The sequence below is a fragment of the Engystomops pustulosus genome, chromosome 7, assembly GCF_040894005.1.
Source record: "Engystomops pustulosus chromosome 7, aEngPut4.maternal, whole genome shotgun sequence".
In the NCBI taxonomy this organism is placed as follows: domain Eukaryota; kingdom Metazoa; phylum Chordata; class Amphibia; order Anura; family Leptodactylidae; genus Engystomops; species Engystomops pustulosus.
In genome coordinates, this window is record NC_092417.1 from 29,679,087 (window position 1) to 29,740,034 (window position 60,948).

Consider the following 60,948-nt stretch of genomic DNA (forward strand, 5'->3'; position numbering starts at 1 on the left):
TGTGTCACCCCCTCATCCTCATAGACTGTAAGCTCTTGTGTCACCCTCTCATCCTCATAGACTGTAAGCTCTTGTGTCACCCTCTCATCCTCATAGACTGTAAGCTCTTGTGTCACCCTCTCATCCTCATAGACTGTAAGCTCTTGTGTCACCCCCTCATCCTCATAGACTGTAAGCTCTTGTGTCTCCCCCTCATCCTCATAGACTGTAAGCTGTTGTGTCACCCTTTCATCCTCATAGACTGTAAGCTCTTGTGTCACCCCTCATCCTCATAGACTGTAAGCTCTTGTGTCACCCCCTCATCCTCATAGACTGTAAGCTCTTGTGACACCCCCTCATCCTCATAGACTGTAAGCTCGTGTGTCACCCCCTCATCCTCATAGACTGTAAGCTCTTGTGTCACCCTCTCATCCTCATAGACTGTAAGCTCTTGTGTCACCCCCTCATCCTCATAGACTGTAAGCTCTTGTGTCCCCCCTCATCCTCATAGACTGTAAGCTCTTGTGTCACCCTCTCATCCTCATAGACTGTAAGCTCTTGTGATCAGGGCCCTCGCTCCTATTGTTCCATATGACTGTTTGTACTCTGTAATGTAATATTATATTTGTATGCGTTCTCTATGATTTGTAAATATGATGGTGCTATATAAATAAAGATTATTATTATTATTATATAGAAGGCTGAGGAGTAGATGGATGGTGACAAGGACTTGCTTGCTTTCTCTTTTCAGTGCAATAAATCTGGAAGCAGAAACAATGGGAAACGTGAATGAAAAGCAGAGACTGAGAAGCGATTTCTCTCTGGATGACAGATAGTTCTCTCTGCTACTTACCAGGATTTCTTCATTCCAACACAGGTCAGAAGATAAGAAAATCAGGTCCATCCCCATCTTGTCTTGTTACATTCAGAGGATTCCTGTAATTTCACAGTACAGGCAGTCCTAGGGTTACGTACAGGATAGATTCTGCAGGTTTGTTCTTAAGTTGAGTTTGTATGTAAGTCAGAACTGTATACTTTATTATTGTAGCCCCAGCTGATATTTTTTTGGTCTCTGTGACAATTGGATTTGAAAAATGTTGGATTGTCATAAGAACCAGGGTTAACACTAAAGCTTCATTACAGACACCTGTGATATCTGTTACAGCTGATTATTGTAGCCTAAGGATAAAGTACAGTAAATTGCCAATATCCAGAGGTCCGTTTGTAACTAGGGGTCGTATGTAAGTCAGGGGTTCTTAAGTTGGGGACCGCCTGTATTAATTAAAGAACAAGGACAACAACATGGACAACCACTTGATTCATGTACAGAAATTGTCCAGCCAACCCACCTATATAAGGTACATGGTCGGGTCATAACTTTCCAAGAATGTTGAGCTGTTGGATTTCAACAGGTCCAATTATTCTGTCACAAGCAGTGGACTTCCATTAAGAACACACGCATGCTCAGAAGTCCAAGCTTGCGTGTGTAAGGATCTCATTAGTAGGAATAGCTGTTGGCTAAACAAGTCGTCTTATGTAAAGTATAGGTTCATATGTGGCATGTGGTGCTCAAATAGCCAAAGAAAATGAACTAGGAGGTTATTCCAGGGTTGAAACTGATGTCTTAAAAGAATATCTGTCACATTTAGAGATGAGCGAGTATACTCGTCTGAGCTTGATGCTCGTTCGAGTATTAAGGTACTCGAAACGGCTCGTTGCTCGGACGAGTATTTCCCCTGCTCGAGATCGAGCATTTAATTAAAAAAACACAGTGAAGAACAATGAAGAATAGAATAAAAACAGTGAACACAGGATCATTTAAGTGAAAAACACAGTGCAGAACACAGTGAAGAATAGATTACAGATGTTCGGCACATCTGCTTACTTGTCGGGAGATACGCGCGGAACGGCAGCATGGAGACAATAAAGAAGCAGGGAGACACCAAGCAGCACGGGGAGACATCGGGCAGCACGGGGGAGACATCGGGCAGCGGGGAGACATCAGGCAGCACGGGGGAGACATCGGGCAGCACGGGGGAAACATCGGGCAGCACGGGGGAGACATCGGGCAGCACGGGGAGACATCGGGCAGCACGGGGGAGACATCGGGCAGCACGGGGAGACATCGGGCAGCACGGGGGAGACATCGGGCAGCACGGGGAGACATCGGGCAGCACGGGGGAGACATCGGGCAGCACGGGGGAGACATCAAGCAGCACGGGGAGACATCGGGCAGCACGGGGGAGACATCGGGCAGCGGGGAGACATTGGGCAGCATGGGGGAGACATCGGGCAGCACGGGGGAGACATCAAGCAGCACGGGGAGACATCGGGCAGCACGGGGCAGACATCGGGCAGCACGGGGGAGACATCGGGCAGCACGGGGGAGACATCGGCCAGCAGGGGGGAGACATCGGCCAGCACGGGGGAGACATCGGGCAGCACGGGGGAGACATCGGGCAGCACGGGGAGACATCGAGGAAGCACGGGGGAGACATCGGGCAGCACGGGGAGACATCGGGCAGCACGGGGAGACATCGGGCAGCGCGGGGAGACAACGGGCAGCACGGGGGAGACATCGGGCAGCGCGGGGAGACATCGGGCAGCACGGGGGAGACATCGGGCAGCACGGGGGAGACATCGGGCAGCACGGGGAGACATCGGGCAGCACGGGGAGACATCGGGCAGCACGGGGGAGACATCGGGCAGCACGGGGGAGACATCGGGCAGCACGGGGAGACATCGGGCAGCACGGGGAGACATCGGGCAGCACGGGGGAGACATCGGGCAGCACGGGGAGACATCGGGCAGCATGGGGAGACATCGGGCAGCACGGGGGAGACATCGGGCAGCACGGGGAGACATCGGGCAGCACGGGGAGACTTCAGTGGAAGAAGAGGAGCGGATCCCGGGACAGCGTATCACCCCGACAAGTAAGCAGATGTGCCGAACATCTGTAATCTATTCTTCACTGTGTTTTTCACTGCGTTTTTCACTTAAATGATCCTGTGTTCACTGTTTTTATTCTATTCTTCACTGTTCTTCACATCTGATAACTTGTCGGGAGATAATATACTCGCGGAACAGTGAAGAATAGATTGCAGATGTTTGCATACATCTGCTAACTTATCAGAAGACATTCTTTTTCAATTAAATAACACATTTTATTCCTGAACCATGGTCCCTTTGAAAAATGCTCGAGTCTCCCATTGACTTCAATGGGGCTCGTTATTCGAGACGAGCACTCGAGCATCTGGAAAAGTTCGTCTCGAATAACGAGCACCCGAGCATTTTAGTGCTCGCTCATCTCTAGTCACATTGAATGGGAAACAATGCATCACACAGTACAATGCACAATAATAATAATAATAATAATAATAATACTACAGTGCAACAATGTTATAAGATGTAGCATCCGTCACCCCGAGGATGGGACACTGTCCAGGCAGGAACACAGAATGTTAGGGAAAAAAGACATAAGTCCAGCATGGTCAACCCAAGGAACGGGCTGAGGGTAATGGGAAATTTAATCCATGATCTACTATGCCCATATTTTTCTCAACTTAATGAAAATCTACCATCAAAATCCATCATGATAAACCAGGGACATTACTCATAGATCCAGGCAGCGTGACTGTAGTAATCTTCTTATATGTGTTATTCATGACCTCCTTCCTACTAAAATCAAGTTTTATATTTATGCTAATGAGCCTGATGGGCTCTGGGGGTGTTACCAGAGCCCCTCAGTGCTGCAGCATCACAGGCTGTTACAATGAGCAGAATATGTCTCACCCAACTCCCTTCTCACTGCCCACCTCCCTCTGCCTGTGTAATCTAGCAGCAGCAGGAAGTACAGTGGGAGGGGAGACCTGCTCAGCTCATTGTAACAACCTGTGAAGATAAAACCCACCAGAGCCCTTCAGGGTTATTAGCATAATTATACATGTTCTTTTTAGAAGGAAGGAGGCAATGTATAACAAATATAAGATTATTACCAGTCATGATGCCTGGATCTATGAGTAAGAGGGAATAGCCGTCTTACGGCCAGAGATAGAGTAAGATGTAAGCACGGTGTGCTCAACGCACCGCACCTGGCGCCATAGGTGTCTATGGGGACGTATATCGGATATATATGTCCCCAGACGTCTCATGTGTAATGAGGCCTCAGAATGAGGGGGTCGCCTGTATAAACCTCTTTTTGGCATAGAAAAAGACGAAAATTTGAATCTTTTTCTCCTACATTTGCAATTTTTTTTTTTACATTTTTTCACACCTTTGCCACTTACCAAAAAGGGAGCGTGGAGATTGCAGGGAGAAGGCAGTGCCATCTACACTTTTATTCCAGAAAACTTTCCCGTTAAAAGCCATGAAAAAATTGAGACAGCGCAAAGCATCCTAAGTATCTGTACTGCTATCTGTGCCAAGTGCCGTCTGAATTGTATCATGTAAGGAATAGAGATGAGCGAGCACTAAAATGCTCGGGTACTCGTTATTCGAGACGAACTTTTCCCGATGCTCGAGTTCTCGTCTCGAATAACGAACCCCATTGAAGTCAATGGGAGACTCGAGCATTTTTCAAGGGGACCAAGGCTCTGCACAGGGAAGCTTGGCCAAACACCTGGGAACCTCAGAAAAGGATGGAAACACCACGGAAATGGACAGGAAACAGCAGGGGCAGCATGCATGGATGCCTCTGAGGCTGCTTAATCGCACCATTATGCCAAAATTATGGGCAACAGCATGGCCATGACAGAGTGACAGAATGAAGCTAGATAGCATCTAAAACATGCAATAATTGACCCTGACACTATAGGGGACGGCATGCAGAGGCAGCGGCAGCAGGCTAGAGAGTGTCATGGCGACATACCCTAATTGGACTCAGGCTTCAAACCAATGGGTGTCAGAGAGGAACCAAAGGAGGTGAGCAAGAAGCGATCAAATAATATCGGTACATGATAAAAGTTTGCCAGTATATTTTGTGGATTACACAGCAGGGTGGCGACAAAGTTAACATGGAAGCCATGAAAACAACCCAAAATTCTGCCTGACACAGCTCGTTTGATAAGGGGACCATGTATGGAGGCAGTGAACTAGTAGTAGATTAAAGGTGCTGCAGTTAAAACTATGTTAGTTGGATCTTGGCATGGAGCTGGCGCTCCGCTGCCAGGCGAGCTTTCGCCAATCCAAGCCCCTGTCTCTAGGCTACTCCCCAAACAGCACTTCTAAGAACCTTTTGTATAAGATCAAGTGTAGTAGCGTTCTTATAAGTTTAGGATATGGCGGGTGAGGGGAATGTAAACAGATGCGCAAGAAGCGCTGAAATAATATCGGTAAATGGTAAAAGTTTGCAAGTATATTTTGTGGATTACACAGCAGGGTGGCGACAAAGTTAACAAGTTTGATGTGGAATGCCCTGTAATAGCTCTTGGGCGGTGTGCCTTTTATCGCCTAGGCTCAGCAGTTTGAGCACCGCCTGCTGTCGCTTAGCGACGGCACTGCTGCTGTGCCTAGAGCTACCGACTGATGGCGCCATGCCCACGGATGGTAATTCGGAGGAGGAGGAGGTGGAGGAGGGTTGGGAGGAGGTATAGTAGGCCTTTGAGACCTGGACCGAGGTAGGCCCCGCAATTCTCTGCGTCGGCAGTATATGACCAGCCCCAGGGTCAGACTCGGTCCCAGCCTGCACCAAGTTAAGTGTAGTAGCGTTCTTATAAGTTTGGGATATGGCGGGTGAGGGGAATGTAAACAGATGCGCAAGAAGCGCATGATGCGCATGGAGCTGGCGCTCCACTGCCAGGCGAGCTTTCGCCAATCCAAGCCCCTGTCTCTAGGCTACTCCCCAAACAGCACTTCTAAGAACCTTTTGTATAAGATCAAGTGTAGTAGCGTTCTTATAAGTTTAGGATATGCCGGGTGAGGGGAATGTAAACAGATGCGCAAGAAGCGCTGAAATAATATTGGTAAATGATAAAAGTTTGCCAGTATATTTTGTGGATAACACAGCAGGGTGGCGACAAAGTTAACAACTTTGATGTGGAATCCATGAAAACAACCCAAATTTCTGCCTGACACACCTCGTTTGATAAAGGGACGATGTATGGAGGCAGCTATATGGACGACTTTTGGAGGTAGCAATGGAGACAACGTGTGGAGGCTGCTATGGAGACAATTTAATTTGGATAGTGCCTGTATGTGGCAGTCCCAAAAATTTTTCAAACCAGAGGAGCAGGTAGGTGGCCCTCCAGTAAAATGGAATAGATTGAGTGCCTGTATGTGGCAGTCCAAAAAAATTTTCAAACCAGAGGAGCAGGTAGGTGGCCCTCCAGAAAAATTGAATAGATTGAGTGCCTGTATGTGGCAGTCCCAAAAATTGTTTAAAACAGAGGACCGGGTAGGTGGCCCTCCAGAAAAATTGAATAGATTGAGTGCCTGTATGTGGCACTCCCAAAAATTGTTTATAACAGAGGACCGGGTAGGTGGCCCTCCAGAAAAATTAAATGCATAAAGTACTATAGCTAGAGCCAGTGGGCCCTGTCAAAAATAGCCAGTTTCCTCTGCTTTACTGTACAAGGAGGAGGAGAAGGAGGAAAATGAGGAGGAGGAGGAGTGGATCAATTATTCAGGTTGAGCTTCCTTCACCTGGTGGAGATTGGAAATTATGAGAAATCCAGGCTTTATTCATCTTAATAAGCGTCAGCCTGTCAGCGCTGTCAGTCGACAGGCGTGTACGCTTATCGGTGATGATGCCACCAGCTGCACTGAAAACCCGCTCGGACAAGACGCTAGCGGCAGGGCAGGCAAGAACCTCCAAGGCGTACAGCGCCAGTTCGTGCCACATGTCCAGCTTTGAAACCCAGTAGTTGTAGGGAGCTGTGTGATCATTTAGGACGATGGTATGGTCAGCTACGTACTCCCTCACCATCTTTCTGTAAAGATCAGCCCTACTCTGCCGAGACTGGGGACAGGTGACAGTGTCTTGCTGGGGTGACATAAAGCTGGCAAAAGCCTTGTAAAGCGTACCCTTGCCAGTGCTGGACAAGCTGCCTGCTCGCCTACTCTCCCTCGCTACTTGTCCCGCAGAACTACGCACTCTGCCGCTAGCGCTGTCAGAAGGGAAATACTGTTTCAGCTTGTGCACCAGGGCCTGCTGGTATTCATGCATTCTCACACTCCTTTCCTCTGCAGGGATGAGAGTGGAAAGATTTTGCTTGTACCGTGGGTCCAGGAGAGTGAACACCCAGTAATCGGTGCTGGAATAAATTCTTTGAACGCGAGGGTTACGGGATAGGCAGCCTAGCATGAAATCTGCCATATGCGCCAGAGTACCAACGCGTAAGAATTCACTCCCCTCACTGGCCTGACTGTCCATTTCCTCCTCCTCCAACTCCTCCAACTCCTCTTCTTCTGCCCATACACGCTGAACAGTGAAGGACTCAACAATGGTCCCCTCTTGTGTCTCGCCAACATTCTCCTCCTCTTCCTCCTCATCCTCCTCCACCTCCACCTCCTCCGATATGCGCTGAGAAACAGACCTGAGGGTGCTTTGGCTATCAACAAGGGAATCTTCTTCCCCCGTCTCTTGTGACGAGCGCAAAGCTTCCGACTTCATGCTGATCAGAGAGTTTTTCAACAGGCCAAGCAGCGGGATGGTGAGGCTGATGATGGCGGCATCACCACTGACCATCTGTGTTGACTCCTCAAAGTTACTCAGCACCTGACAGATATCAGACATCCACGTCCACTCCTCATTGTAGACTTGAGGAAGCTGACTGACCTGACTACCAGTTCTGGTGGAAGTTGACATCTGGCAGTCTACAATCGCTCGGCGCTGCTGGTAAACTCTGGATAACATGGTCAGTGTTGAATTCCACCTCGTGGGCACGTCGCACAACAGTCGGTGAGCGGGCAGTTGGAGGCGGCGCTGCGCTGCCCTGAGAGTGGCAGCATCTGTGCTGGACTTCCTGAAATGCGCACAGATGCGGCGCACCTTCGTGAGCAAATCAGACAGATTGGGGTATGTCTTGAGGAAACGCTGAACTATCAGATTTAACACATGGGCCAGGCATGGCACATGTGTCAGTCTGCCGAGTTGCAGAGCCGCCACCAGGTTACGGCCGTTGTCACACACAACCATGCCTGGCTTCAGGTTCAGCGGTGCCAGCCACAGATCAGTCTGCGCCGTGATGCCCTGTAATAGCTCTTGGGCGGTGTGCCTTTTATCGCCTAGGCTCAGCAGTTTGAGCACCGCCTGCTGTCGCTTAGCGACGGCACTGCTGCTGTGCCTAGAGCTACCCACTGATGGCGCCGTGCCCACGGATGGTAGTTCGGAGGAGGAGGTGGAGGAGGGGTGGGAGGAGGAGGAGGCATAGTAGGCCTGAAACACCTGGACCGAGGTAGGCCCCGCAATCCTCGGCGTCGGCAGTATATGACCAGCCGCAGGGTCAGACTCGCTCCCAGCCTCCACCAAGTTAACCCAATGTGCCGTCAGCGATATATAGTGGCCCTGCCCGGCAGCACTCGTCCACGTGTCCGTGGTCAGGTGGACCTTGTCAGAAACGGCGTTGGTCAGGGCACGGATGATGTTGTCTGACACGTGCTGGTGCAGGGCTGGGACGGCACATCGGGAAAAGTAGTGGCGGCTGGGGACCGAATACCGAGGGGCGGCCGCCGCCATGAGGTTGCGAAAGGCCTCGGTCTCTACTAGCCTATAGGGCAGCATCTCCAGGCTAAGCAATCTGGAGATGTGCACATTAAGGGCTTGGGCGTGCGGGTGGGTTGCACTATACTTGCGTTTCCGCTCCAGCGTCTGGGGTATGGAGAGCTGAACGCTGGTGGATGCTGTGGAGGATCCTCATCGTCGGACACCTCTTTACACACTTCCACTACGTCAAGAAGGTCATCATCACCCACAGACTGTGACTGGTGGAAAACCTGGGCATCGGAAAATTGCTCAGCAGCAACCGGACAAGTGGTTTGTGACTGTGGGAAGGGTCCAGAAAACAGTTCCTCAGAGTATGCCGGTTCAAATGCCAAATTTTCCTGGGAGGGGGCAGACTGGGGGGGAGGAGGCTGAGGTGCAGGAGCTGGAGGAGTGGCGATTTCGGTGACATGGGTGGACTGCGTGGAAGACTGACTGGTGGACAAATTGCTCGAAGCATTGTCAGCAATCCACGACATCACCTGTTCGCACTGTTCTGGCCTCAACAGTGCTCTACCACGAGTCCCAGTAACTTCAGACATGAACCTAGGGAGTGTAGCTCTGCGGCGTTCCCCTGCTCCCTCATCAGCAGGTGGTGTCTCACCCCGGCCAGGACCACGGCCTCTGACCCCTGCAGTAGTTGGACGCCCACGTCCCCGCCCTCGTCCTCTACCCCTAGCCCTGGGGTTAAACATTTTTAAAATGAGAGTTATAGCTTTAATTTTTTTTTTTGTGTTTTTTTTTTTTTTTTGTGTTTTTGAGTTTTTAAAACCAAACGATGCTATCCTATTGCTATGGCTATTTTCTAGCCAAGTATGAAAGCACACTACTATGCCAGATGAGATGACGCTGAGTTATTAAACAAAATAAAAGTAAAATAAAAAAGGACAAATGGCAGACTGTGCCTAATTGAAATCCAACCCCTACTAAATTTTCCCACTTCGGTCTTTGCAATGGATATGTGCGTCACTAAGCGCAAAACACAGCGGTCGCAAGTCTCACTACAAATTGCTCACAATTGGCTAGTAGATGCACTGCAGCAAGTACAGCCACCAGCAGATCAACCAGAAATCAAATATATATAACGCTACTGTAGGCGTAAGTAAGCCGTTTGGATTCTCCTATGGCTATTTTCTAGCCAAGTATGAAAGCACACTACTATGCCAGATGAGATGACGCTGAGTTATTAAACAAAATAAACGTAAAATAAAAAAGGACAAATGGCAGACTGTGCCTAATTGAAATCCAACCCCTACTAAATTTTCCCACTTTGGTGTTTGAGGTGGATATGTGTGCCACTAAGAGCTAAACACAACGGTAGCAAGTCCCCCTGCTAATTCCTCACAAAATGGTACTAGATGCAAATAAAAAAAAAAAAAAAGTAGAACGTTATTGTAGCCCTAAGAAGGGCTGTTGGGTTCTTGGAGAATCACTCCTGCCTAACAGTAAGCTAATAGAACACCCTAACGCTTTCCCTGACCAGCAGCAGCTCTCTCCCTAGCGGCATCCAGACACAGAATGATCCGAGCAGCGCGGGCAGCGGCTAGTCTATCCCAGGGTCACCTGATCTGGCCAGCCAACCACTGCTATCGACGTGTAAGGGTACCACGTCATGCTGGGTGGAGTGCAGAGTCTCCTGGCTTGTGATTGGCTCTGTTTCTGGCCGCCAAAAAGCAAAACGGCGGGAGCTGCCATTTTCTCGAGCGGGCGAAGTATTCGTCCGAGCAACGAGCAGTTTCGAGTACGCTAATGCTCGACCGAGCATCAAGCTCGGACGAGCATGTTCGCTCATCTCTAGTAAGGAACCTTCTTCCCGCTTCCTGTTTGCCATCCTGTATACACTGGAATCTGCATCATAGGGATCCGGCATCTGTCTGCGGGGCTCTTATTATATTGTCAGGGAGGTGCAATCACCAGTGACCATGCGGCTTCCTCACGTCACGCGCCGGCGCTGACAGAGTCCCAGATCTCAATCTGACAGCAGAGACATTTGCACTAATGTTCCCGTATCTGGAGGAAAGTCTTACTTCATTAGCGTCCCCATTGTTGTTGGAATGGCCTGTAATATCCTGACTTCCTCAGCACAGTATACAACAATCCGACGGAAGCAAAGGGACAAGGAAAACATTTTCCTGATAATCAGCGCTCACATATATACTTGTCGCTTCATATTACATTTCACTGAAAAATCTGCCTCGATCTTCATTGTCCATCATAAACTTGTGTTTTACTTTGTGCTTAAGTCATGAATGTTGATTTTTTTTTCAAGGACTTTTTAATCAAATTTTCAAATTATGCTAAGGAGCCTAAAGAGCTCTGGGGATTGTTACCAGAGCCCCTCTGTGCTGCAGCTTCAGAGGCCATTACACTGTGTAGGAGAAGTCCCTCCCAATGTAAAATGAGGTGACAAGCCATCTTTTATATACATATGTGATTATCAGGAAAATGTTTTCTTTGTCCCTTTGCTTCCTACGGATTGTTGTATATTGTGCTGAGGAAGTCAGGATATTACAGGCCATTCCAACAACATCTGTTGCCCCCAGATGCCCTACTGGATCATTAGGATAGTTTTGATTCTCACCCAACCCCCTGCTCTCTCCCTCCTCCTCCTGCCTGCGTAATCTAGGAGCAGAAGGGTGTGCAGGGGGTGGAGGCCCTGCAGCACATTAGCATAATTTTAAAAGTTGATTTTAGAAGGTAGGAGGCCATGGATAACAAATATAAGAATGTTACCACAGTCACGGTGCCTGGATCTATGAGCAATGTCCCTGGTTTATCAGGATGGATTTTGATGGCGAATTTCCTTAAAACAATAAAATAATAGGATATTAGTAGATTGGGTTGTAAAAAGAAGTAGGTCTTTGAATTCACCCTGTAATCCTATAATGTTAATGAAGAAAAACATTAGGCTGAAGCCAATTGTCCATTAGGAAGGAAAAAATTCCTTACCGATTCCAGTTTCCATAACGTGACATTGGATTTCACTAAAAGCAACAGTGACTATGTACAAGGATGTCTGTGAAAGTTTGTGCCCCCCCACATAGAAGTTGTGGACTTCAATAATGAAGAAACGTTACCCGATAAGTCAGAAGAGCGAGAAATAGAGTTGAGCAGTAGTAACAGGCACCTCATCAGGTCTGTACTGTGCGGGGTCTGATTTTCTGTGTTATTACAGAATCCAATAGCAACGAAATGACTGCAGATATAGACTTCCTGCAACGGGTCCATACTGAAATCCTCAAAACTTTATAGAGAATCGGATTCCAATCTGCTGTGTTTAAAGTATAAACAAACTCTAGAGAGTAAATACATATTAAAATCTAGTTAATACCTAACAATGTCTTTGTCTGGAGTAAACAAGGTTTAGTCACCAGAGGTGACAGGACTTTTGTACTATGAGAACTGTCAATCTGTTGAATAGCCGAGCTCAGGCACTGGTCACAGCAGGGACAGCAGAGAGCTTCAAGAAGGGTCTAGATGCCTTTTTACATCTAAATAACATTGATGGTTATGTGATATAGAATTTTTTCCCCTAAATCCCTTCCTCATCCAATCCCTTCCCTTCCTTGGTTGAACTTGATGGACTTGTTTCTGTTTTTCAACCGAATTAACTATGAAACTATGAAAAATTGAGTGATGCTGCGTCAGTGTCTCCAGTGTCTTCATTCACATTTTACCACAAATTGCCACTTTTATGCGTAGAAAAACTTCCCTATAACCACTGTGCAAAACCACAGCAATTTGTGGTGAAAAGTGTTTATTTTTTTTTACTTTTGACCGCCCTGAGTAAATACATGCAAAATGATTCAGATGTATCAACCAGAAGCCAAATTTTCCTATACATGGTGCCAACCAGTACTAGATCCAGTAATTAGGTAGAATGACCGATGTATCGGATATATGGTGCGGACGTTGATATGTGAATACGTTTATCAAGGGGGTGGTGACCTTTCGTTTTCTCTATGTGCGTCTAAGATGTATGTAAATAAAAAGGTTCCACCTCCTTGAGTAGTATGAGATGATTCACATATACGGCTCTGGGGTCAAAATGCTCTGAATAAGTGGAAGTACCAATAATAACACCCTACACCCATGAAGGGCCAGATCATAGGGGGGGCGTCCGAGGTGGGTGCCCCGGGGCTCCCACTATTTTGCCCTTAAAGGGGCCCCCACCAAATGTGAGTGATTACTAGGAGCTGTATATAGTGGTTTCTGGGGGGCTGTACACAGTGATTACTGGGGTAGCTGTATATAGTGATTACTGGGAGCTGTATATAGTGGTTGCTGGGGAAGCTGTATATAGTGGTTGCTGGGGAAGCTGTATATAGTGGTTGCAGGGAGCAGTATACAGTGAAAACTGGGCGCTGCATACAGTGATTACTGAGGAGGCTGTATATATTTATTTTTTGGGAGCTGTATATAGTGATTACTGGGGAGTGGTATATAGAGATTGCTGTTTCCTGTCTGGACTACATTCAATGGGCCCCCACCAGATTTTGCCCCCAGGGACCCCCACCAACCTTAATCCGGCCCTGGCACCATGTATGCAGGGCCACAGGTGTAGAACATACACCTTGGGGGGTGGATTTTTTCAGTCTCTGCCGCGTCGTGCTCTAGTGCTTGATGCTCTTCTGGCCCTCACGTTCCACCACATATACCAAGAGACTCCGGCTTCTTAGTATATCCAGAAGACAGACAATTATACTCCATACATACTATAGCTAAGGTACCAGTGTGGTACAGGAAAGCCCTGCGTGGCCTACCCTGCAGCGTGGCACCGTCCACTACACTTCCCTCCACGTCCACTTGGTATGAAGTTGGTGTAAGGGGGCAATAGTTGCAAATCGTAAATTCATCGCAAGAACAGCCTTAACATCCCCCCCCCCTAAACTATATATTTGGTGGGTGCCAGCTATGTTACACAGCCACAGCCACTGCTTCCAGGATTGGCGATAACACTGATCCCTGGATGAGTAACACCTCTGATGCTGTGATCGCAGCTGACCACAGAATCTGAGAGGTTAGTAATAGGAAATAGTCACCCTTTGAACCACGATGGCACGACGGCCACCCCCCACAACTAGGTGCTAGTAATTTATATTAAAACTATAAGACTAAAATTTAAAGGGGTATTTAGCCGTTGTAGCCCACACACATAGTATCTATGTTACTAGTGGTTCTTTAAAGAAAATCTACCATCAAAATCCATCATGATAAACCAGGGACATTACTCATAGATCCAGGTACTGTGACTGTGGTAATCTTCTTATATTTGTTATCCATGGCCTCATTCCTTCTAAAATCAACTTTTCAAATTATGCTAATGAGCTGCAGGGGCTCTGGGTTTTTCCAGCTCCCCTCAGTGAGGTCTTTTTACTGGTTATTACAATGAGCACAGCAGGTCTCCCCACCCCCTGCACCTCCTTCTGCTGCTAGATTACACATGCGGTGGGGAGGAGGGAGAGAGCAGGGGGGAAGGGGCAATTGGTTGAGACATGTTCTGTTCATTGTAACAGTCTGTGATGCAGCAGCATTGAGGGGCTCTAGAAACCATCAGAGCCCCTCATTAGCATCATATTAAAAGTTGATTTTAGAATGAAGGAGACCACAGATAACACATATAAGAAGATGACCACAGTCACTGTGCCTGGATCTATGAGTAAGTGTCCCGGGTATATCATGATGGATTCTGATATAATTTTATACATATATATATATATATATATATATATATATATATATATACCATGTATACTGTCATAGATATTTCACATTGAAGTAAACACAAGGGGGCTCATTTTCTAAGGGCTCCGCAGCCCCACTTTCGTCGGTTTACCCGACTTTTTCCGTTTTGCGCTGAATTCCGCTGGGATTTTGGCGCACGCGATCAGATTTTGGCGCAATCGCGCCAGCTTTCACACGACAGAAATCGGGGCATGGCCGACGGAAAACCCGACGGATTTGGAAAAACCGCGGAATATAAAAAACTAAGTGTGTCGCAAAATCAAGCACTCACATGCACCGAGCAAGAACCAGGTGAACTCCGGCGGACCTCGGGGGACCTCGGCCCAGCAGCGACACCTGGGGGACATCGGGCGCACGACCTGGGTGAATCGCCGGAAGACTCGAATCCTCGGCGGAGAATGTGTCGCTGGATGGCAACAGGACCGGGTAAGTAAATCTGCCCCAAGGTTTTGATCAAAATAGAGCCTTCTAGCTTGGTTCCTAATGGGTCTTCTCTTTGACCTTTGAGATTCTGGTGTATTAGGGGGTCTATTGTGCCCCTGGAGGAAGAAGAAAACACCTCATTGTTATAACAATATATAGTCACTTCCTCTTGCATTATATTGCCATGGTTACATTGTTTGTGTCTCTTGATACATTCTAATTTTAACACAGTTGCAGCTTGTTTTTGGAGACAATACACTATTATATACATTTTTGTAAATACAGAGATATTAAAATGAGATCTTCAAAAATTACGGGTATAGAAAAACCAAAGTCTGGCTTTTAAGTACTTCCATTACAGAAGTGATTATTATTTGTACTATTATCATAACATTCCATTTCTCACATAGAAATAACATTTATTTGCAAAAAAAAAAAAAATTCTAATATTAATGGTTACACCCGGCTGACATGTTAGGCTCCACCACAGCTGGTTAATGACTGGTATGTATCCTGCTCTGTAGGGGATAAAGTCATCAGCTCCTCCTAATCCGGGATCGGGATGTAACCACCACAGATGTGAAATGTCAGCCGTGCCATAATAATAGCACACAAGAGTAAAAACTTAAAGGGAACCTGTCACCAGGAGACCCATTTTTAGCACTCCCCCAGTCCCCACAGAGCATAGTACATACACTGCCAAAGTGTTTTTGTATAATAATAGGTTTTACAGAAAAAAAAGATATGTTATATTGTACCTTTCATTAGCATCTGCTGTGTGACTATGCACTCGTCCACTGGGAGGGGCTGGAAAGGAGCAATTTCCCCCCCACCCTTGGAAAACTACTCCTCCATGTGTCCTTTTCAAATATATGAATAACTCCCCTCACTCGGGATTGGCTGTAGAGGAGCAGGGGGCGTCGCTAAGCCAAGTGATGGGTGTTTTCATATATTGCACAGTATAACAGCCTGTGAACAAAGAGGCTCTGTTATGCCCCTCAGAGCACTTTTGGCTCATTAGCATAATTTTAAAGGTTGATTTTAGAAGGAAGAAGACAATTAATAACAAATCTAATAATACCACAGTCACACTATTTGAATCTATGAGTAAGTGTCCCTGGTTTATCATGATGTATTTCTTTGGTGGATTTCCTTTAAGGGCTTATAAGTGACAGCAGGAACTGGCACTTACCCCATGTACATACTTATGCATGCAGGAGCTTAAAGAGGAACCCCCAGGGTCCGAGACTGGTGCAACACAACAAAAAGTGTACTTAAACTACTTTGGTTTTGACTACTTTGGAGTTGCACCAGACTTTTTTTGGCCCAAAAGTGCTGTGGGTCACGGAATGGCTTTGGCTCATCAATGGCCTTAGTGACATAAAACAATACTCAGACTTAAAACATCACATAATGTATTAAGTTCCGTTTTCTTTATACCTTTTTATTTTACCAAACTGTTATTTTTTGCATTGCATGTTTATGTCTATTTTATTTGTCACTCTTTTTGTATAATAACCCATTGTAATTGTAAGCACTGTCCTCTTGATATTAAACTTCAATTTAATAAGAGGCTTCTTATGCTCTAACAATGCATAATATATGCTAGGTGTCTCAACAGCCTATGTATGAGGAGCGGTGGCAGCTATATCACTCAGGTTCTTGGAGGAGGGAAAGCTGTCAGAGCACGGTCCAGGGACACCCTGCAGGCTCCACTCCCGAACCTAAGTCAACTCCAGTCAGTGAGCAGCAAGATTATTGACAGTCACTATTACAGTGATGTGAATATGGTGTTAAAGGGAACCTGTCACCACATTTTCACTTATACAGCTAATGAAAGGTTCCCATAGAGCCCTAGCAGCTAACTGACACCCTTCTTTTAGCTAAATATTGTTTCCCTTTCATCTACATAAATTAAAATAAATGAACTTTATATTATATTCCTTGCCATCAGAGAAGGCTTGTCCTGCTCGGCCAGCCTCTCCCATCTACTCATCTCCATGTCCTATACCATTTCTCATGTGACCAGAGTGACCAGCTCACGCCCCTTAGCCTCATAACATTAGCAAAATGTACACCATGCATACATCTGATCACATGAAATCACAACATGAAGTCCTCCATGGACTTCTGCTCCTACCCATCCTCCATGGACTCTTACTCCTCCCCATCCTCCATGAAGGCTGCTGTGATTTCATGTGATCAGATACATACATGTGATAAAAATTGCAGATGTAACTGGACTTTAGATTATGTCATCCTGGTCACACCACTTTAAGTGCCCAATGATGTAACAGAACTCTCCATACAGCAGAATTTCATAGCCTGGTCAACGCAAGTAAATTTTAATATGCAGGAAACAATTAGTGTGATGGCCTCACATCAGGTGACATTGTAACAGCCATGGAAAGGAATCATTTAGGGATAAGGGTGATGCTTTTTAATCATAGTTTTTAATAACGTTTTTATTTTGGGTGGTTAATTTGCAAGGCAGGTTCTCTTTAAGCTGCAGAGGAACTGTACAGACAGGTGTTGTCTCCACAATACATTGCCTTTAAGTGAAAGGGGTGCTTCATAGCAGATGTATTCTAATGGGCCTTGATGTTATATAAACCTTTATTATAATACATGTTATTATAAGACTAACCTGGGAGTTCTATTTTAATTTTATTTTATATTTCACTTCCATGTTTTATTTTAACAAGCCAAAAAAAATTTGATTTGGCTGAATAAAAAAAAAAAATTCCCTAGCGCTCCCAGTTTCTTCTTTAGTTGCATTGAGGAGAGATCATCTGTTCCCTTTACAGCCTATACACGGGACGCCAAGTTTACAAAGCACGTGTAAAAGAATTGTACCAGACTGATAAAAAAACTAAAAACCTAGAGAAATGTAACATGTGGCTCATTACTATGTGATGAATATGAGTGAGAAGCTGATAAAAGTAGTCATTTCCTGGAGCGTTTCTACAAGTCAACGACTCCTCCTGCCCGAAACAAAAGCTCTTTCTATTTTGAAATACAAGATCTACTGTGAAAATAAAGCTCCGCGCCAAATATTCTGGACTTAGATCCAACGTCTGCTGAAGAAACATGAGTTAGATTAGTGCCTTCAGTGGGCACTTTTGTTCTAAGTAGACATGTCATTACTCCGGTGACATTCCTCCTCGTGTAAACATGAAGTCATCTGGAGCATTGTACAATCTGATGAATGCCAGACCAACACCCACAGGGTGAGGCCCATTGGACTTCAAAGTAAATCTTATGTCCTTGCATTAAAAAGAGCAGAATGTCAGACGTTCTCCGTAAATGGCTGTCGTGGTAACCCGACTCAACACGGCTGAGAAACATCTTCATCTGAACCTTTAAATATTTTCTACTTTTCAAGTTTTTTTTCTCCGTCCTGATGAGCTCTTGCGGTTGAGAGAACAATAGGTGGAATCAAAGAAAAAAATAAGTCGTTACGGATGTTCTATTTAAGGTCTCGTGGTAAAATAAGAATCCAGATGTTCTCCTGACTTCCTTCCTTGTTGGAGAACCTTCCAAGTAGTCTACAGTAATTGATAAACCAAGTGTTCCTTAGGAGAAGTCTTGGTCAAGGCTCAAAGTAAAAACAGAAAAATAACAGAATCGGCACCTATGGAGACGGGTGAAGGGAATCTGGCGAAAAGGAAGAGAGTGAAATCCCAGACCCTATGTATTTAGAGTTGAAGTTGGCAGGAGATAATATGTTTTTGGAAGTGGACCTCTCTGGGATCTGTTCCGCACACTCACAGTAACATAGTAAGGGCTGGAGAAAAGTAAGTCTATCCAGTTCAGCCTGACAGAAGAAAATCAACTAATTCTTCCTCTTCTCATAGTCAATGGGATCAATGAGACATCTCCAGTGACATTGCTTGTAATGTTATCAAGACCTACGGTAATTTAAAGTCAACTTCTCCTGGCAAAGAATTCCAAAATCCCACTACTATTTGCTTCTTTTCTCTAGACTTTGTGAAACTGGATAACCCAAATTTTTGTGTTGCCACCCTTGAACCTATTGAAGCTCCATGTCCTTCTTGGGCATTAGTTCCAAAACTGTACCCAATATTCCACATGTGGTCTAAACAAAATTTGTAATTTGGAAGAATTATATTATAGGCATGGTCATCTCTGCTTTCTTTGATGAAACCCATGATCTAATATGGCTTTTGCAGCAGCTGCCTGACACCATAGAGAAGATTTCTTACTATGTTCTATGTCAGGGCAGTTTCTAAGTACTTTGTTGTACAGAGCAAATTTTAAATAATTGGTTCCCCCCCACAAGGTGATTAAAGTATATACAATGTGCCCTAATTTTAGCATAAACAGCCCCCCAACAAATAAAAATATTAGAGACATGCATTTATGTATGTATTATAGCATAAGACTCAATATCCCACTGAGTAAGCTTAAACATTGCTCCCCCTGAATCAATGTGCCCCCCTTTAATTAAAATGTACCCCTGTATTAGCTATATACTGTGTCCCTCTATTAAATACCATCCTCTCTTTATTAGATATTACCAGCACACTGCACCTTCGCCCTCCATCCCAGTATATAGGTAGCCAGCACACTGCACCCCCGCCCCCCTGTATATAGGTAGCCAGCACACTGCACCCCCACCCCCCTGTATATAGGTAGCCAGCACACTACACCACTGCTATTCAGTATGAAGATAGCCAGCACACTGCAGCCTTGCCCCCCCCATCCCAGTATATAGGTAGCAAGCACACTGCACCCCTCTCCCCCGCAGTATATAGGTAGCCAGCACAATGCACCCCCCTTCCACACAGTATATAGGTAGCCAGCACACTGCACCCCCCTCCCCCGCAGTATATAGGTAGCCAGCACACTGCACCCCCCTTCCACACAGTATATAGGTAGCCAGCACACTGCACCCCCCTCCCCTGCAGTATATAGGTAGCCAGCACACTGCACCCCCCTCCCCCACAGTATATAAGTAGCTAGCACACAGCCCCCAGCACAAAAAATAAAAAAATAAGTACTCACCTTCTGGCACTTTTCTTTTCATCAGTAGCATGAGGTGGCACCTATTGACGTCATAGTGTACCGAAGGGTGGCTGGACGGAGGTGGCTGCCCGTGCTACTTTTGAAGAGAAGAGGATCTGCGGGGAGTGCCGGAAGGTGACCACTGATTTTATAAAAAAAATTTGAAGTGGCGACAGAGTCTGGATGCTGACGCCCACCCCCCTTCCCTATTTACCTCCACCTGGTGGCACCCAGGGCCTTCATCTCACCCGGTAGTAGAAACAGGCCTATTCTAAGTACAGAACTAAATATACACCTGACAACATGCGTTTGCTTTCAGAAAACAGATTTGGGTAACTAACATACTGTTGGTTTGTGAATCACATTGCACATGTTAAGGGTCCATCTCACAACCTAAAAAGTTGGTCAGTGACTACACTGGTCATAAGACACAGGCATAAGTGTTATATAGCAACTTTCAGGTAATGCTTACACTCCAGCAGGCTTATTTAGGTGGTAAAACTATCAGCCTGAAAACTAGATAATTTCGATTTTTGAAAATAGCTTATTTTTTAAAAAAAATTCATCATTTTTTATTTTTTTTTCATCAATTAACGCAAAACTTATCAGCCAAAATTTACCACTACAACATGAAGTACAACATGTGACGAAAAGACAAAAGATAAGTAAAAGTGTTCGAAAGTTATAACCATATAAAGTGACGCAGGTCAGAATACAAAAAATGGGACTGAGCCTTAAGCTATAAACTTAAACTGTGGTGACCAAATATTGATTCTGGTGCATTGTATTCTTCTTTTGTTTGCAAGTTGGGTGTTTGTAGAGAATACAACCAAGTTCGCACAGGGCCTCGGTAGTGAGCGCTGAGCTCTTCTCACTTTGCATTATGGAGGGCCTATACTAAGGACATAAATAGAAAAAGTATAAGAACAGTATAACTAAAACCCTTTACTGGTACTAAATTGTTCCCTTGACTTGTAATTTGCATACATATGGCCTTTCCAGATAATGCACAGTAAGTGAAGGTAATAATGTTCCTATATTGCTAACAGTATTATGTTTGTGTTATGAAGTTGCTATAATTGATGTGCTGCTAAATCTGTATAGAGGAGTCATGGCTGGAAGTGGCTGACATGGTGGGCTACTAGAAGAAGAAACTAATCTAATTAAGGAGGTCATCTGTTACCAGTTTTACAGTAAGTGCTGGAGTTACCCATGAGGTTACGACAAGGCTGCAGCATCTCCCCTGTGTTGTGATTCTCTGTTAGTATAAGACTGGAAACAGTCTTATACTACATCAAATGTAATCATCCAGCATCAGATACTGTGATAAAACCGCTGTAGTATAAAACTGTCTGTGCTTGGTTCTGGTGCTGTATCTATGTACTAATTTTGGTCTGGGTGCTGTTTCTATGTTGGTATAGGTAACATATCTATGTAGTAATTTTGGTCTGGTCTTTTATCTATGAAGCAATCTCTGTTTCGATGGTGTTTCTATGTAGTAATCTTGGTTCTGGTGCTGTATCTATGTAGTAATCTTGGTCTGGGTGCTGTTTCTATGTAGTTATCTTGTTGTCTTCCTGTATATATGTAAAATTCTTGGCTCTGGTCCTCTATGTATAAAGTAATCTTGTTTCTAGTACTGTATTCATGTAGTACGCCTAGTTCTGGTACCATATCTATATAGTTATGTTAGTTCAGGTAACAAATCCATGTAGTAAACTTGGTCTGGTCCTTTATCTATGTAGCAATCTTGGTTCTGATGGTGTTTCTATTTAGTAATTTTTGTCTGGTCCTTTATGTAGTAATATTCAAAAATATCCTGCCTGACTGGAAACGTTTAAAAGACAAAATAAATTTTATTAGATATCATTAAAAACGTGTGGGACTAGTCCTATAGAGTGTGTGAACAATTTTACTTTTTAGCCATTGGCCGGCGTTATTGGACTAGTACAGTGGTCCTATCTCCAGGACAGCCCTGTTATGGGAGTGTATTGCACTGTCCCGATTATGCGAGCCACTAGCGGTCTATTGTAAAGTGCTTATAGTAGCTTCAATAGACCTATATATAGGCGCTGGTGATTAACAGTGGCCTAGTTTAGATATATATATATTGTCAGTTACACCTAACGTGTTTCTGCATCCCATCATTTGCATTAGGATGCATCCTCAGAGGTGCTTACTATTGTAATAGGATGGTGCTATTAGGTATTTTATCACATCCCTAGCATTTCCCCCCGCGGCATTGTAGCAGGCCGTCACGCGGCCGCCACACTCCGGGGTTATAACTGGTTAACTCCGCCCCTTCCTGGGAACCATCGGGGGGTGTATGTAAAACCCGGCTCAAAGTTGATCAGATACTGATTCAACTTACAGTCCGTCGCGTCCGGGATCAGGATCACCCAGCTTCTTGGGGCTCCTGTTTCGTGTGACGCTCGAGACTCGTCTCACCAGTGTGTCGCATCTGGCCGTCATGGGAGTTCGTCACATGGTGTCACGTGAGAGATCACATGATCAGTGGATCATGTGTTGGTTTCTATAGAGACAAAGCAATACAGGATTCGGAAAAACCGCCGCATTTAAAAAAGGAAATTGTGTTGCGGAGCTTGCACTCATCTTCATCCAGGATAGGATCGTGAACTTCAGTGCATTTCAGGGAACTTCAGCGCAGCAGCGCCACCTGGTGGACGTCGGAGGAACTGCCTTGATGAATCCCGGCCGGACCCAAATCCAGCGCAGAGAACACGCCGCTGGATCGCGAACGGACCGGGTAAGTAAATGTGCCCCAGTGGCTCTGATGTGCTCTCCTATCCTTGTCCGCAGTTCGCGGATTGTTTTCCCGACATATTGGATGGAGCAACTACAGGTAAGTAGATAGATTACTCCCGTGCTTCTGCAAGAAATAAATTTCTTGATGGAGAATGTTTTACCTGTGTTGGAACTGTAAAAACTAGATCCTTCTCGGATGTATTTACAATTCTGACACCTTTTGCATTTAAAGGTGCCTAATGGAGGTTTGGGAAGCCAGGTCGATTTTGTAATTGGCATCAAGTGGCTGTGCACCAAGTTGTCGCCTAAATTTCTCCCTCTGCGAAAGGTGATCTGCGGAACATCACCTATTGAATTACCAATGTCTGGGTCTCGTTGAAGGATACCCCAGAACATTTGGAGAGTCTGTCAAACCATCTTATGTCCCGCGTCAAAAGTCCCTATTACTCGGGTCTGAGGTTCCGTAGTATTTTTAGGGCGAGGATTTAGGAGGGCATTTCTATTTGTGCAAAGCGCATGTTGGTAAGCGTTCCGTAGTACCCAATCGGGGTATCCCCGTTGGCGGAATCGTCGATGTAGATCGGTTGAGGAAGAAATAAAATCTGGAAGGAGAGTGTTATTCCTCCTAGCTCTCAAAAACTGCCCTTTCGGTATTGCTTTTAACAGGGACTTAGGATGGTGGCTCTGCCACTGCAGCAAGTTGTTTGTCGCTGTCGGTTTTCTGTACATGTGAGTAGTTAATAGGCATGTGTCTGATTTTTTAATGGTAATATCCAGGAAAGTGATCTGATCCTTTTGGAATTCAGATGTGAAATAGGGCCCTATTTCATTAATATTCAGACATGCCACAAAATCCTTATACTCATCTGCAGTGCCTTTCCACAAGATGAGCACGTCATCTATAAATCGTAACCAAAGTGTTATATTATGGATCCACTTGTCCATGGCTTCCGGGTTTTACATACACCCCCCGATGGTTCCCGGGAAGGGGCGGAGTTAACCACTTATAACCCCCGGCGTGTGGTGGCCGCGTGACGGCCTGCTACAATGCCGCGGGGGGGGAAATGCTAGGGATGTGATAAAATACCTAATAGCACCATCCTATTACAATAGTAAGCACCTCTGAGGATGCATCCTAATGCAAATGATGGGATGCAGAAACGCATTAGGTGTAACTGACAATATATATATATCTAAACTAGGCCACTGTTAATCACCAGCGCCTATATATAGGTCTATTGAAGCTACCAGAAGCACTTTACAATAGACCGCTAGTGGCTCGCATAATCGGGACAGTGCAATACACTCCCATAACAGGGCTGTCCTGGAGATAGGACCACTGTACTAGTCCAATAACGCCGGCCAATGCCTAAAAAGTAAAATTGTTCACACACTCTATAGGACTAGTCCCACACGTTTTTAATGATATCTAATAAAATTTATTTTGTCTTTTAAACGTTTCCAGTCAGGCAGGACCTTCATGAATTTTGCAACTTATTTTAGAGAAACGTAAATATATCAATATCACAAGTGTGTATTTGTCCTTTATGTAGTAATCTTGGTCTGGGTGCTGTTTCTATGTAGTTATCTTGTTTCCATCCTGTATATAGGTAAAAATCTTGGTTCTGGTCCTGTATGTATAAAGTAAAATTGTTTCAAGTCCTGTATTTATGTAGTAAGCCTGGTTCTTGTACCATATCTATATAGTTATGTTAATTTAGGTAACATATCTATGTAGTAATCTTGGTCTAGTCCTTTATCTAAGTAGCAATCTTTATTCTGATGCTTTTTCTATGTAGTAAACTTGGTTTTGGTCCTTTATCTATGTAGGTATCTTGGTTCTGGTGTTGTTTCTATGTTTATATGTAGTAATATTGGTTCTGATTTTTTTCAGGGAGAGTGACCACTTATCCTTTGAGGGTTTATTACCATTTTTGTATTTTTGGAAGTCTGTTGTATGGGGGTATGTGCCCTTTTATACACAGATTAAAAAAAGTAAAACTCAGAAATTATGGTAGCCCTTACCACTTATTAGTATCACAGGTGTCTAGAATCTTGTAATCTGTCAGTGGACCTGTATATAGGGCTGCAGCATCGTGGACCAGAGGAAGCAAAGAAAAGAAAAAAAATGGATCGATGGGACTGAAGCCAACCTCCCTGGACGTGGCTACAGGAGGAAAATTCATGACAAATCAAAGAGACGAATAGTACGAATGGTAACAAAAGAGCCTAGAAAAACTTCTAAAGAGATTAAAGTTGAACTTCAAGTTCAAGGAACATCAGAATCAGATTGCACCATCCATCATTGTTTGAGCCAAAGTGGACTTAATGGGAGACGACCATGAAGGACACCATTGCTGAAAACAAATCATAAAAAAGCAAGACTGGAATTTGCAAAACTACATGTTAACAAACCACAAGGCTTCTGGAAGAATGTCCTATGGATATAGGAGACTTTTTGGCAAGGCACCTCAGCTCTATGTTTACAGATAGGAAAATGAAGCATATCTTGAAAAGACAACTGTCCCTACTGTTAAACATAGAGGAGAATCAGTTGTTCTGGGGCTGCTTTACTGAATCAGGCACAGGGGGTCTTGTATCTGTATAGGGAACAAAGAAATCTCAAGACTATCAAGGGTCTCAGTCTTGGTCTTAGTCACAGGTCATGGGTCTTGCAACAGGGTAATTACCCAAAACACACAGCTAAAATCACCCAAGAATGGCTAAGAGGAAAACATTGGACTAGTCTTATGTGGCCTTCTATGATCCCGGACCTAAAACCTTTTGAGCATCTTTGGAAGGAGATGAAACATGCCTTCTGGAGAAGACCCAACCCCAGACAACTGTAGCAGTTTGGTCATGAGGAGCAGGACAAAATACCTGCTGAGAATTGCAGAAGTCTCATTGACATTTCCAGGGATCATTTGATTGCAGCGATTGCCTCAAAAGGTTGTGCAACAAAATAATAAGTTAAAGGACATCTATCACTAGATCAAGGATTGTAAACCAAGCACACCGACATACTGGTGTGCTCCTTCTCTGGCAGTATCTGCTCTTCTTTTAGCTTCTTATAGCCTTGTTTTTACAAAAAAAGGCTTTAAAAATTATGCAAATGAGCCTGAGGGGCTCCAGGCTCCATATGAGTTAATAAAGCCTGGAGCCCCTCAGGCTCATTTGCATAATTTTTAAAGCACAGACCAGTATGTCAGTGCGCTTAGTTTACAATCCTTGATCTGGTGATGTCCTTTAAGAGAACCATCATTTCTGTCCAGGCTTGTTTCATGAGTTTTATTTTATTTTTTTTTTATTCTGTTGAAGCATGGTTGAAAAGCAATGTCTGCCTTTTATTTTTTCATTTTTTTAAAAAAAATATTTTATTTTATACTTTTGTCAGATTTAAGTCATTTCTATGTCCATTGTGGGATTTCTTTCATTAAACGAAGAGTACCAACAATACAACAAAACCCATACAACAAAATTACAAAAGTGATAATAAACCCTCAAAAGATAAGTGTTTTCTCTCTGTTTAAAAAAAAGTGATCTCTAAAAAAGTTAAGTTATCTCAATAGGTTACAAGACCTATTTACCATAACAACAGTGGAATGGCCAAGCTCAGGCGCTGGACACAGTAGAGAGAGCAGAAGCCTTTAAAAAACTATTTAAATGGGTAGAATATCAGTTCATAGTGCAAAACCCTGTCACCTCTCCTGATAGGTTTGACATAACCATAAACATAAAAATTAGATTCTTCCTGCCTCGCATCAGTTTAATGAGCTGAATTGCCAATTTTTGTAAAGTGGTAATATTATATATTACTGGAAAAAACAAGGTTTAATCACCAGAGGTGACGGGGCATTTGTACAATGAGAACTGTCAATCTGTGGGATAGCCTGCCTCAGGCGCTGGTCACAGCAGGGACAGCAGAGAGCTTCAAGAAGGGTCTAGATGCCTTTTTACACCTAAATAACATTGATGGTTATGTTATATAGAATTGTTTCCGCTAAATCCCTTCCTCGTCCAATCCCTTCCCTTCCTTGGTTGAACTTGATGGACATGTGTCTTTTTTAACCGTATAAACTATGATATATCTGTGCTGCTCCTCTTTTAATACACAAGATCCTGCTGGCTTTACAGTCAGCTGATTGACATTGTGCAGTGTTTTTTTAGCTACTAGTACAGCCAGGTCCTTCTCAACAAGGAACTCTCCCAGATTTGCTCCCCCAAGGACATATATTGTATGCTAATTATCAGTACCTCTGTCTTTATCCTCATGTAACCTCATGTGCCAGGCAGATGCCCGAGCACTCCGTGTGCCCAGGAATTATCACTCTGGTATTTCCCTTACAACATAAGCTCATACTCATTATATGATATCATTCACTGTAAACTATTGGGATTCAAGTTGATCTTTATGAATGTATACGGGGGAGGAGAATGTGCTGAGGAGTACACAGCATTACATGGTGATGTACGTAATAGAGATACAGTATAATAGAAAGAATCATTAACCATTACAGGGCAAAGATTAAAGTGCATAGAAGACATTATACACCCCCAAATATCTCTGCCATTGCCTGTGGACAATGACTTGTTCATTTTATCAATTGCTGTGAATACAATTTGTCTTTAGCTTTTTTTTTTACGGAATGAACATTCACTTTTTATATTACCCCATTATCAGAGTTGTAAAATACTGAGATGGGACACCATTGCGACCAGACGCTGACTCCCTTTGTGTCTGTAGATAAAAATAATTTTTTTTTTAATTGCCCAAACAACCTTTTTAATAAATCTCCAACTAAGGTTACAGTCTGGCTCCCCCTATTGGTGACTGTTGGCAGACAAAATTGTATTATTCTCCTTTTAGCAGAATCCTTTTAGCAAAATGGATATTTTTGTAAGGCTCCCATTTGTAGTTTAGTTTTTTCTTAATTGTCGAGTTGTTTTACTGTCCTTAAACTGTCACATTACATGTGTAATATAAAGCCCATAATAAGTGTATAGAAATGTTTTTTCTACTTCAACACACATTACATGTACCTGGTACCTTACGTAAAGTGACAATAAAATGATAAGAAAGGCAGTGTCTGAACTTTCATACTGCTGTGTATAAATTAACGTTTATAGCTCATAAAATGCTTGAGGTTTTAATACGTTCAAAGATAGAATAAGTACAATAATGGAAATGAAGCTGTATCTTTGTACATGCAGTGCTCTCTGTAGTCAGCGTGTTATAGAGCAGGAACTGAGCAAATTGTACATAGTGTCCTATCTGCAGGCAGCATGTTATAGAGCAGGAACTGAGCAAATTGTACGTAGTGTCCTATCTGCAGGCAGCATGTTATACAGGAGTAACTGAGCAAATTGTACATAGTGTCCTATCTGCAGGCAGCATGTTATACAGCAGTAACTGAGCAAATTGTACATAGTGTCCTATCTGCAGGCAGCATGTTATACAGCAGTAACTGAGCAAATTGTACGTAGTGTCCTATCTGCGGGCAGCGTGTTATAGAGCAGTAACTGAGCAAATTGTACATAGTGTCCTATCTGCAGGCAGCGTGTTATAGAGCAGGAGCGTAAACGGGAACAGGTCCGGGGTCCAAACGGGGAATCCAATCACAAGCACTAGGCACCGGAAAAAGCTTTCTTGACGGCATATAGCATGAAACGTAGAAACAGTAGTGACCGCACACCATGTATGGGTGGTGCTCAATGTAGGATTCTCAGTCCATCCATAATCCACATAGAGAACATGGCACACACCAAACTGGTTTTCTTTAATTTTTTTATTTTTAGCGTTTTCAACGTATAATTCACACAGTGGAGCCTTCACCGTAGAAATTGAACAAAAGTTATATAATTTTATACAGATCAGAAGTAATATACGACGTTTCGGTCATCACGACCTTTGTCAAGCATGATCTGGCCTGAAATAGAAGGATATCGGTTAGGTTGGGGCTGAATCACCTATACAGTGAACAATAGTAATATATACAGTATTTACAAAATACAGGCAGTCCCCGGGTTACATACAAGATAGGGTCCGGAGGTTTGTACTTAAGTTGAATTTGTATGTAAGTCGAAACTGTATATTTTATAATTGAAGTTCTAGACAAATTTTTTTCTTTTGTCCCAGTGACAATTGGAGTTTCAAGATTTTTGCTGGAATTGGACCAAGGATTATCAATAAAGCTTCATTACAGACACTTTACAGCTGATCAGTGCAGTCTGGGACCATAGTAGAGCATCCAGAGAGCTTCACCAGAGGTCACAGTGGGCAGAGGGGTCCGTCTGTAACTATGGGTTGTCTGTAAGTCGGGTGTCCTTAAGTAGGGGACCGCCTGTATCTAAAAAACTGATTGCCATAGGTTAAGATGGTAGAAGATAAGAGCTAATATAGAAGATCAGATTATATGAAAGGTATGCACTGACATAATGATGTAAAGTATATAACCAAGAACCTGCTGGAAATATCATAGAAAAAATCCCAATGTAGCATGTAGAAGAATACAGAGGGTACTATGCGATGTAAGAGAATAGGAATGCCGAGAAAGTAATGGGAACTACCATAATGAGGTATAGTGGATGATACTTACAATGTCTGCAGTAGTAGGTAGGAGAGTGGTGAGGCTGCAAGTGAGCTGCGCCGGATCCCGGCTTTAAATAGTATTGGCGTGACAGGCGGATGGAGGGGCGCATGACCGGAAGTGAGGTAGAGGGTAGTCATGGCAATATGATGCTTTAGCTAGCTGTTTAGCGAGGTACATCGATGCACCAAAAAATGTGTCGCAGCGCCAAAAATTGTGTTGCAGTGTGTCGCGGTCAGGCGCATATCGCTGCTGAGTAGGAGAAGATCCTGAAGGCGGCATGTGATGAAGATGAGAAGAATGTAGTGTACAGTGGAATGTGTAGTAGAAGCTGGACTGGAACTATAGGATAGTGAATATATGGGGAAGAGGATGGATATGTAATGGGAAGAAAGTGTGTAGATGCAGTACTGTATAAAAGGTGGAAATAGAGAGTAAGAATGGGATAAAGAGAGCAGGGTCTAAGAGATGGGAACCAAAGCTACAGTAAGGGATATGTTGTATAGAGGCTATCATGTTATCCTGGCACAGTCTATATAGTGATTATAACTATGTGTAATATCTTTACCATCACCGGAAGTATGTAGAGATAACACGATACTGGTTCTATAAGGTTATTTTTTCTGAAAAAGAAGGAAATAATATAAGTTTAGAAAAGGTATGGTATCAAATAACACAAAAACAACTAGAGAATACTAATTATATCAATAGTTAAAGGTACGGTCGTAAGCTCTATTGAGTCCAAGAGGTTCAATGGTTTGTAGGGTATGGATCCAATATGCTTCACGGTTGCGTAGTAACGATATCCTGTTGCCACCTCTTCGGGGGGTTTCCACCTGTTCAATGATCTGATAGCGGAGCTGCGAGGGATGATGATGGTGACTGATGAAATGTGCAGGGACTGGTAGTAGAGTCTGATTTGTCCATATGGTGGACTTGTGCTTGCTTATCCAATCTTTCACAGGAGTTGTAGTTTCTCCCACATACAAAAGTCCACACGGGCATTTCAGAAGATATACGACATAACGAGAGTTGCAGGTAAAGTATCCCTGAACTGGGTAGCGCTGCCCAGTCCTAGGATGGCAAAAATATTTGCCGCGAATGACAGCAGAACATTGACTGCAGTCCAGGCAAGGGAATGTCCCCTTTCTTGGGGTGGCAAGGAATGTCTGTTGGGATTTTTTTTGAGAAACTACCAATATCAGCACGTACTAGGGTGTCTCTTAGGTTTCTTGTGCGCTTATGGCAGATGAGGGGGGGGAGTTGGAACTCCTGGATGTTAGGGTAAGCCTGTTTGAGGAGGGGCCAGTGCTTTTTGATGGTCCTAGTCAGGAGGGGGAATGTAGGGTGGTAGTGATGAATGAAGGGTATGCGTTTGGGTTTGTTTTCAGGTCTGGTATCTTTTTGTACTGGTAGTCTTTTTTCTGTATCTTTGAGGATATTTGGAGGGTATCCTCTTTTTAGAAATTTGGCTGACATTTCGGTCAGTCTCTCCGTCTTTTTTTGGGGATCAGTGACTATTCTATGGACTCTATTGAATTGTGATATCGGGAGTGATTTCTTTGTTTGTGATGGATGTGAGCTCTGAAAATGCAGTAGTGTGTTACGGTCGGTAGGTTTTACGTAAAGGTCAATGGAGATTTTACCTTGTGGATCTTGGATTACTAGGGTGTCCAGGAAGTTCATTTGGGATGTATCATGGTGTAAAGTAAACTGTAGTTCGGGTGTGATAGAGTTGAGATGGTCGTGGAAACTCAGGAGGGAGTCCAGTGGGCCCCTCCATACGCAGAACACATCGTCGATATATCGACGACAGTATATTGAGAATTGTTGGAAGTTGTGGCCTAAAAAACGATGTTGTCTTGAGTCAGTGGATCTGTCGCCGCTTGACGAAGATGATCGTCGTTGGTATCTTTGTCTTTGTCGTAATCCCTGAAAATTCGAATTTTCAGGGATTCCGACAAAGACAAAGATACCAACATCGTTTTTTAGGCCACAGACGCCCCCCTACCTCTCATCAACACCCAGACTCCCGTACCCAACCAGACCCAAACGACCAACGAGACGAGGACACAAGAAGACTACCTCCTCCTCCTCCCCCCCGATCCCAAACCCGATCCCAGGTGAGTGCGACCAAGTGGTCAACATCTCTTCACAGACATTAACCCCCACAGAGATGACAGTCCTAAGTAAAGGTCTTAGCTTTTGTCCCACAACCTCCTTAAACACCTTCCATTTGGAGGACGACTTTCACCGTTTTTTTTCGGTCCCTACGCCTAAAAACTCACTTCTCAGAGATACCACATACCAACAAAGCTCCTGACAATACCTCTAACATCACCATAGACAAACTGGGACTCCGTAACAAAAGCAACTACACCCCCCCATCTAACCAACATCCAGTAGAGACCTATATTTCTCTAGTCAACAATGATGTAAGTAAATTAACTGAGGACATTAAAAAGAATAGGTATAAACACCACTCAAATCTCAGTCCCCTAGAAAGACAAGCCTTAGCCAACCTACAGGATTCAAAGAACCTTACGATCAAACCGGCAGACAAAGGGGGTGCCATAGTTGTTATGAACAAAACAGACTATGTCAATGAGATCCAATCCCAATTAAGTGACTCCACTACATACCAACCACTTCCCAGGGACCCTACACCTCAGATAGCCGATCTAATCCATAACACCATCTCCAAATACCTATTATTAGGCACAATAGACTCCAAGACAGCTCAATTTCTCACCAACCACCACCCTATCACCCCGGTCTTCTACACCCTTCCCAAAATTCATAAAAGACTTGATAAGCCCCCAGGGGCACATAATTCTTCACAATAATTTCTTCCTTTTCGGTGACCAGGTTTATCTTCAAATCCAAGGAACAGCAATGGGGTCCAATGTGGCCCCTCCATACGCCAACCCATATATGGCCTGCTTCGAAGATGAATACATTTACAACAACGAACTCTTCCAACAATTCTCAATATACTGGCGTCGATATATCGACGATGTGTTCTGCGTATGGAGGGGCCCACTGGACTCCCTCCTGAGTTTCCACGACCATCTCAACTCTATCACACCCGAACTACAGTTTACTTTATACCATGATACATCCCAAATGAACTTCCTGGACACCCTAGTAATCCAGGATCCACAAGGTAAAATCTCCATTGACCTTTACGTAAAACCTACCGACCGTAACACACTACTGCATTTTCAGAGCTCACATCCATCACAAACAAAGAAATCACTCCCGATATCACAATTCAATAGAGTCCATAGAATAGTCACTGATCCCCAAAAAAAGACTGAGAGGCTGGCCGAAATGTCAGCCAAATTTCTAAAAAGAGGATACCCTCCAAATATCCTCAAAGATACAGAAAAAAGACTACCAGTACAAAAAGATACCAGACCTGAAAACAAACCCAAACGCATACCCTTCATTCATCACTACCACCCTACATCCCCCCTCCTGACTAGGACCATCAAAAAGCACTGGCCCCTCCTCAAACAGGCTTACCCTAACATCCAGGAGTTCCAACTCCCCCCCCCCCTCATCTGCCATAAGCGCACAAGAAACCTAAGAGACACCCTAGTACGTGCTGATATTGGTAGTTTCTCAAAAAAAATCCCAACAGACATTCCTTGCCACCCCAAGAAAGGGGACATTCCCTTGCCTGGACTGCAGTCAATGTTCTGCTGTCATTCGCGGCGAATATTTTTGCCATCCTAGGACTGGGCAGCGCTACCCAGTTCAGGGATACTTTACCTGCAACTCTCGTTATGTCGTATATCTTCTGAAATGCTCGTGTGGACTTTTGTATGTGGGAGAAACTACAACTCCTGTGAAAGATAGGATAAGCAAACACAAGTCCACCATATGGACAAATCAGACTCTACTACCAGTCCCTGCACATTTCATCAGTCACCATCATCATCCCTCGCAGCTCCGCTATCAGATCATTGAACAGGTGGAAACCCCCCGAAGAGGTGGCAACAGGATATCGTTACTACGCAACCGTGAAGCATATTGGATCCATACCCTACAAACCATTGAACCTCTTGGACTCAATAGAGCTTACGACCGTACCTTTAACTATTGATATAATTAGTATTCTCTAGTTGTTTTTGTGTTATTTGATACCATACCTTTTCTAAACTTATATTATTTCCTTCTTTTTCAGAAAAAATAACCATGTTCTCTATGTGGCATATAGCATGAAGACCTGGCAGGGAATGCTGGGAGACGCCAAATTTTATCCATTTCCTGAAAAGGGCCAGCACCAGTCCGTGCTGCGCTGGCCCTTTAAATCTATTGAAGCTGGTGCGGGTGCCCTAGGAGACAGGAACGCACGCGCACAGCCGCCGGGAATCAGGAACGAGGAGAGGTAAGACAGAGCAGCCGGGCGCTGGGGCACACAGAGGATCATGGGTGAGCCCGAGACATGGGTCGCGGGAGCACCCATGACAAGAAGGAGGACCTGAGCAGATTGTACATAGTGTCCTATCTGCAGGCAGCATGTTATAGAGCAGGAGGAGCTGAGCAGATTGTACATACTGTCCTATCTGCAGGCAGCTTGTTATAGAGCAGGAGGAGCTGAGCAGATTGTACATGGTGTCCTATCTGCAGGCAGCATGTTATAGAGCAGGAGGAGCTGAGCAGATTGTACATAGTGTCCTATCTGCAGGCAGCATTCTACGGAAAAGGAGGAGCGGAGAACATTGTACATAATGACCTATTTGTGGGGATTATGCTATAGAACAGGAGGAGCTGACCTGATTGTACATTATGTTCTATCTCAGGTAGAAAACATGCATCTTTTTGTATAGGTTGAGGAAAATATATCCTATGAGGAATTTTTCTGAATTTGCTTTAATTTGCACACATTTTCCAAAACAGGTAACTTGTTCTAGACGATGAGGTGTAATCGGGATTGTCTTCAGCCATATTCACTTAAAAGGAGGCAGTATGAAAGAATAGGACAAGGTAAAGTCCTCACTCTGATAGTAGATGGGTGCGGCACAGGCACTCACCACCTCACCAGATTTGGCAGTAGAAGGCATGAGCTGGATATAATAATCTGGTGATCAGCAAGTGTAAGGAAAGTATTGTAGCAAGTAAATTGTTGTGAATGATGACTCAGTTATTAATGTACTTTCTTATAGGAGGTGGTTTTTGCTATTATTAATATTATTGACCTGTAGCTACATATCCCATGAAGTACCTGAGATCTAACAGGAAATTTGTGGACCTCAATGTAAAATCTGAAGGTAACAAACCTTCACATCCCCAGATCCCAGAGATGACTGAAGATTGATGTTGGCAAACACTAGAAATTACTTTTTATTGACGCCCTTTCATCGAGAAGGGCCATAAATTACTCAATGGTGAAAGGCAGACACCGACTGACGCACTTGTGAAGACTTACCATTAGCATGGCATATTAGGGACCAGTATGGTGGTAAAATTGGGGTCTTCACACAAGTTGCATTGGGGCCAAAAGGGAAATCTTAGCCAATTATCTGTTAGTAGTTTTAGGGCCACTAATCCACCGACGTGTTATGTTAGGTTTTTGGTGCAAGCACTGGTTTCAACATATCAGTACAAATGCCCAATGATCCAATGGCCTAACCCTGGAATAACGTAATTTGAGCACTAACGAAGACCCAATCTGGGACAACTAAACATCTACAAAAGAGATAGACCTCAACAGTGACCTGTTACTAGATGCCTTTTAACATCAAAATAACATTGATGATTGTGTTATAATGAGGAATTGTGTTCCCTTACATCCCTTTTTCATCTAATCCCTTTCCTTCCTTGGTTGAACCTTTTTCAACCCTACCATGTATGTATGTAATCTTATCTGACTAGTCACTGGACTTTTTTTTAGCCTATGGCTATCAGGGAAGTTTCCCCTGTCTGAACATGGACTTTACCACCTGCTCAGGACCCCAATGCTGTCTAGTATCCGTCTGGGCTGACACCTGTGTGGGGCTCCGTCAAGAGGGGCCAGTAAAAAGCACATAGCTAATAAAAACTCAAGAAGAACTTTGCCTAAATGGTTCTATAACGAGGAGAAGGATTTAGAGGTAGTGCGAGCTAATCAGGAGTAACTGAGCAATATTTTGGGACTATTCATGATAAAGGTTAGCTTTATGACAGCTGCTTCCCTACATTACTGAATAGCTGAGAAGTTTTCCTACCCTGGAGGCAACAGCAATATAACAAGTCTGGAATCATTGTCTGAGCTTCACGTCATGGAGAGTAGAGCAACAAACAATCCAATAAGTACAGACACGGATGAAGGAGCCATAAGCATAAAATACAGCGAGATTATAATAAACTATAGGAATACTAGGAACTGCTCGGCCGCAGATTTGTTTAGTGATTTCATTTCAGATAACTTTCTCTCTGGCTGACGTCTAACCTAGAAGTGAATTCTGTTTTTTATTGAAAAATGAAATGGTGAAACACAGGAAATATTTGTCGGGCCGCCTGCAGACAGAATGAGGATTCAGTTTTATTACCCCGCAGGATTGTAGATGAGCTGCGAACGCATTGGGTTCTGCTCCATGTGACCTTCTTCCTACGTCTGCTCATTGTTCACGCTCCACAAACTTGAAGGACTTATAAAATACACTGCAATAAAAGGATGAAATCCTCCAGAAATATTTATATACAGTATATACATAGTCCAATATGGTTCTCAGCATCCTGTGCTCCAGATCTAATGCCGGATCTAGTTCTATGACAGTAGGAAGATGCTTCAGATTTACAATGAGCCCCTCTTACCTACTGAGCCCATGGCTGCGCCAATGTTATTTCCAACCCTTCCCAAGCTGCAAGCCCAAAAAGTTGTAGAGGTTTGGTAATACCAAACCTCTACAGCTACTCTATTCGGTACTACCCAGTACCGGAATCCAGTTAGATGCAGCATCCCCACTCCACTGAATCTGCAATATCTGCTCCAACGCAATAGACACAAGAGGGCACATTTACTTACCCGGTCCAGTCGCGATCCAGCGGCGGGTTCTCCGACGCTGATTCGGGTTCTGCCGGGATTCAATAAGGTCCGTGCGCCGATATTCACCAGGTGTCGCTGCTGCGCCGAGGTCCGCTGGAGTTCACCTGCTTTTTTCTGGTGTATGTGAGTGCTTGATCTTGCGACACAAATGGCTTTTTAAATTCCCGTGAAATACAGCGCAAAGAGGAAATATTCGGGAAAAACCAGACGGATTCGCGGCTGAGGACCCTTAGTAAATGTGCCCCAAGATGTCGCAAGGTGAGCAGACATTACATTCTTAAGTCAATTTCTACAAATAACGTATTGCACTAGGGGCGCCGCCTGTGTTCTTCTTTCTATTTTCCAGCCCAAAAAGTTGTCAGAGCTGCAGTGTTTTGTTATATCTTGCGCTTTCCACCCAATATTTTATGAAACGAGTTATGAAGAGTTTGTCCATCTCACTGGGGGCATACAACCATAAAAACGTTGCAATTCCTGTTGCACATCTAGGAATAGTTTTTTTTGACATGTCAAGTGGTAGGGTAGAGGACCACCCGGCACATTAACTATAGTTCAGTTATGGAGCAATGCTATACCAGGACCTGGTGTAGGAATTAAAAAGGTTTTCCCACGAATGAGACCCCCACAGATCACAAGAACAAAGGGTCTGATGGGGTCCCAAGAACCTCAGTGAGACCCCTTGTCGCTGCCGGAGATTAATGGAGCAGAAGGCCACGCATGACCGTTCTGCTCCATGCATTTCAATGAGCGCCTCTCTCGTAGAGCTCCGTCAGCTCCATTGAGATAAATGGAGCAAGCAGTCATGCACGGCCGTCTGCTCCATTAATCTTTGGGAGCAACGAGGGGTCCGACTGAGGTGCCCTGGACCCCATCAGACCCCACGTTCTCATGATCTGTGCGGTCTCATCACTGAAACCCCCATCGATCAGCAATTTAGGCCTTATCCTGTGGAGCCTGAAGCCTCTTCGTATATATCTGGCGTGCCATGCAAGTCATACAATCCCATACACATTCACAGTTTTTCTTAATATTTTTTGTGTATATAGAAATCTGCCAGAAACATTTCACTAACCATCTCATGCCATATTATAGAGGTATTTTTATAATACAGATCCCCATTCCTTACAGGACCTTCTGTTTCACTCTATTACCTTCTTCTCACAACCATTTCCAGGACTTCTCCTGTGCTTCCCCCATACTCTGGAACTCTCTATCAAAATGTGTCAGACTGTCTCCCACTTTCCCAACACAAGTACCTGAAATCCCATGTGTTTAGGATCGCGTACAACACACAACACCTGCACGGCTCTGCTCCCTCACCTCGTGTCTCCATCTGACCCCCCATATAGGTTGTGTGTGAGCCCTCGCAGGAGGGGCCCTCCTTCCACTTGTTTAAGATCTCTGTAGTTGTTTCTATTTATACTTGTGTTCATGTAATGCATGTGAACCCCTTATAAATTGTACAGCACCATGGAATTAATGCTGCTCTATAAATAATAATAAAAATGGTGATACAATTTTAATGTGTATTTTCTATGGGTTTGAGCCCAATACCCAAATATAAAACTAACTGCATACCACAAATAAATTCAGATTCCAGACCCCCAAATTAGATAAATATAGAGATCTTAGGCCCCTTTCACACTTGCGTTTTTCACACACGTTTTCTGCGCGTGCTTTTGGCATTGCACTCTGACCCATTGTAACCAGAGGGTCTTTTCAGACTTGCATTTTTTTTCACGCTCACACGCACGTTTTTTTAAACCGCGTTTAAATCTCGACATGCTATACTTTTGCAAGTCACGCGCGTGAAAAACGCACCATACAAGTCTATGGAGACGCATCAAAAACGCATTGCACTGTGAGACACATGCAAGTCCAATGCAAGTGCAATGCGTTTTCCACTCATCAATTGCCATAGAAAAGATAGAGCTCAGCCCTGAGTCCATTTCACGCGCATTTTCTGCACGTGAAAAACGCATTGAAATTGCATTGAAAACGCGCGTGAAAAACTGAGACACTGAACAAACTCTGACTGAAAACTGATTGAACTCTGATGCAAAATGCGCGTTTTTCACTGACCAAACCCTGATCGCTCCCTGATCAGACTCTGACGTGATCTGCAACGCAAGTATGGAAGGGGCCTTAAAAGGCAACTGGTGTTGCCGCCTGAGGTAAGAGGCTCAAATTGTCTCATGGAAGTTGTACTGCTAAGTATGTTTGTTTGAAAGACAAGACCTTTATAATGTAATTGTCATATCTGTATGCGTCCTGCACTAGTCTGAACACTTTTTTACTCCTGGCTCTTTTAATAGAATTCTATCATACCCGTTTGTCTCCTGCTGATTTTGTTCTGGATTGCATACAGTTAAGTTAGTTGTGATGGACAGATAGTTTCTCGATTCACATGCTGGTCTAACATCCCATAAGTGCATAACTTTCCCTCCTGCTAGTGCCTGGTATAAGTCTTTTTTTAAACTTGCTATTGTATTCTGTATTTCTTCACTTTGGGTTTTCTGATCTCTGGTCACATCCCTACATCCATTTGACTCTCCATTTGTTCTACGTAGACTTCTATGTTTTCACCCACATTTGTACAATCTTTTGTTTTGTCCTGTTTTTGTCTCTGTGTTCCACTTTGACTCAAGAAGGGAATGTCACCCAGTTGTTACCTATCATAGAGGGTAGGATCAGCAAGTAGGTAGGGACAGCTGGGTGGATACTCGTGCTAGTAAGGGAAGATGTGGAGAGTGAGCACTTTTTCCCTTGGTTATACGCCCCCCTATCAGCAGCCTAACAGTAATATATGGAATTTGTGGTCTGCAATGGTGCCCGGGGAGAGGAGGGTCCTTCTTAAATATGGTGTAAGCTCTGATTTCCCATGAATTATGTTATACTTTCCACAGTCACTACTAGAAAGTTGGGTTGATGGGAACTGGAAGCAGCAGTCATTTGTGGGCATCAGAAGAGGGGCTTGTTACGGATAATATCTGCAATTGGACCTCTACACATACCAGACACAGAAAAAGTACAAGTACCAATGAATATGATTACAAAAGACATGTATTTTACAGGAATTTCTATTTATTCATGAATAATCACATCCACTTGCAGAATATTTCACTTCTATATCAAAATGTATGATTACATTAGTCATAATCTATACGTAGTGGTATTAGAGATAACTAGCGGACGCCTGATACAGGTAGATCAGATGGTGGTCGAGGCACCGGATCGGTATTACTGACGGATACACTTATATACGAGAGCTGAAACATCGGTAGGACGCAGGGGGCAAATAATTCATTGCAGGGAGTGGGGAATTTCTTGTAATATTGTGTACATTTAGACCTGAGGGAAAAAAATATATGTCAGTATTATTAGACAGAATAAAAGGCCAAAAATATCTACAAAGTCGAGGCAATCTGCAGGCTGATTACATGGATATATACTGATACATTGTAGCAACTCAAAAAATCCTAAATACTGTGTATACTCAAGTATAAGCCAACCCAAGTATAAGCCGAGGCCCCTAATTTTACAAAAAAACCTGGGAAAACCTATTGACTCGAGTATAAGCCGAGGGTGGGAAATGCATTGGTCACATCCTCCCCAGTATATAGCCTGCCGGACACTGCCCCATAGTATATAGCCTGCCAGCCCATATCCCCCAGTATATAGCCAGCCCCCTCCCCCATTATATAGGCTGCCGGACCCTGCCCCATAGTATATAGCCAGCACCTGCCCCCCAGTATATAGCCTGCCAGCCAATATCCCCTAGTATATAGCCAGCCCCCTGCCCCAGTATATAGCCAGCCCCAGTATATAGCCAGCAGCAGGGAAAGCCAGAAAAGTGAGTTTTGATATATTTTTTTTTACTCAAGTATAAGCCGAGTTTGGGTATTCAGCACTTTTTTGTGCTGAAAAACGTGGCTTATACTCGAGTATATATGGTATGTTATTCTGTGTAATAGAAATAGACTTACTTCTTCATTTAAAGGTGTGACTCTCTGTTCCTCCACGTCCAAATCCTGAACAACAAATATACATAGTCAGAACCACATATAGACATAAAAGTAAGAAGTCATAACTATACTATAGGTTAATATTCTCACCTTTTGGTCCAAATAAGGCGCTATAACAAGGCTGGTTGCAATAAGGTTTTCCTTCATGCTGAAAGAGGAAGAGTGCAAATAAGTACAACGTATAAATGTAATAAACTATAGTATAATATGTATTAGGTAAATTATCATTATCCTACTTATTTTAGGTATTTGAATGCTTAGACCCATCCAAATAGTTGTAAATAGGAAAAGGTGTATAGCCATTGCAAGAGATTGAACAAATATGACTTCTTATCGGAAACAGCGCCACCCTTGGCCACAGGCAGTGCCTGGTATTGCAGCTCAGCTCTATTCTTCTAAATTACATTGCAGTATAGCACACATCCCATGAACAAGAGTACAACTGTGATTGAAAGGAGGCAGATATTCTTTTTAGATACAAACTTTCCACAACCTTATATATGTAGTGATGCTGTAGGGGCTGCTACACAGATTGAGGGGCACTTTGAATTTTCTTTCTAGCCCCCCCACAGTTACTGAGAAATAAGTCCAAATATCTGACCACTATAGTCCTCTACACTGTCAGAGAGGAGCTGATGGTAGGGGACATGTGTTATTCTAATCTTCTATGACCAGTAGAAGACTATCATGACACATGTTCCCTCCTCTACTCCAGCTCCTCCTCTCTGACAGCAGAGAGGATTGTAATACTCTGATATCATTACTGATGTCTCAGAAACAGTAGGGGCTAGAAAGAAAATTCAAAGTGCCCCTTGAACCTCTGTAGCAGCCCCTACAGCATGTCGTGTTCATCTCCACACATGTGAGTTGGTGAAAGGTCCTCTTTTAGCCTATACACTCCATACAGTACTAAAGTAGTGATGTTACACAGAACCTTTGGAAGGCAGTGACCCAAGTAACCTTCTTAATAATAAGGGCAGTGATTAGACATTAGATGAATTCTGGGTAAACTAGGAATATGTATGTGTATTGGAGCATTCTCTGCCAAGGGATCAGCCTGTTCAATTTCAATATGTCCAATCCTTTTGGTTGTGTCTCTTTTTGGGCATTTTGGTCTCAGAATATGTCATTAATACTCATTAGCTGCATAGATCATCTCTGGGACCTGTACCTGTTGTAAGAAAGAAGGTCCCTCCACTCCACATAGAGTTTCTATATAATCTGACTCTGCAGTTAGATCATGCTCATCTTGCTAGCAAGACAGAATTCAGCAGGGATTTTAAAGTGTAAAAGCAGATTATAGAGAATGGATGGAGGATGATAAGAGCCAACGATGCTAGAGAAAGAGTCACTGTCCTCAGATAAGACAGAAGTCTCTTGTATTTCCATGTAAGGAAGCTATAACGTCTTACACACCTCAGCATGGCTCCCCGGAGTCAGCGTCTTGTTGCACTTCTCACATCGTAGGCATGGCCTGTGCCAGTCCTTATTAAGTGAGGTCACCCTTTCGGCTGTAACACAGAAAAACAAGCATTTTAGGAATTTGCTGACGTCAGCATTGTACTGTACGTTGCATGATTGCAGAAAACACAACACGTCTGTATGGACAATATAGAGACTGAGAAGACTGACATCCTCCTGTTATAACATGCAGGTCCAGAAAAGTGTGGAAATACCCTGTAAATAGCTGAAAACTTGATGTATTGGTGACACTTACACTGTGGGTTAGGTATACAGCGGCTGCTTCTGCTAGAAGTGAGATCCTCTGAGCTCTGCAGATATATGGATGTAGATATGTGCAGATGTAGATACGTGTGGTTTTGTAGCTTCCTGTTACACATAACAAATCATCCTTGTCTTTTACTAATCTTGATATGTAACAGCAAAGAAGGGGCTATTGTTTCTGCATGGTTTCACCTATGCTTCTATTTAAAGGCACATGTCATGCAGAGATGATGGTTCTCATGGTCCATCACATACATCTAGTAGACCATCGGTTTGGTTGGGTTTGCATGACCAGGTTTCTGCCTTCATCAAGTAAATGTCTAAATGATTAATGTTCCCATACAGGTAATTTATACAAGGCAGCCGAGTCTGTTGGGACTGGCTGACTTTGCTATGACTATGTGGGTGTATCAACACTTCCCAGGAGGGAATAAACCCCCATCCTCAATAATGGTTTGCCATTTACTGCCTAAATACGGTACCGGAAGCAAGCTTCTACTGGAACCGAGTGGGGTCCCTACTGTTTGCTTTCAGTTAGGTAGTTTGAGGATCTTTCAAAGGTCCTGGAAGAATCCTGTATGCATGTGTATCTAGAGCCGACTCACGTGTTTGAAATGAAGCTTTGTTCTAGTGGTGTATCTATACAGTAAATGGTAAACCGTTATTAGGGGTGGGGCACCACATTTTTCATAGAGAGCTAGAGGTCTGTCTTTTTATCATCTCTACAGGGACGTGGGCTGCCACCCAAAATGCCCATATTAGAGTATGATACTGACTCTCCCCGACTGTTATGATCATGGATTTCATCATGTCCAAACTGGTTATCTTTGATCATATTTGATGACTTATCCACTAGATGGGCCTTCAATATCTGATCATGGAGGGCCAACAACAGGGCTGTCATAAACTTCAGCTCTTTGCTCTGTATAATGGTTGGAAAGTATCAATAACATAATCGACCCTTTGGACTGATGACATCTGCCGTCGGGATAGAGGCTGGAGGTCCTCATTCACATTCGATGTTTGGCCGATACTTCTGAAGTCATAAAGTTCTGCCAACATTCATCTTATGCAACTTTCTTACACTCACTTCTATAATTAAGTTATCTGAAGAATTTTGGACGGATTTAATAAGTTCTTGTGGTCTCTTATGTAGCTCTTTGTGGACACATCAGAAGTTATCCTGACATTCGGTACTGAGCAGCTGTATAAATTCAGCCACCATGGACCTGATACTAAAGCTAGAAGATAACCAGGCCCAGGGGATATGGCAGAATGACAGATACACATCCAATAAATTTCCATCACATCATTTTTATCGCATGGAAATAGTTCTGGGGCAATGGAATTATACATTGCATTAACCATATGCTCACTTATAAGTAACAAACAACTGGTCATTGTTACTACTCTTTGTAGGAATAGATGGAAATTGTATGACCCGACGACTGCCAAGGTGCTTTTATTCTACTTATCCCAGCTGTGAGCTGTGAATTTAGTCACGTCTGACATTTTGGTTGCTAAGAATACATCGCCCATCAACGACAATGTGGTGGAAACATATACACTCCCTTGTATCTTGTGTTTCAGATATTAGTAATATGTCGGCTTTGTAAGGGGAATCTTGACTGCAGCCAATAAATAGACCATCATCAGGAATTATAAACTAATTGCTCGGATTGTTACGGATACTTGGAGAACTGGATAAATATACATGAAATATCTTTGGAGGTGTTGGGAACCTATGGTGGAGAAGCTTTTGGGCACTTTATTGAAAGCAATGAATATCCATTGGTCTCAAAGGGGGTCCTGGAATGACTTTACAGATAAAACATATAATAAAGGGATTGCTGAACTTTGACAATCCCTCTGTGTATTCCCTTCGGCACAATTATAAAATGAGTGTCTAGAGACACAGAGAGAGGCCTTTGTTCTTCACATGGACTTGGCCACTCTAGTATTTAACAAGTCATGCATTGTAATGGGAATCTGTCATCAGTTTTACCCATAATAAACTATAGACCGTACTAGGTATAGGCCCTCGAGGTCTGTGTAACTCTACCTTTGTGTGCGTAGTAAGGTTGTGAAAAGTGAATTTTAATCCAGTTTTCTAGCTCCTGCATGTGCTCTGGGAAGGTCTTTCAGCCTGAAGAGCTTTCTGGAGCTGTGCCACAGTCCCTCCTCTCTACTCTGAGTGGTTGATGTAAGTATCCAACCAAATTCCTGACCAAGCTCCTACTTCTAGCAGAGGGGAGGAGCTATCAGCACAGTGTAGAGAGCAGGAAGCTCTTCAGGCTAACAGACTCTCCCGATGCCCTTGTAAAAGCTGCAGAACTACATAATAACTTCACTTTTCACAATTCTGTCACTAACAACACACACAAAAATATGGTTACACAGATCTCCAGACCAGATCTAACCTAACAATGTCTGTAGTTTAAAACTACTGACAGATTCCCTTTAACGGCTGTCAGACAATACTTTGTTCATATTCACAGTGAATTCAGCTACTTTGAAAAAGATCTGTCACTTCTTCTGAAATTTCAGAATAAGTTAATAATTCCTTTTTCCATAATATGACTTTTTTGTATTAGCTCTCAAAACTCTACATTGTGACGTTCTTATTCCACCTATTAATGTATGAATAAATTGGCAGCTCGGTGTCACCACTTGTAGGGGTATCCCTGCATGGTAAAACAGTGCCAGACTTTGTAGGAACACACCTCAATGGCAAAGCAATGGTAATGCCCAGTTGTCTATATATTCAAATATTTCTATGACAACATTTAAGGAGAACATGATGCGGAATGCTTACTTCAAGGGGAATTTCAAGGAGAATACAAGTAGTTACTTAAATGCCAGGTTCACACCCTAGTCCATGAACCATTTGATAATAGGATAAATAGGGTTTCTGTTATGAAGAATCTGCAAAGGAGGCTCCTTACAATCTCTGACGCAGATGGGAACAAAGTCTGTGTTGTCCTATACTGAGTGTCTATCAAGTAGACCATCAATATAAGAGTGGATTATGCAAGCCTGACCACTCCCTTGTTGAGTGTTATTGTAGAATAAACAATGATCATAAGACAGAGCGAGTGATGGTCAAGTGCCCCGAAATTATTCCGCACACATCTGACTCATCTTTGGAACCCGTTGGGTATTCTGAGTGTGTTTTTTCCCTATTTGCTTTGGCTAATATTACTACTTTTATCAAGGTGTTAACGATCCTCCTTAGATCAACACAACAATGTAATCCCAACGCTAATGTAGGAAGACAAATACAGGACGTTTCAGCGCAAATAGCTTGTTAAATGATAACAAAAGAGCCCTGCACAGAATAAGGGGTCATGTACTTTATGGGTAAATTCTGTTCTCTAGGTTAGTCATTATTTAGAAATTTCTAAATATCAGGAACTATTGTTTTTGCAGGCATTGATGTCATGGTATTGATGGCTATTGTTAGGCAGCTGATGTTTACAGTGTGTTGTTTGCCAGCTGCACAGGCTTTGGCTTTCGGATTATACTGCGGCATGCTAAAAATAATCAGACAATACCAACTGTATCCTACCATGGATATGGAAAGAAGGGACGTGTTATGTGATGCCTTAATAGGGTTATACAATGCTTTAAAATTAATGTTCTATCATTCTGCTGCATCCTATGTAATATTGACCAGGTGCCGCTTTGTACTTGTAGTGGTTGTTTCTCATGTTCATCTCCAACAGATTCATCTCTTGGACTGGCCTGTGGTACAGTACTAAAACTATGGTGGTCAACTTATTAAATAACAGGACTACATACTCCTTGGGGCACATCTCACTTATAGAGGATCTTTTACCACTTCACACACATGTAACCACAGGAAAATCTTCATGTAGGCTCTGCTATACAAATTCAGAGGCACCTTGAATTTTCTTGCTAGCCCCAATTGTTGCTAAGATATCAGTCCCCATATCTGACCATTACAATACTCTCAACTGTCAGAAAGGAGGTGCTGGAGTAGAGGAGGTGCTGGAGCAGACGAAGTGCTGAATCAGAGAAGGGAGTGTGTGTTATGATAATCTATTCAGTGTTTCAGTGTGTCAAAGAAGATTATGATAAAACATGAGCCCTCCTCTACTCCAGTTCCTCCTCTCTGACAGCAGAGAGGATTATAATGGTCAGATTCTGAGACTGATATCTCTGCAACTGTGGGGGTTAGAAAGAAAATACAAAGTGCCCCTGAATCTGCAAAACAGCTCCTTCAGTATAATAGATTCAACATCACATGTGGTAGCAGGTTTGAGTTTGGCTTTTGTTTTTCTTCTGCTTTTCTGTCGGTCAGATGCGTCTTTTTCCTTTGTGAATTTACAGGAACTGTTTTTGTGACTTTTTCTCAAAGAGTCACATATTCATTAAAGACCTCAGATGTATTACAAACAGCTCTGAACTATTATCTCTGCCTGAGGAGAGCTGGTATGAATTTGCCCCAAATTTGCTACTTTCTTGCGACTTTTTACTAAAAGTGGCAAATGCAACATTGGGTGATAACTGATAGAGGTTGTCTCAGGTGCAAAAAGAGGTGTAAAAGTGCACGTGCCACAACACTTTGCAAAAAAAAAAGAAGAAAAAGTCAAATCAAAACAAAAGTGCATTTGCCCCTTTGAGTCCCATTCAAACATCCTACCAAGAATTGTAACTCCTCCACCATCCTATAAGTAGGGTATCAACTTTGACTTCTTCCTTAAAACTGGAAGACAATCTATAGTGATGAGATTACCACTACCCTTGATACCTACCACATGTACTATAATCAGTAGGATAGACCTAGAATCCCAGAACACCAAAACCATAAACCCAGAAGTAGCATAGGAAGACTTTATTGTGGCCTAGGAACATGAACATCAAAACATCTCCTGTGCTCATGTACGGCCCGGTGGCTGGTACTAAAGGCATTGAAGGCATTGGCAACACTATAGCAGTCGCACTTTTGGACCAAGGACCATGGTTTGATGGGTGAGGCTTCTGTATCTGCTGAAAAAGCAATAACATGCTCCAGGAGATGTTTAGATGGTTCTGAACCTTGGACAATGAACTATAATACAATGTTGAGGACTCTATGAGTTGTGGATCATTACTATATTATATCTACAACTTGATATCTTATCTTCAAGTATTTAGTCAGGATGGTAACAGAAGAGGTGAAGCTATTGTCGAAGCAGATTGTTGGGGGTCTTTTAAGGACTTTCATTCAGGGTCCTTATCTATGAGCCAGAGCGGTCCTAGTTTACCAACAAAGCTCAAATTGGTAGACATTTAATAGAGGGCCACTGTTTAATTGTAATTAATTGACCCACCCGGAAAGCCCTAATTGGTTTTCAAGGGATGTCCGGTTGACCCCATATTATAGAGGTTGTGTATAATAAGACCAGTTATTATCTTCTCATAGGTGACGGATCTATCCAGTAAAATGTTAAGTAGTCAATCTAACAAGGACTTTCTGTGTTGGACTGTTCTTAGACGTTCATGATAATTTCCAGCTTGCATAATATAGGATAACAGGGCCGGTATTGTATGAATATTTGCATTTCCTGACCCTTCCATGCTACTTCTGCTTTCACAAGCTACGGAATAGAAAGGAGAACTAATCTCAGAAATATAATTTATTTTTCTGAATATGACCATGGTCCTCAAGAGTGTAGTCCATATCTGATATAATATATACTGAACAGTACTATACAGACCCGTATATAGCATTTTCCATACAGATGACTTTTTATGGTGGCTGGCTGGAAATTGTTCATCAATTTGTTTAACAATGGCTTCTATAGTATCAAATGAGATGAGCCAGGCATTGCTCCACCACCCTTGGGTATCTGACACCCAAGTCCTTAAAACCACCTAAAACCACCATATACTGAGCCCCCCCCCCCCCCCCCCCAACATCAGCTGTATAATAGAAGTTCTTATACAGACATAATGGGTGACTAAGTAGATTGTATGTAAATATACTCATTATATGAATAACAGCTAAACTTGATAATCTCAGTATGCCGATTACATATCTCCTAAGCATCTAGCAAGACTGTCCCACTTTCTTGGTCTAGGTGAGGTATTTTCTGTTTATAAACTATATATAGGGCATTGTATATGTAGGAACCACAGTACGTGGGGCATTATATTATGTTTGATTCACTAAGGGAGGCATTAAAGTGTGCAGGGGCCAAAAGGTAGGAATGTGCCATATGCAGTAGTGGATTATAACATAAGATGGTTGGTGGTAGCCCGCAACCCAAGGCTTCTAGTGGGCCCATGGCCACCCAGAACACCTACCAAATTTTATATTCAGAAGGACCTTCACCCATGAAATCCTTGTACATCTGTTCCTGGTCTCAATACACATGTACACAAGAGACATTTCAGGACATCCAAAGGTCCTCCTAAGGTCCTGAAACCACAGATTGAAATCAGGCAGATGGGACACATCCTCTATTCTCCAGGAAGCTGATTCTAGTACCAGATGTAGGAAGTGACTCCAGACTTGTAGAGGCTATAATATTCATACAGCACAGGGCCCATAGTAGTCTTAATACACACCTGACGATATTAGGGCCACAAAGGTGTGGGGTAAGGGGATGATTTAGGACTTATCTTCTCCACAATGTAAAATTGGGAGGCATGCAACTTTTCTTCCCAAAAACTCTCAGTACACATGCACGCCCATGTGTTGTGAATGAGGAGAGGCTTATCTGGCGGTGGCTTATCTTCCTTAGAACAAAACAATGTGAGATTCAATACCCTAGCCATTGGTTACACCCTGACACCTGCCCCTTTTTAGTAAATTTGGCATCTCACATACATATGATTGGTTGGTCTAACTGAAATTCGTGTGTGTAATCAAAAGTGTATGGATGGCTTTATCGTAAGACAGTATATGGTACATTTATATATACACTGTATATATTATTATTATGGGAGATTTATCGGACTGGTCTGAGGTAAAACTGTTCTAGTTTCCCATGGAAACCAATCAGAACTCTGCTTTCATTTTATAAGCAGCTGTGGGGAAATGAAAGCTGTGCTCTGATTGGTTGCCATGGGCAACTATAACAATTCTACCTCAGACACTTCTGATAAATCTCTATTGGGGGAGATTTATCAAGCTGCCTAAGGCTACATTCACATGACCATGTGCCCGATGTACCATAGCACGGCGGGTACATGCCGGCGCCTAGGAGAGTAGGGGTATTCTATCTTTCTCCCGGTTACAGAACGGTACGGTAGCCATGCGCCCATTGCAGGCCTATGGGGGACGTATATATAAAATGTATAAACGTTGGCTGTATATACATCCCCCAACGGCCGTGTGAATATAGCCTAAGAGTAAGAATGTGCTTAGTTGCCCATAACAACCAATCACAGCTCAGCTTTCATTTTACCATCAATATTTTAAAGGGGAGCTGTAATTGGTTAGGCAACTAAGCACAGTCTTTTAGGCAGAGTCTTGATAAATCTCCCCTTATGACCCTATTATAGAAGAGTACCACAGAGGGCATCATTCATTAAAAGCTACAATCCATTAGATTTTGATAAAAAACAGGACTTTATGCATCAAAAATGACCATTAGCAAATACAATGAATATGAGTCATCTGCTCTTTGCTGTAAGAACCCATAATAATAATTACATGTGTCATATAGACCGCTCTGTACTGAGACATATTCTACCCTTGAAAAACACTGTGTTAGATTAAAGATTAAAGGAGAGAAGTGACGTTGTACCCAAGGGTAAGTGAGTACTGTATAATTTAATGTCTGACATGTAATTTAGCCTAAATATAGGATGGTGTAAATCCTGCCTACATGTTTCCCGCAGCTTCGTAGGGACTGCAAAACAAGCAGGACGAGAGCGTTGTACCCCTGGCTATTGTGATACTGTCGCCACCTGAAGCCATTACCAATGATAATTAGTAGTTAAGGTCACAGGGACTGTCTACAATGGGGGCTACCATGTTAAGTGACCGGCTAACACAGGCTTTGCATGATATAAATGATATATATATATATAGAGGTAACCTAAATCTTGTTAGAGCTCCATTGAAATAGGTGTCCCAACATCAGAAACTTAGCTTAAAACTTCATGGATACTTGTACTTACAAAGTGTACTGGATTTTATGCTTTAATTTGTTAAAATAAAAACTATTGATGAGACAAAAACCCTCCATGGATACTGGAGCATTCTGGAGAAGACGATTTGGCAACACTCCATGGGGGGGGGATACTTCCAAATTATCTGAAAAATATCTTAATCTCTGAATTCTTAAATGATCTTCCTTGAAGAAAAAGTTTTCTTGGGTGCTGCCACTTATTGGGGATCGTTACCCTACTCTTGCTACGCAACTTTCCAACTCTCAACTTCCTACAACGTGAATGGGGATATTAGATAATCTAAGCTAGATACCCACCTGTAGACAGACATTATCGGGTATTTTACTCTCGCCAATACAAAGCAGGGTATAAGCTGTATCATGCCCCCAGTGTTATTGTATTGTCCATAGTATCGGTCTTTGTGTGGGGAAGAGACACATTGGGGCTCATTTACTAAGCGTCCGTCGCACGCATTTTCGTCTGGTTTCCCAACGTTTCCTTTTTGCGCCGAATTGCCCCGGGATTTTGGCACACTCGATCGAATTATGGCACAACGGTGCCGGCTTGCACGTGACAAAAATCGGGGGGCGTGGCCGTCGGTCAACCTGACGGATTTGGACAAACCACAGAATTTTTCTAAAAAATTGTGTCGCAAGATCAAGCACTCACATGCACCAGGAAGAAGCAGGTGAACTCCGGCGGACCTCGGGGAAGAAGCGACGGATGCAGGAACTCGGGCACACGATCTTAGTGAATCGCACCGGACCCGAATCCTCGTCGGACAACACACAGCGGGATCGCGACAGGACCGGGTAAGTAAATGTGCCCCATTATGGGCCCAGAATGGTTCCTACTGCACCCTTTGCACCCGTTAGTTGACCTTAACTGAGGTCACTTTCAATATGGGTATAAATTTTGTCATGAAAAGTCTCTGCTTCTCCCTTATAATTATCACAGTTAATTGAGATTGAATGACCAAACACAAGGCTTTTATAGTGTCAGTTTTCTTCACTAATTATGCCAAGGATGAGGTTTCCATCATATTATAGAAAAAAGCATTTCCAACCCCCGGAAGCCAAATAAGTCTCGGAAAAAAACATCAGAACAAACACACAGAGAAACCTGAGCTCAGGCGCTGACAATTACTTGTACGACGTAGCTTGTACAAACAAGATGTTAACTTCTGTACATCAGGTACAATCCTCTGATTTTCATTGCCAAGGGTCCTCCAAAACACCACCAGGACCTCACATGTCTGAGACAAATCTGATGAGGTTAATATAGGCCAATTGAACATGTCTCCAGAATGATCCAGCAATCTCCTGACCTTAATTGCCTGGATTTACATGGATTTAGTAAACTCTTGATTGAGCTGAAGGCCCATCTAACATCTTCCACATGTTGTGTTTTAACCTTGGATGGTGCTCGAACAAGGACTGCCAAGGAGACTGTAGTCTAGAAGGATCAGCTATAGAAGATCAAAGAAATTTAGTTCACAGGGAATAAGAAGGATTGAGTTTAGGTAACTGGGCCAATGTTGGGTGAAGGATTTCCAAACCACATGAATAGAGACCTTCAAGAGTTGAACAACTCTCAATACATCTCAAAGACTACGATTTCTCCTTAATGTACATTACTGCACATAAACTTTCGTAAACTAGGTTCTGGAGAACCATGTGGGAACCAAATATATACTATAGTAATGTCATCTAGACCTTCTGATGAATAGTCACACTTTGTATGGACTATAGCCATGATCAAGGGTGATCACCACAGGGTGTGGTTGGGTTATGGGTGTAGTCTTCATGGAGCAAATCTCGTTTTATCTTTTTGTGGTATTGATAAGTGACAGCTAGGCTGCTTTGCCCAGTCATACTCTTAAGCTAATGGGTGTCGAGAGAGCCAACTCCATGCTTGGTGATACTTGTGTGCAGTGTCTGACTGGCCCACCAGAGTACCAGAGGATCCTCCGGTGGGCCCTGGTTCAACCTAATACTGAACCCCAGAGGTCCATCAGAAAACAACACAATTCGAAGGATGCTAGAGTATATTTTCTAGGGGATAATGAAGAGTGGGCCCCCAGATTTATTTTCTCTGGGGGGCCTAAGGAAACCCAGTCTGACACTGCTTGTGTGATGCCCAGGACATTTGATGTAAGGGTCCTATTCTAATAAATGAGTCCTTTAAGCAATTACACTGACAACTAGACCACTGACTGTTTATTACAAACTCAGGCCATCCAGTAGAAAATGCCGGGCCGACCTATTTAAAGGGGTGGTACAGGATTAGAAAAAACATGGCTGCCTAATTTCCAAAACTAAACACCTACGCAGGTTGCACATGGTACTGCAGCTTAGCCCTAAGCATTTTTGATGGAACTTAGCTGCAATACCAGACACTAGCTATAAACTTGTGTGGCGCTGTTTTAGAAGAATGAAGCAAAGTTTAAAATTTTGAACCATGCCTTTAAGTACAAATTCAAGGATCATGTTTTTTTATTTCATGATTCAAGAAGTTGTAGGACTACCTGGTCCAATAGGTGTAACAATCAAACTAAATGCAGGTATTGTCTCTAATAATATAACAATAACTATAGAGTTCACACACTTAATTTTCTCCTTGAAGGAAATCTACCATCATGATAAACCAGGGGCACTAACTCATAGATCCAGGCACCGGGACTGTGGTAATCTTCCCATATTGGTTATCCATGGTCTCCTACCTTCTAAAATTAACTTTTAAAATTGATCTACTGTGCCAGAATAGCTTTACCAGAGCCCCTCCTTGCTGTAACTTCACAGGCTGTTACACTGTGTAGGAGCACTTCCACTCTTTCACTTTGTGAGATTACAGCAAACAGAGGGAGGGGGAAATGCAGAGGGAAGGATGAGACAGTGTAACAGCCTGTAAAGCTACCACACCTAGGGGCTCTGGTAAAACCCCTCAGAGTTCTTCTGGCTTATTGGCATAATCTGTAAAGTTGATTTTAGAGGAAAAGGAGGCCATGGATAAGAAATATAAGAAGATTACCACAGTCACAGTGCTTGGGTCTATGAGTAAATTTCCTTTAATCGTAGGGAATACCCTGGTTCCTAGAAATGAGCTCAGGGGTGTAATTATTAGGGTGCAAAGCCAGCACCACACCAGGACCTTGTCTCTAAGGGAACCCAAATTCAAAATAAGATGAAATCAATGTAACAAATGACACAAGTAGGTGAGGAGCTACAAGCCCCACCCCTGAGGAATCATACCGTCTCATTTCAATGTTAACAACAAATGTTATTTGACAATTTTGCAACTTTTGACATGCATATACTCAATCCAGCAACCCCTGAACCCCCCTGTGTCTTTTTCATCCCCCCTATCAGTCTTAGCATGTATTCCTACTGCAATCTCTACTTATTAAGGAGGTGGAATTTTCCTCCGCCGATCTACGTCCAATCTCCTCCGTCCTTTACTCCTTCTCCTGTCATACAAGAATGCAAACAGCTCAGGCAGGGTGCGGTTTGTAACGTCCTTTGAACTTGTGAAACACTTTTATGAAATGATTAGTTAACCAGCAACCTTTTTACCAATAGAATATACCCAGAAGGCACAGGAATCAGGACGGAGGAAACTGTAACAAAAGCTGAAATAATCGCATAATTCTACTATAAAACTGAGGGGAGGGGGTTTGTCATAGCGAATGGTGGGACTATGTTAGACTATTATGGTAAATCTGCAGTCCAGTACGTCTATAAATAACTAGTTTAACTCTGCTACATCTCTGCATTGATTTCCCTGAATCCCTCCAGCTCCCTAGTGTATAGAAGCTACAGAGACATATATGGAGTTCTGAATGACTGTGAGTACGGTGTTAATATTGCTGGGTAAGTAGCCTTAACCTCCCCTTAGTAATCTCTGTACTTTTATACCAGAGCAAAGGACAGAAGTGGATGATTGATATCAGACGGTCACACACAGACCTCTGCACAAACCTCAATACAGAAGCAACAATAAAAATTATGACTTCTGCACTTCTCAAAATATTGCATGTGGTTAATTGTACATCATGGGGTCTCCCATGTCTAAAATAATGTAGATTTGTCCAAGTTTGCAAGTATAGTTTTGTATGGGATTAAGAATAAGGGATTTTTTGTAGAAACAGCACCCCTGGGGTTAATAGGTCAGGTCTGATATTGCAGCACTTCTCAAAATTTTGCCAGTTGTTGATTGTACATCATAGGGTCTCCCATGTGTAAATAACATAGATTTGTACAAGTTTGCAAGTATAGTTTTGTACGGGATTAAGAATAAGGAATTTTTTTTTTAGAAACAGCGCTCCTGTGGTTAATAGGTCAAGTCTGGTATTGCATCTCCGCAATACTTAGAATAAGAGTTGAACTGTAATACTAGTCCTAGCCAAAGCACAAGTGTGGCGCTGTGTAATAGAAATGGTCCATACAATGATCCAGAAAAAAAAACGATACAACTTTTTGGAAGTTTGTCTTGATTTCTAAAAGATATACCCTCTCACAGCTTAAAGATTGCATGATATTACATAGACACAGTATTCATTTCCCTCTACTTATGTCTCTCTGATATAGAAGACATTAAAGTAAGGTGTCGTGCACATTGTAGGTTATTATAGGGAAACCTGAGAGAACGTTCAGAAATTTTTTTTAAAAAATCCCAAAATATGCAATAAAGTTACAGTATGAAGTAGATATAAGAAAATGTTACAGGTGAATACAGGAGATAACATTGTGTCTCCAGCTGGGGGACGGGCGGTGCCATACTCACCGAAGTAGACTTCTTTCTGGCACTTAGGGCACTTAGGCATGTTGATGCTGATGCTGTCCAAATGCAGAATGACTTGTACGGCAGCTCAGCTCATGTTTTAATTCAGCATTGGGAGGGACTGGGATGGGAGTGTAAGCTACTTTGCACACGGCTTGTAACTGTGAGGTTAACTCTTAAAGGTTTCCTGATAAGATCTGAGCGGCATCACGGATGTTGCGGTTTCCTATTTGGGACCAGAAGTTTAAAGGTGACGTAACCACACATAGATCTTTATATACTGTATACCATGGATTGTCCTACCTGATAAATGAGAGCAGTATATAGGGTGGATATATAAATGGCTAATGGCTCTTTCCGGCAAGCATTTTTTACTTCTGTATGCAATCCATAAATCAGAATACAGATTTCTATGTTTTCTATGCGGTTATTTATATGTCTGTTGGAACCAAAAGAAAAAATAACAAAGTATGGGCGGGACGTATTACACCTGGGCGCATCGGGGCACATTTATTATTTGTGCTGCGCGGTCCTGTTTTAGGTGCATGATTTGTGTGGGGTTTTTTTTACACTTTGATTTTAGATTGTGTTGCAAGGGCTTGATAATTTGGGGGATGGCAAAAAGTGACTCTCCACATTCAAGAGGGTGTTGGTAAACTTGTTAGACTTGCTTTTCTTGGGTCTAAGTGTGCAATACAAAATTGTGCCAGAAAAAATGTTCAGGAAAAGTGTTGGGGAGAAAAAGAAGTGACTATAGGCTGTCCCCTACTTAAGGACACCCGACTTACAGTTAAAGACGGACCCCTCTGCCCCCTATGACCTCTGGTGAAGCTCTCTGGATGCTTTACTACAGTCCTAAATTGCAATGATCAGCTGTAAGGTGTCTGTAATGAAGCTTTATTGATAATCCTTGGTCCCATTACAGCAAAATAATTTTAAACTCCAATTGTCACTGGGGCATAAAAAAAAAATTGTCTAGATCTGCAATTATAAAACATACAGTTTCAACTTACATACAAATTCAACTTAAGAACAAACCAATGGACCCTATCTTGTATGTAACCCGGGGGCTGCCTGTAATTCATTAAAAGTCATGAACGTCTCACAGAAAGGAAATTCATGGCGACAAAACATAATAAATGGGTCGCAGCACCAAAAACAAAATGACAACCCAAGCCAAAAAAAACAAACAAACAGCATGTGCCCCATCGTTGTGATGATCCCCCTGCTGGGGCACAATACACCCAATTAACTAAGAGGCTCTGGCCTCTCCGGTCCTGTCTTGGGTAGAATTCTTCTATAGCCTGCGCTCAAGCTACAGCAAATGCACCTTAGTCAAGCCCATTCTGACCCCCATCACATAACCTCCCAGTCCTCCTTGACCTGAACTAGATGCACCTGAGGGGGGAGATTTATCATCATGTTTTTGAGGTAAAACGGTTCTAGTTGCCCATTGAAACCAATCAGAGCTCAGCTGTGGGGAAATGAAAGCTGAGCTCTGATTGGTTGCCATGGGCAATTAGAACAGCTCTGCTATAAGAGACTTATGATAAATCTCCCCTGAGATTCCTATGATGCTGCTAGTTCGGGTTATTACACCCTAGCACAGTGACTTTCTGCAGAAGGTTTTAGGATTTCTATAGCAGTTCCTAAAACTTTGAAATTTTCAATTACTAGTAATGTAGACAGCAGCTTTTAGTCACATGTCAACAACAATGGCCGCCGATGAATGACTTCCTGTTATTGAGCTAAGCCGTGTTTATAGGGAGTTCAAACATCACAATGTCCAGCAGAAATGATCTCTGATGACTTCTCCTGTGAGAGTGGAAGCCAAAAATTTGGTGAAATTTTTCCCTAAAAACAGACGTTATAAAAATAAGTTTTAATGGGAGTGTCCCCCTGACGAGAGATGAATGTGTCAGCAGCAAACATAATAATCTCACTGCAGATAGAAAGCTCAACCAGTAATATAAAAGGACTGTTACACAGCAGGGGGAGCTGAGCCGATTGTACACAGGGGCACATTTACTAAGGGCTTTGCGCAAGTTTTCTGTCGGGTTTTGCACTTTCTTTTTAGTACAAACTTCTTGCACAGGTATTTAAGAAGTATCTGCAGCACATTTGTGTGGCATGCGACCCTTTTGTGGTGGCGCGGCTGCGCTAGGCCATAGCTCCCAACCGTCCCGATTTTGATGGGACTTTCCCGTTTTTCTTACCTCTGCCCCGCGTCACGGGCAGCTATGATATTGTCACGGATTTCCCCCCCCCCCCCCAGGTCCCGCTGTGTCCCGGCGCTGTGTCCGCATAGTAAATACTTTGAAAGTCTGAACTCACAGTACAGAATGGCTTCTACAGACATCGGGAGGGAATCCTTTTCAGAGAAGTGTCGGGCTTAGCGGAGAGCAGGGACCACGTCATCAGCTTCAGATCTGTCCATATATGGTCACTGCATCTCCTAGGATTCCCCAGAGCAGACATCGGGAGGGAATCCTTTTCAGAGAAGTGTCGGCTCAGCCAGAGAGCAGGGACCACGTCATCAGGACAGATCAGCACCTGTCCATATATGGTCTCCAGGGCTTCCCCAGACACAAGCTATTTATATAATTAAATTAAATAAAGTTTTGGCCAGGCTGAGATTCGAACCTGGGACCCTCTGCACCATAGACAGGAGCCTAACTAACTGAGCTATAAGCCCAGTGATACAGAGCTGAGGATTTCTGGTAACTAAGACATGTTATCTGCTAATGTCACACTGTGACACAGACTAATGCACTGATATATAGAGAGGGATCTTCTCAGAGGTTATTATTGTAATTATTGAGACTATTATTATTATTATTATTATTATAAATTTTATTATTATGGAGATGATTATTAATAATGGTAAAAATAATAATAATCATCTCAATAATAATAATAATAATAATAATAATAGTCTCAATAATTACAATAATCTGAGAAGATCCCTCCCTATATACCAAGGCAGTTTATAGTTCTTAGTTACCAAAATTCTCCACTCATTAATCATAGAGGCTATAGCTCAGTGGGTTGAGGCGCTGTGTTATTATTGTACATGGACACTGCAGGTTCTGGGTTCAAATCCCAATGAGGATAATTTTTTTTTTAAATTATGATTTTTATTATTTTTAATATGGCTAAAATTTGGGGCGTGGCCAGGGAGTGATTGGGGGTGTGGCTTAGGGGGATCGCCGCGGCACGCTACGCATGCCGCCATTTTGTCCCTCTTTCCTTTTCCCAAATGTTGGGAGGTATGCGCTAGGCATCATGTGACTCAAATTATGGGGCCTTTTGGTGCTCAGTCGGACAGTGCGCCAGATTTAGCAGAATTGTGTTGCACGCTCCAATGTTAAAGGTGAACCAAAAAAAAGTGGTGCACTCTGTCGGAACAGTGCAGGGGACACTACACAGGCAAACATACTGCAATTTGCATTGTTGTTAGTAAATGTGTTCCATTGTACATAGTGTCCTATCTGCAGGCAGCATGTTATAGAGCAGGAGAAGCTGAACAGATTGTGCATAGTGTCCTATCTGCAGGCAGCAGGTTATAGAGCAGGAGAAGCTGAGCAGATTGTACATAGTGACCTATCTGCAGGCAGCATGTTATAGAGCAGGAGAAGCTGAACAGATTGTGCATAGTGTCCTATCTGCAGGCAGCAGGTTATAGAGCAGGAGGAGCTGAGCAGATTGTACATAGTGACCTATCTGCAGGCAGCATGTTATAGAACAGGAGAAGTTGAGCAGATTGTACATAGTGTCCTATCTGCAGGCAGCATGTTATAGAGCAGGAGGAGCTGAGCAGATTGTACATAGTGTCCTATCTGCAGGCAGCATGTTATAGAGCAGGAGGAGCTGAGCAGATTGTACATAGTGCCCTATATGCAGGCAGCATGTTATAGAGCAGGAGGAGGTGAGCAGATTTTAACATGAACTTGTGCTCCAGCACACTTGGCCCAAGGTGCTTTACTAAGAAGGTAATTAGCATAAAACTAAACATTTTGTTATATTAAGAATCATAGATTTATGGAGAATAGGAAATGCCAAAATATTATGACATGCCATACAAAATGCTGGTCTACTTGAACTGGACTCCTTTTTTATCACATTGGGGCACATTTACTAAGTGCACTCTCTGTACTATGTGCAGTTTGCCTTTGGAGTGTGCAGAATGCACAGAAAAGAAAGTGCAAAGTTTCAGAGTGCTCCACTTTTTTTGGTGCACCTTTAAAATGTGGCATGCAACACAATTCTGTCAGACTTTGCATGTTAAATCTGGAGCCCGGTCCGACTGGCACAGACAATCTTAAATACCTGTGCAAGGAGTTTGTACTAGAATGCATGCTCAAAATCCAACAGAAAACTGGTGCACGGAGCTTAGTAAATGAGCCCCATTCTCTTTTATATATAAGGATGGTATTTGGAGCACGGTTCTTATGAAAATTCTCATGACTATAGGAAAATATATTAATTTCTCAGCAGAGAATATTGGCGCTAACATTGTAGAATGCAGGTATTCACATCTATCTAGGGATCAATTACTTTGTACTTTTAGCTATCAATACCACAGAAATGATTGTTCAGCTGTAAAATGACAGACGTCAGAATTATCTTTGTCTGTGAACCCGATAATCTCGGTGGAGAAGTATATGTATCTTCTATTGGTCAAGAACATCCTTAACCAGCGAATCAGCAGATAAAACTCATCTTTCCCTCCCCATAGTCTCCTTGTAAGACAACTGGCTAGTGCAGGAGAACTGCTGTTGAACTCTGACTACAAAATTTGTTTAACACTGCCGTGTAATTGGTCAAATTTGAAATTGATCAATAGATTTAGCCATAAGCTCTTTGCACGATTTCTAAAACTGTGGCCCAGATTTACTAAAGCCCCTGCACCAGTTTTCTGCTGGACTTTGCACGTAATTTCATGTGCAAACTGCTTGTACATGTATTTAAGAAGTTTCGCCCGCGGCTGCACTATTCTCATTGCGACACAAATTTCTGGACGGAAATGGGCGTTTTGATGCTCAGTCGTGCGCCAAATTTATCATGCAGATTTCAATAGAATTGTGTTGCACGCCTTATGTTGCACCAAAAAAAGTTTGTACAGTGCAGGGAGCACCAGATTCATGCAGAACAGGCACCCCTGCAGATCTGGCGCCCCCTGCACACTACACAGGCAAACTGCACATGCAAACTGCACCAGTTTTGATAAACGTGCCCAGTGTGTAGCAGGATCATGCAGAAAATGCTAAAGCCTTGCAATGATGGCTACTGTCAGAACTCTCTGAACGGGTTCTGGTTGCAGGCTTATGAGCCATAACCTCAGCTGCCTTGCAGTATCTGTGCTCTGGAAAGTTGGGTGGTTCGTTCTGAAATGTGTTGGTTTTAGCTGTGGGTTAAGTGAGCCCACAGGAACTGGATACATGTCTATTCTCCAGTTTACTCAGGGCAGGTCGTAGTTTGTGCTGTGACTTGTGGTACTTCTGATCTGCCACCCTGTATCCTGCCTAATATGGATCTCTGGAACCCTGAACTTCATATCCTATCTGATACCAAACCCTGGAGCCCCAATCTGATCCTGAACCCTGAACCTTGTGTCCTGCCTGATCTGGAACCCCATATCATTAACTCGAACCTGTATCTGAGCTTGTTCCCTATTCCTTGTTCTGAACCCTGTACCTTGATCCTAGACCTGTTCTCCAACCCCCATTCCTGAGATTGTACCCCGATGGCGTAACTGTTCTGTGTTACTCTCATATCTGCATATTTATCTGCCCTGGCAGCTATATTATTTTTTTTAAGTATATGACCCTATTTCAACAACCCAAACACTCTGGGGGGGATTTAACAATGTGTTTCAGTTTCTGCCAGTTTCTAGCTGGAAACCACTTGTCTTTTGCTGATTTATAACTGTCATGAATTCTGGTGCAGTACAAGACTGTCGGTTCCTACTTTAGATCTACTTTTAGTTGGTCCAAACTGTGCGCCAGAATTTTCGGGACACGGATGATT

The 60,948-nt window shown here is 43.1% G+C and overlaps 1 protein-coding gene across 1 annotated transcript; it reads right to left on the minus strand.

Annotated features, from left to right (window-relative positions):
• Positions 1-39,326: 39,326 nt before the first annotated feature.
• CRIP1 (cysteine rich protein 1) lies at positions 39,327-55,080 on the minus strand. The gene is made up of 5 exons (XM_072115245.1): positions 54,922-55,080; positions 41,704-41,798; positions 40,378-40,435; positions 40,249-40,293; positions 39,327-39,613 (listed from the first exon to the last, which is right to left on the minus strand). The coding sequence occupies exons 1-4, from the start codon at positions 54,959-54,961 to the stop codon at positions 40,253-40,255; spliced, it is 234 nt and encodes a 77-aa protein (XP_071971346.1). The 5' UTR covers positions 54,962-55,080; the 3' UTR covers positions 39,327-39,613; positions 40,249-40,252.
• Positions 55,081-60,948: the final 5,868 nt, after the last annotated feature.

Bases quoted from the DNA above. Each gene is read 5' to 3' on its own strand.
- CRIP1 (XM_072115245.1), bottom strand. From the start codon at position 54,961: ATGCCTAAGTGCCCTAAGTGCCAGAAAGAAGTCTACTTCG. The intron at 41,799-54,921 runs GTGAGTATGGCA...TCTGTGTTACAG, and splicing joins CCAGAAAGAAGTCTACTTCG to CCGAAAGGGTGACCTCACTT. The intron at 40,294-40,377 runs GTGAGAATATTA...TTTGTTGTTCAG, and splicing joins CGCCTTATTTGGACCAAAAG to GATTTGGACGTGGAGGAACA.